At 43.2% G+C, this 72,089-nt stretch overlaps 3 protein-coding genes, 1 long non-coding RNA gene and 1 pseudogene across 7 annotated transcripts; 2 read left to right on the top strand and 3 right to left on the bottom strand.

The window, feature by feature from the left end:
* Positions 1–43,738: 43,738 nt before the first annotated feature.
* LOC123144102 (CASP-like protein 2C4) lies at positions 43,739–47,621 on the bottom strand. The gene is made up of 3 exons (XM_044563127.1): positions 47,221–47,621; positions 46,963–47,125; positions 43,739–44,194 (listed from the first exon to the last, which is right to left on the bottom strand). Exons 1-3 carry the CDS (start codon positions 47,397–47,399, stop codon positions 43,877–43,879), a joined length of 660 nt encoding a protein of 219 aa, XP_044419062.1. The 5' UTR covers positions 47,400–47,621; the 3' UTR covers positions 43,739–43,876.
* A 1,479-nt stretch (positions 47,622–49,100) lies between these two features.
* LOC123144100 (calmodulin-binding protein 60 B) lies at positions 49,101–55,794 on the bottom strand. Its single transcript, XM_044563122.1, has 8 exons — positions 55,433–55,794; positions 54,043–54,118; positions 53,863–53,921; positions 51,963–52,456; positions 51,728–51,888; positions 51,446–51,649; positions 50,304–50,493; positions 49,101–50,078 (listed from the first exon to the last, which is right to left on the bottom strand). The coding sequence occupies exons 1-8, from the start codon at positions 55,516–55,518 to the stop codon at positions 49,507–49,509; spliced, it is 1,842 nt and encodes a 613-aa protein (XP_044419057.1). The 5' UTR covers positions 55,519–55,794; the 3' UTR covers positions 49,101–49,506.
* Positions 55,795–55,924: 130 nt separating this feature from the next.
* LOC123144101 (FGGY carbohydrate kinase domain-containing protein) lies at positions 55,925–62,280 on the top strand. Of its 4 annotated transcripts, XM_044563125.1 has the most exons (16): positions 55,925–56,208; positions 56,292–56,330; positions 56,764–56,843; positions 56,939–57,122; positions 57,224–57,347; positions 57,691–57,773; positions 57,869–58,017; positions 58,116–58,177; positions 58,382–58,490; positions 58,686–58,805; positions 58,965–59,084; positions 59,167–59,287; positions 60,317–60,473; positions 60,560–60,632; positions 60,712–60,839; positions 61,965–62,280. In XM_044563125.1, the coding sequence occupies exons 3-16, from the start codon at positions 56,819–56,821 to the stop codon at positions 62,085–62,087; spliced, it is 1,578 nt and encodes a 525-aa protein (XP_044419060.1). In that variant the 5' UTR covers positions 55,925–56,208; positions 56,292–56,330; positions 56,764–56,818; the 3' UTR covers positions 62,088–62,280. The 4 variants fall into 4 exon arrangements, with proteins under 4 accessions (XP_044419060.1, XP_044419058.1, XP_044419061.1 ...); XM_044563123.1 differs by lacking the exon at positions 56,292–56,330 and having other exon boundaries at positions 56,939–57,056; positions 57,169–57,347; XM_044563126.1 differs by lacking the exon at positions 56,292–56,330 and having other exon boundaries at positions 57,227–57,347.
* Positions 62,281–64,099: 1,819 nt separating this feature from the next.
* Positions 64,100–67,237, bottom strand: LOC123144098 (F-box/FBD/LRR-repeat protein At3g52680-like; annotated as a pseudogene).
* Positions 67,238–67,351: 114 nt separating this feature from the next.
* On the top strand, positions 67,352–69,598 carry LOC123144099 (uncharacterized). The gene is made up of 2 exons (XR_006471267.1): positions 67,352–67,565; positions 69,196–69,598. It is a non-coding gene; the product is annotated as an uncharacterized lncRNA (long non-coding RNA).
* Positions 69,599–72,089: the final 2,491 nt, after the last annotated feature.

The following is a 72,089-nucleotide window of genomic DNA, read 5'->3' as shown; positions in this document are numbered from 1 at the left end:
AGAGGAAAGGGTGATGCAGCAAAGTAGCGTAAGCATTTCCCTCAGTTTTTGAGAACCAAGGTATCAATCCAGTAGAAGACCACGCACGAGTCCCTCGCACCTACACAAACAAATAAATCCTCGCAACCAACGCAATAAAGGGGTTGTCAATCCCTTCACGGTCACTTACGAGAGTGAGATCTGATAGATATGATAAGATAATATTTTTGGTATTTTTATGATAAAGATGCAAAGTAAAATAAAAGGTAATAAAAATAGCTAAGTGTTGGAAGATTAATATGATGGAAAATAGACCCGGGGGCCATAGGTTTCACTAGAGGCTTCTCTCGAGAGCATAAGTATTACAGTGGGTGAACAAATTACTGTTGAGCAATTGACAGAATTGAGCATAGTTATGAGAATATCTAGGTATGATCATGTATATAGGCATCACGTCCGAGACAAGTAGACCGACTCCTGCCTGCATCTACTACTATTACTCCACACATCGACCGCTATCCAGCATGCATCTAGAGTATTAAGTTCATAAGAACAGAGTAACGCTTTAAGCAAGATGACATGATGTAGAGGGATAAACTCATGCAATATGATATAAACCCCATCTTGTTATCCTCGATGGCAACAATACAATACGTGCCTTGCTGCCCCTACTGTCACTGGGAAAGGACACCGCAAGATTGAACCCAAAGCTAAGCACTTCTCCCATTGCAAGAAAGATCAATCTAGTAGGCCAAACCAAACTGATAATTCGAAGAGACTTGCAAAGATAACCAATCATACATAAAAGAATTCAGAGGAGATTCAAATATTGTTCATAGATAAACTTGATCATAAACCCACAATTCATCGGTCTCAACAAACACACCGCAAAAGAAGATTACATCGAATAGATCTCCACAAGAGAGGGGGAGAACATTGTATTGAGATCCAAAAAGAGAGAAGAAGCCATCTAGCTAATAACTATGGACCCGAAGGTCTGAGGTAAACTACTCACACATCATCGGAGAGGCTATGGTGTTGATGTAGAAGCCCTCCGTGATCGATGCCCCCTCCGGCGGAGCTCCGGAAAAGGCCCCAAGATGGGATCTCACGGGTACAGAAGGTTGCGGCGGTGGAATTAGGTTTTTGGCTCCGTATCTGGTAGTTTGGGGGTACGTAGGTATATATAGGAGGAAGAAGTACGTCGGTGGAGCAACATGGGGCCCACGAGGGTGGAGGGCGCGCCCAGGGGGGTAGGCGCGCCCCCTACCTCGTGCCCTCCTGGTTGATGTCTTGACGTAGGGTCCAAGTCCTCTGGATCACGTTCGTTCCGAAAATCACGTTCCCGAAGGTTTCATTCCGTTTGGACTCCGTTTGATATTCTTTTTCTGCGAAACTCTGAAATAGGCAAAAAACAGCAATTCTGGGCTGGGCCTCCGGTTAATAGGTTAGTCCCAAAAATAATATAAAGTGTATAATAAAGCCCATTAATGTCCAAAACAGAATATAATATAGCATGGAACAATAAAAAATTATAGATACGTTGGAGACGTATCAAGCATCCCCAAGCTTAATTCCTGCTCGTCCTCGAGTAGGTAAATGATAAAAACAGAATTTTTGATGTGGAATGCTACTTGGCATAATTTCAATGTAATTCTCTTAATTGTGGTATGAATATTCAGATCCGAAAGATTCAAGACAAAAGTTTAATATTGACATAAAAATAATAATACTTCAAGCATACTAACTAAGCAATTATGTCTTCTCAAAATAACATGGCCAAAGAAAGTTATCCCTACAAAATCATATAGTCTGGCTATGCTCTATCTTCACCACACAAAATATTTAAATCATGCACAACCCCGATGACAAGCCAAGCAATTGTTTCATACTTTTAGTGTTCTCAAACTTTTTCAATCTTCACGCAATACATGAGCGTGAGCCATGGACATAGCACTATATGTGGAATAGAATGGTGGTTGTGGAGAAGACAAAAAAGGGAGAAGATAGTCTCACATCAACTAGGCGTATCAACGGGCTATGGAGATGCCCATTAATAGATATCAATGTGAGTGAGTAGGGATTGCCATGCAACGGATGCACTTAGAGCTATAAGTATATGAAAGCTCAACAAAAGGAACTAAGTGGGTGTGCATCCAACTCGCTTGCTCACGAAGACCTAGGGCATTTTGAGGAAGCCCATCATTGGAATATACAAGCCAAGTTCTATAATGAAAAATTCCCACTAGTATATGAAAGTGATATCATAGGAGACTCTCTATCATGAAGATCATGGTGCTACTTTGAAGCACAAGTGTGGTAAAAGGATAGTAACATTGTCCCTTCTCTCTTTTTCTCTCATTTTTTTATTTGGGCCTTTCTTCTCTTTTTTATGGCCTCTTTTTTTCGTCCGGAGTCTCATCCCGACTTGTGGGGGAATCATAGTCTCCATCATCCTTTCCTCACTTGGGACAATGCTCTAAAAATGATGATCATCACACTTTTATTTACTTACAACTCAACAATTACAACTCAATACTTAGAACAAAATATGACTCTATGTGAATGCCTCCGGCGGTGTACCGGGATATGCAATGAATCAAGAGTGACATGTATGAAAGAATTATGAACGGTGGCTTTGCCACAAATACGATGTCAACTACATGATCATGCGAAGCAATATGACAATGATGGAGCGTGTCATAATAAACGAAACGGTGGTAAGTTGCATGGCAATATATCTCGGAATGGCTATGGAAATGCCATGATAGGTAGGTATGGTGGCTGTTTTGAGGAAGGTATATGGTGGGTGTATGATACCGGCGAAACGTGCGCGGTATTAGAGAGGCTAGCAATGGTGGAAGGAGGAAAAGTGCGTATAATCCATGGACTCAACATTAGTCATAAAGAACTCATATACTTATTGCAAAAATCTACAAGTTATCAAAGCAAAGTATTACGCGCATGCTCCTAGGGGGATAGATTGGTAGGAAAAGACCATCGCTCGTCCCCGACCGCCACTCATAAGGAAGACAATCAATAAATAAATCATGCTCCGACTTCATCACATAACGGTTCACCATACGTGCATGCTACGGGAATCACAAACTTTAACACAAGTATTTCTCAAATTCAAAACTACTCAACTAGCATGACTCTAATATCACCATCTTCATATCTCAAAACAATTATCTAGTATCAAACTTCTCATAATATTCAACACACTCATAAGAATTTTTTTTACTAATCTTGAATGCCTATCATTGTCAAAGCAAACTACCATGCTGTTTTGTAGGACTCTCAAAATAATCTAAGTGAAGCATGAGAGAACAATAGTTTCTATAAAACAAAATCACCACCGTGCTCTAAAAGATATAAGTGAAGCACTAGAGCAAAAACTATATAACTCAAAAGATATAAGTGAAGCACATAGAGTATTCTAATAATTTCCGAATCAAGTGTGTCTCTCTCAAAAGGTGTGTACAGAAAAGATGATTGTGGTAAACTAAAAAGCAAAGACTCAAATAATACAAGACGCTCCAAGCAAAACACATATCATGTGGTGAATAAAAATATAGCTCCAAGTAAAGTTACCGATGGAAGTAGACGAAAGAGGGGATGCCTTCCGGGGCATCCCCAAGCTTTGGATTTTTGGTGTCCTTAGATTATCTTGGGGTGCCATGGGCATCCCCAAGCTTAGGCTCTTGCCACTCCTTGTTCCATAATCCATCAAATCTTTTACCCAAAACTTGAAAACTTCACAACACAAAACTTAACAGAAAATCTCGTGAGCTCCGTTAGCGAAAGAAAACAAAACACCACTTCAAGGTACTGTAATGAAAACATTCTTTATTTATATTGGTGTTAAACCTACTGTATTCCAACTTCTCTATGGTTTATAAACTATTTTACTAGCCATAGATTCATCAAAATAAGCAAACAACACACGAAAAACAGAATCTTTCAAAAACAGAATAGTCTGTAGTAATCTGTAACTAACGCAAACTTCTGGAACTCCAAAAATTCAGCCAAAATAGGACGACCAAGATAATTTGTTTATTGATCTGCTTCAATTGGAATCAATATCATATCACGTTCTGATAATTTTTAACAATTGTTTTCGTGAACAGAAAGTTTCTAGAATTTTCAGCAAGATCAAATAACTATCATCCAAGAAGATCCTATAGGTTTAACTTGGCACAAACACTAATTAAAACACAAAAACAATCTAACCAGAGGCTAGATCAAATATTTATTCCTAAACAGAAGCAAAAAGCAAAAAAAAAACTAAAAAAAAAATTGGGTTGCCTCCCAACAAGCGCTATCTAACGCCCCTAGCTAGGCATTGATAATTTCGATGATGCTCACATGAAAGACAAGAATTGAAGCACAAAGAGAGCATCATATAGCATGTGAAAAACACATCTAAGTCTAACATACTTCCTATTCATAGGCATCTTATAGGCAAACAAATTATCAAGGAAAGCAAATACTAGCATATGCAAGGAAGCGGAAAGAAACAATAGCAATCTCAACATAACGAGAGGTAATTTAGTAATATGAAAATTTCTACAACCATATTTTCCTCTCTCATAATAATTACATGTAGGATCATAAGCAAATTCAACAATATAGCTATCATATAAAATATTTTCATCATGATCCACATGCATGCAAAGTTGACACTCTTCCGAAATAGTGGGATTAACATTAACTAAAGTCATGACCTCTCCAAACCCACTTTTATCAAAAAATTCATAAGATTGAATATTCTCCAAATATGTGGGATCTAAAGTTGACACTCTTCCAAACCCACTTTCAATATTATTGCAAACAATATTATCAATCTCATATTCATCATGGGGATTAAATAAATTTTTAAGATCATAAGAAAAATCACCCCAATCATGATCATTGCAACAAATAGTGGACACAGCAAAACTAGCATCCCCAAGCTTAGGGTTTTGCATATTATTAGCACAATTGACATCAAGAGAATTTATAGTAAAATCATTGCAATCATGCTTTTCATCGAAGGAACTATCAAGCATGGGTGCAATAGCAACGATCTCATTTTTAACATAAGGAACTATAGCAAATTCGTCTTCATAAATATTGGCATCATGGCCACAAGAATAGCAAGCATCATGTTCATCAAGGGATATTTCAACCAAATCATCGGAATCATCATTATCTATAGATTCATGCATATCATTATTTTCTTCCAAAGCAACGGTCATTCTTTCAATAAATTCTTGGACATAGACATTATGAGCAAAGTTTTCATTGCAATATTTAAGTATGACGGAATTTTCAGATTTGTTGAGAGTAAAATCATACTTTTCAATCAAAGAAGCAACTTCATGAGCACCCTTAAAAACAACAAATTCTTCAATTTGTTCGATATCATAGTAACTATAAACACCCTTTGCATAAGAAGATAAGATTTCATTATCATTGAACTCACATAGGTAGGGAAGGTGTTTTTAGGGTTCTTAGAGCAACAAGTAAAATCACAAATTTCACAAAGGTTCCAAGCATAGCATAGCAAACTATTTATATGATACCATAAGAGCTTCCCTTTTTCAGACAAACGATGACACACAAAATGAGCATGCTCATCTAAAGATTTCCCATCAACTAGGCTAGTTGGGGTTTCAGCACGAGCGCATAAGGATCGAAGATGATCCAAGTAGAACAATTTAAGTGGATCCATATCAATAGATATCCAGCAAGCGAAGATGCAAGCATATAGAAGGCACATGGCAACACGAGCAAACAAAAGGACGAACGTAAAAGAGAGGGCAAATAAAACGGCAAGGGTGAAGTGGGGGAGAGGAAAACGAGAGGCAAATGGCAAATAATGTAATGCAAGGGATAAGAGTTTGTGATGGGTACTTGGTATGTCGACTTTTGCGTAGACTCCCCGGCAACGGCGCCAGAAATCCTTCTTGCTACCTCTTGAGCACTACGTTGGTTTTCCCTTGAAGAGGAAAGGGTGATGCAGCAAAGTAGCGTAAGTATTTCCCTCAGTTTTTGAGAACCAAGGTATCAATCCAGTAGGAGGCCACGCACGAGTCCCTCGCACCTACACAAACAAATAAATCCTCACAACCAACACAATAAAGGGGTTGTCAATCCCTTCACGGTCACTTACGAGAGTGAGATCTGATAGATATGATAAGATAATATTTTTGGTATTTTTATGATAAAGATGCAAAGTAAAATAAAAGGTAATAAAAATAGCTAAGTGTTGGAAGATTAATATGATGGAAAATAGACCCGGGGGCCATAGGTTTCACTAGAGGCTTCTCTCGAGAGCATAAGTATTACGGTGGGTGAACAAATTACTGTTGAGCAATTGACAGAATTGAGCATAGTTATGAGAATATCTAGGTATGATCATGTATATAGGCATCACGTCCGAGACAAGTAGACCGACTCCTGCCTGCATCTACTACTATTACTCCACACATCGACCGCTATCCAGCATGCATCTAGAGTATTAAGTTCATAAGAACAGAGTAACGCTTTAAGCAAGATGACATGATGTAGAGGGATAAACTCATGCAATATGATATAAACCCCATCTTGTTATCCTCGATGGCAACAATACAATACGTGCCTTGCTGCCCCTACTGTCACTGGGAAAGGACACCGCAAGATTGAACCCAAAGCTAAGCACTTCTCCCATTGCAAGAAAGATCAATCTAGTAGGCCAAACCAAACTGATAATTCGAAGAGACTTGCAACGATAACCAATCATACATAAAAGAATTCAGAGGAGATTCAAATATTTTTCATAGATAAACTTGATCATAAACCCACAATTCATCGGTCTCAACAAACACACCGCAAAAGAAGATTACATCGAATAGATCTCCACAAGAGAGGGGGAGAACATTGTATTGAGATACAAAAAGAGAGAAGAAGCCATCTAGCTAATAACTATGGACCCGAAGGTCTGAGGTAAACTACTCACACATCATCGGAGAGGCTATGGTGTTGATGTAGAAGCCCTCCGTGATCGATGCCCCGTCGGGCGGAGCTCCGGAAAAGGCCCCAAGATGGGATATCACGAGTACAGAAGGTTGCAGTTGTGGAATTAGGTTTTTGGCTCCGTATCTGGTAGTTTGGGGGTACGTAGGTATATATAGGAGGAAGAAGTACGTCGGTGGAGCAACATGGGGCCCACGAGGGTGGAGGGCGCGCCCAGGGGGTAGGCGCGCCCCCCTACCTCGTGCCCTCCTGGTTGATGTCTTGACGTAGGGTCCAAGTCCTCTGGATCACGTTCGTTTCGAAAATCACGTTCCCGAAGGTTTCATTCCGTTTGGACTCTGTTTGATGTTCTTTTTCTGCCAAACTCTGAAATAGGCAAAAACAACAATTCTGGGCTGGGCCTCCGGTTAATAGGTTAGTCCCAAAAATAATATAAAAGTGTATAATAAAGCCGATTAATGTCCGAAATAGAATATAATATAGCATGGAACAATAAAAAAAATTATAGATACGTTGGAGACGTATCTAGGTGAAGTAGCATAAGCAGGATCATATTTCATTATAGCGTTCGGAGTTTTTTGTTTAAGCTTAGCTAATAATTTCTTAAGATCACTTCTATCATTGCAAGCAAGAAAGTCTTTTTTAGTTTCTTCATCCATAACATAGCCCTCAGGCACAACTGGTAATTCATATTTATTGGGAGAGCCTTCATCGTCACTATCATCAATATTATCAGTTTCAATAATTTCATTCTCTCTAGCCCTAGCAAGTTGTTCATCAAGAAATTCACCAAGTGGCACAGTAGTATCAAGCACAGAAGTGGTTTCATCATAAGTATCATGCATAGTAGAAGTGGCATCATCAATAACATGCGACATATCAGAATTAATAGCAAAAGCAGGTTTACGTGTCGCAAGCTTACTCAAAACAGAAGGTGAATCAAGTGCAGAGCTAGATGGCAGTTCCTTACCTCCCCTCGTAGTTGAGGGATAAATTTTTGTTTTCTCGTCTTTCAAGTTCTACATAGTGACCAGCAGATATAAATCCCAAGTGACTCAAAGAATAGAGCTATGCTCCCCGGCAACGGCGCCAGAAAATAGTCTTGATAACCCACAAGTATAGGGGGTCGCAACAGTTTTCAAGAGTAGAGTATTCAACCCAAATTTATTGATTCGACACAAGGGGAGCCAAAGAATATTCTCAAGTATTAGCAGTTGAGTTGTCAATTCAACCACACCTGGATAACTTAGTATCTGCAGCAAAGTATTTAGTAGCAAAGTAATATGGGAGTAACGGTAACGGTAGCAAAAGTAATATTTTTGTGTTTTGTAGTGATTGTAACAGTAGCAACGGAAAAGTAAATAAACGGAGAACAATATGTGAAAAGCTCGTAGGCATTGGATCGGTGATGGAGAATTATGCCGGATGTGGTTCATCATGTAACAGTCATAACATAGGGTGACACAGAACTAGCTCCAATTCATCAATGTAATGTAGGCATGTATTCCGAATATAGTCATACGTGCTTATGGAAAAGAACTTGCATGACATCTTTTGTCCTACCCTCCCGTGGCAGCGGGGTCCTAGCGGAAACTAAGGGATATTAAGGCCTCCTTTAATAGAGTACCGTTCCAAAGCATTAACACATAGTGAATACATGAACTCCTCAAACTATGATCATCACCGGGAGTGGTCCCGATTATTGTCACTTCGGGGTTGCCGGATCATAACACATAGTAGGTGACATAGACTTGCAAGATAGGTTCAAGAACTCACATATATTCATGAAAACATAATAGGTTCAGATCTGAAATCACGGCACTCGGGCCCTAGTGACAAGCATTAAGCATAGCAAAGTCATAGCAACACCGATCTCAGAACATAGTGGATACTAGGGATCAAACCCTAACAAAACTAACTCGATTACATGATAAATCTCATCCAACCCATCACCGTCTAGCAAGCCTACGATGGAATTACTCACGCACGTCGGTGAGCATCATGAAATTGGTGATGGAGGATGGTTGATGATGACGATGGCGACGGATTCCCCTCTCCGGAGCCCCGAACGGACTCCAGATCAGCCCTCCCGAGAGAGTTTAGGGCTTGGCAGCGGCTCCGTATCGTAAAACGCGATGAATCTTTCTCTCCGATTTTTTCTCCCCAAACACGAATATATGGAGTTGGAGTTGAGGTCGGTGGAGCAATAGGGGGCCCACGAGGCAGGGGGCGCGCCTGCCCCCCTGGGCGCGCCCCACCCTCGTGGACAGGTGGTGGGCCCCCTGGCCTTGATTCTTTCGCCAATATTTTTAATATTTCCCAAATATAAGTTCCATGGAGTTTCAGGTCATTCCGAGAACTTTTGTTTCTGCACATAAATAACACCATGGCAATTCTGCTGAAAACAGCGTCAGTCCGGGTTAGTTCCATTCAAATCATGCAAGTTAGAGTCCAAAATAAGGGCAAAAGTGTTTGGAAAAGTAGATACGACGGAGACGTATCACGCACACGCAAGATCATGGTGATGCATAGCAACGAGAGGGGAGAGTGTTGTCCACGTTCCCTCGTAGAACGAAAGCGGAAGCGTTATAACAACGCGGTTGATGTAGTCGTACGTCTTCACGATTGACTGATCCTAGTACCGAAAGTACAGCACCTCCGCGATCTGCACACGTTCGGCTCAGTGACGTCCCATGAACGATCCAGCAGAGTGTCGAGTGAGAGCTTTGTCGGCACGACAGCGTGATGATGAAGCTACCGGGCGCAGGGCTTTGCCTAAGCACTGCAACGATATGACCGAGGTGGATTATGGTGGAGGGGGGCACCGCACACAGCTAAGAGATCAATGATCAACTTGTGTGCTCTAGGGTTCCCCTGCCCCCATATATAAAGTAGCAAGGGGGGAGGCCGGCCGGCCCTTGGGGCGCGCCAAGGAGGGGAGGAGTCCTCCTCCTAGTAGGAGTAGGACTCCCCCTTTCCTAGTCCAACTAGGAGGAGGAAGGGGGAAGGAAGGAGAGGGAGAGAGGGAGGGAAAGAGGGGGCGCCGCCCCCCTCCTTGTCCAATTCGGACTCCTAAAGGGGGGATTAGTTCCCCCGGGGGTTCCGATAACCCGCCGGCACTCCGATAATTATCCGGTGACCCCCGGAACTCATCCGGTGTTCGAATATAGTCATCCAATATATCAATCTTTATTTCTCGACCATTTCGAGACTCCTCGTCATGTCCGTGATCACATCCGGGACTTCGAACTATCTTCGGTACATCAAAACACATAAACTCATAATATTGATCGTCGCCGAACGTTAAGCGTGCGGACCCTACGGGTTCGAGAACTATGTAGACATGACCAAGACACGTCTCCGGTCAATAACCAATAGCGGAATCTGGATGTTCATATTGGCTCCCACATATTCTACGAAGGTCTTTATCGGTCAAACCACATAACAACATACGTTGTTCCGTTTGTCATCGGTATGTTACTTGCCCGAGATTCGATCGTCGGTATCTCAATGCCTAGTTCAATCTCGTTACCAGCAAGTCTCTTTACTCGTTCCGTAATGCATCATCCCGCAACTAACTCATTAGTCACATTGCTTGCAAGGCTTATAGTGATGTGCATTACCGAGAGGGCCCAGAGATACCTCTCCGACAATCGGAGTGACAAATCCTAATCTCGATCTATGCCAACTCAACAAGTACCATCGGAGACACCTGTAGAGCACCTTTATAATCACCCAGTTACGTTGTGATGTTTGGTAGCACACAAAGTGTTCCTCCGGTATTCGGGAGTTGCATAATCTTATAGTCATAGGAACATGTATAAGTCATGAAGAAAGCAATAGCAACATACTAAAGGATCAAGTGCTAAGCTAACGGAATGGGTCAAGTCAATCACATCATTCTCTAATGATGCGATCCCGTTAATCAAATGACAACTCATGTCTATGGCTAGGAAACTTAACCATCTTTAATTCAACGAGCTAGTCAAGTAGAGGCATACTAGTGACACTCTGTTTGTCTATGTATTCACACATGTACTAAGTTTCCGGTTAATAAAATTCTAGCATGAATAATAAACATTTATCATGATATAAGGAGATATAAATAACAACTTTATTATTGCCTCTAGGGCATATTTCCTTCACACATATCGTACACAGTTCTGAATAAGGGACCGTGTCTGATGACACTTTGCGCGTCAGTTTTTTGGCTGAAGCGATTCCAAATTTTCGGCTTCCGCGGAAATATCTACCTCCCCGCCCCCTCCCCCTTACCAAAAGCCACATTTCCCCTCTTTCCGCTATCCTTTCCAAGTTGAAACCTTCACTCCTTGCTTGCAGCGCTGCCGCCTCCTCGCCGGCGACCCTCCTTCACACTGCTCGGCCTGCTCTATCTAGGTAGGTAATCCACACCCGACCCCCATCCTCCTACTCCTTCCACATCCCACATGCCCCGACCGCCGGCGCGAGCGCGACACCTTCCACCCAAATCACCGATCCCTCCACCAAAAAAGCGCCGGCCTAAGCCATGGTGGACGCAGTATAGCCAGGACCTCAAGGAGCATTTGGCAGCGGAGAAGCAAATCGCGGCCGCACGCGCGGATGAGGTCGCGATGGCTGCCATTCGTGCCGACCCCAGATCTTGAAGGAGCACCTTGCCAATTGCTAGCTACGTCGGTTAAGCATGCTCAGTTTACCCGTTGCGTATGCTGCTCTTGCCTTTCCTTCACAAATTCTAGTGAATTGTGCTATCTAATTTCACCATGCAATCTGTTGCTCTAGTTTATATGTTCTATATGTCGTGTAGTGAGGTGCTCACTTATTACATGTTTTGTTAATTAGTTGTTGTCTTCAGTTAACTGTTTGGTTCAATTCTGCAAATGTGATGTTCAATTCTTTAGGCGGAAATTTTGTATTATCTTCCATGTGAGAAATAAATCTAATTTATGTTTACAAAATTGTGGGTGCATTCTGTTATTGTACACCATGTGAGGAATAAATTGAATTTGGTTGTAGTAAATACATGAGAAACAAATACAATTTCTACAATTTGTTGTAGTTAACTGTTTGGTTAACTCTCTGATCTTCTATTAGGAGTATGTTATATTGTGCAATGTGTTGCTTAGTTGATGTTTGGTTCATTTGTTGTGGTGTTTAGTTAATTGCTTTGTTCAATTCTGCAATGCGATGTCCAATTGTCATGGGTAGAATTTTGTATTGTTGTGCATGTGAGGAATAAATCGAATTTGCCTACACTTAATACATGAGAAACATATACAAGTGCTATATTTCCTAGTTCTTAATCATGCTTGGTTTGGGTAAATGGGTTTTCCGTGTGCCTTCAATTAATCTGATGAATCTGCAATGTGCTTATTTTTCATCAACATATTTTACTGATAGCATGCGAACCCTTACTTAACCTGATGACTAACTACCTTATATGTGTTGCAGGGAAACAATGGGAAGCATTGAGGTTTACAATCGAGGTTAGCACGTGCATGGTCTATTGTCTAGTAGCACATTATTGTGCAATTGCGGGAACCATTCTAATATTTTGGTTTTTAACAATTTGGTCTTGCACATGTAGGTCCTGCTGTCAGAGGTTTCGACCCACTATTCGACCCTTTTTGCATATGGGGAAATGAGTTGTCCATGAATATCAATCAAGTCAAGAAACTCAGAAAGATTGTTAGGATAAAGAAATTAGCGACAAAAAACAACAAGATCTCTGTCTGCACAATGAAGAAGGCATCAGTTCACTACAAGATGATAATAACTATTATACCTTGCCATTTTTTATTCCTTTGCCCCATTTCCAATATAGAGAAGATATTTATGCACATCCTTGCTTTCAGGCCTTTCCAAAGCAGTTCACTGATGATTACCTCTCAAACCACCTCTATGGTCAGGAGGCGAGGAAGGTTTTCATACAACACCCACGGTTCAATATCGAAGTGTTCCTGAAGAGGACGAAGGACGGACGGTCAATCATCCACAGGCACTGGCCTAAAGTTGCAAAGACCTTCAACATGAATGAAGGCTCAATATTCGCCTTCCGCTTCAGCAGTTTTCCAGATGAGATGCATCTGTCTATATACTGTCTATGATGCTAATTTCGAAAGGTTCTACATGTTGCATGTGGAACTTGCTACTGGTGCAGTTGTGTAATGGGGTAGCTGAGTGCTGAAGCTATATCATGTTGTACTCTGATGTATTTCAATTATGAAATTCTGCTTCCTTAATATGGAAATGAAATATATTGTGTGCTTAATATGAAATATCAATTAGATTAATAAATGGATTATGAATAATCGGATAATTAGCCTGCTAATGGCGAATTAGCTTGCTAATTGTGTTTTGCTATTGCAAACGGTTGTTGAAAAAATACTGTGGGTGATGACCTCAGGCAACGCACACAGTTTCTAGGAATAAACCGTGTTGGATCAATGAACAATCACACACGACTTTCTCTTGAAAACTGTTTAGGTTAGGCCACCTTGCACAAACGTTTACCACATAAAAAATGTGTGATGGACAACCTTTGCCACACAGTTTCTTCTACGGACCGTGTGTGATACATTCAATAACGCAAACGATTTAACGGGAAAAATTGTGTGTGATGTACCTGTGAACGGAAACGTTTTCCTTGGAGCGACTGTGTGGGATGTGCATACGAACGGAAACATTTAGCGGGGACTGACTGTGTGGGATGTACTTGCGACCGGAAACAATTTCACCGTATAATTGTATTTTTAGCTCTACTGTACGTATTTCTGTATTTGAGTGCTCGCCGGTCATACACGACCTCATTTTGCCGAACGTGTGTGCCAGGAGGGCATATCCCCGACGGTTTCTGGGTCGTGTGGGAAGGACCCCCCTATCGCCCACACTCACTTGGCGGCGGTTCCAAATGCCGTCACGGAAAGGGGTTAAAAACTGTTTGTTTAGGACCGACGCGCACCAGTGTATTGATCTACAACATAGATATGCAAAAACTATCAGGACTAAGTTCATGATAAATTTAGTTCAATTAATCATATTACTTAAGAACTCCCACTTAGATAGATATCCCTCTAATCATCTAAGTGATCACGTGATCCATATCAACTAAACCATGTCTGATCATCACGTGAGATGGAGTAGTTTTCAATGGTGAACATCACTATGTTGATCATATCTACTATATGATTCATGCTCGACCTTTCGGTCTCAGTGATCCGAGGCCATATCTGCATACGCTAGGCTTGTCAAGTTTAACCCGAGTATTCTGCGTGTGCAAAACTGGCTTGCACCCGTTGTATGTGAACGTAGAGCTTACCACACCCGATCATCACGTGGTGTCTCGGCACGACGAACTATCGCAACGGTGCATACTCAGGGAGAACACTTGTACCTTGAAATTTAGTGAGAGATCATCTTATAATGCTACCGCCGTACTAAGCAAAATAAGATGCATAAAAGATAAACATCACATGCAATCAATATAAGTGGTATACAATAACAGAATGCAGCCACAGCAATCGAACATGGCATTGCAGAATTGAACCAAGCAGTTAACTAAACACCACAACAAAGGAACCAAACGTTAACTGAGCACCACATTGCACAATATAACATACTCCTAATAGAAGATCAGATAGTTAACCAAACCAAGCATGCTTAACAACTTGGAAATATAGCAATTGTATTTGTTTATCATGTATTTAGTACAGCCAAATTCGATTTATTTCTCACATGGTAAATAAGAGAATGCAGCCACAACAATTGAACATCGCACTGCAGAATTGAACCAAGCAGTTAACTAAACACCACAACAAATGAACCAAACGTTAACTGAGCACCACATTGCAAAATATAACATACTCCTAATAGAAGATCAGACAGTTAACCAAACCAAGCATCCTTAACAACTTGGAAATATAGCAATTGTATTTGTTTCTCATGTATTTAGTACAACCAAATTCGATTTATTCCTCACATGGTATACAATAACAGAATGCAGCCACAACAATTGAACATCGCATTGCAGAATTGAACCAAGCAGTTAACTAAACACCAATTGAACAATATAACATACTCCTAATAGAAGATTATACAGTTAACCAAACCAAGCATGCTTAACAACTTAGAAATATTGCACCCTGAAGAATTGAACATCACATTTGCAGAATTGAACCAAGCAGTTAATTGAACACCGCATTGCACGACATATAGAACATATACACTATAGCAGAAGATTGCATGGTGAAAGTAGATAGCACAATTCACTAGAATTTGTTAAGGGAAGGCAGTAGCTAGCAAACTGAACATGGGTTCGTATAGTGAGCTAATAAGACAAGCTACTCCTCATTGTCGGAGATATCGATGACGATTGGCTCCTTGGACATGGAAGAGGGCGAGGCCTCCGCATCGTGGGTGCCCTCGTTGTAGTGGTGAGTTGCCTGAGCTGCTCCGGGCACCAACTTGCTGGCTTTCGAGATGAGGTAAGCACGTGCACGCTGAGAAAACACCTCGTAGTCTTCGTCGAAGGCACCGACAGTGGCCTCGAGAAAATGTCACGAACTGTCATTTAAAGCAGCCAACTGCGTCGCGGCATCGGCGCGTGAGGCGTCAACGGTGGCCTCAACAGCGAGGTGCTCCTCCAAGACCTGGGGGTCGGCACGAATGGCAGCCATCGCGGCCTCATCCGTGCGTGCGGCCGTGATTTGATTCTCTGCTGCCAAATGCTCCTTGAGGTCCTGGCTATACTGCGTGCACGATGGCTTAGGCCGGTGCTTATTTGGTGGAGGGGTTGGCGATTTGGGTGGAAGGTGTCGCGCTCGCACCGGCGGTCGGGGCATGTGGGATGTGGAAGGAGGAGGAGGATGGGGGTCGGGTGTGGATTACCTGCCTGGATAGGCGAGGCCGAGAAGCGTGAAGGAGGGTCGCCGCCGAGGAGGCGGCGGCGTTGCAAGCAAGGAGTGAAGGTTTCAACTTGGAAAGGAAGGCGAAAACAGGGGAAATGTGGCTTTTGGTAGGGGGGGGGAGGTAGATATTTCTGCGGAAGCCGAAAATTTGGAATCGCTTCAGCCAAAAACTGGCGCGCAAAGTGTCATCAGACACGGTCCCTTATTCAGACACGATCCAAAGATATTTTCTGCTGCATCTCACACGGTTGGTTATAATAAACTGTGTGGGGTCTATTTGATTTTTCGTCTTGATTTGAATTACATTATTGGGTCACAGCGGCCATGGATGGTGTTTGAATTGCTAGACCTTTTATCTGTAGTGATCATAAAAGAATTGGAATTATTCAGGGTTCATTTGGACATTTTTATGCATTAAGTGAGTTTTCAATGCATTTATGTGCATAATTCAAATTTGAACTACATGCACATGCTCCAGTGCATATAAATTCATTGAAAAATCAAATCGTTTGTCCTTGGGTGCATGCTTAGGTCTCATGCAAGAAATGGGAATGAATTTCAAACACCATGGCACCGTTGATTGCCGGCAAAACATTGAGATGCCTGGTTTTTAAATTCTATTAAAACCAAAACTCGTCTGAAATTCATGAAACTTGGCATGCTATCATGGAGCGGCATCAACATGCCGTGGTACAAATTTTGTCCCATTTGGGGCAGGTTTGGGTATATGCTTCTCACCAACCGGAGCTTCTCACAACAAGCATGATGGTTTTCGGTAGGGAACGTCCCACCTTTGGGGACGAAACGATATCCATTGCCTCTTATTGCTTTCAAAAAAAACTTCTCGTGTCAACATAGAACAACAGGAGTGTGTGAATTTTTGTGATTTTTCAGGGTTCGTTTGGACATTTTTATGCATTAACTGAGTTTTCAATGCATTTATGTGCATAATTCAAATTTGAACTACATGCGCATGCTCCAGTGAATATAAATTGGTTGAAAAATCAAATTTGTGTCCTTGGGTGCATGCTTAGGTCCCATTCAAGAAATGGGAATGAATTTCCAACACGAGGGCACCGTTGATTGCCGGCAAAACATTGAGATGCCTGGTTTTTAAATTCTAGTACATCCAAAACTCGTCTGAAATTCATGAAACTTGGCATGGTATCATGTAGCGGCATCAACATGCCGTGGTACAAATTTTGTCCCAGTTGGGGCAGGTTGGGTATATGCCTCTCACAAACCGGAGCTTCTCACAACAAGCATGATGGTTTTCGGTGGGGAACGTCCCACCTTTGGGGACGAAACGATATCCATTGCCTCTTATTGCTTTCAAATTTTTTTCTCGTGTCAACATAGAACAATAGGAGTGTGCTGTGAATTTTTGTGATTTTTCGGGGTTCGTTTGGACATTTTTATGCATTAACTGAGTTTTCAATGCATTTATGTGCATAATTCAAATTTGAACTACATGTGCATGCTCCAATGCATATAAATTGGTTGAAAAATCAAATTTGTGTCCTTGGGTGCATGCTTAGGTCCCATGCAAGAAATGGGAATGAATTTCATACACCAGGGCACCGTTGATTGCCGGCAAAACATTGAGATGCCTGGTTTTTAAATTCTAGTAAATCCAAAACTCATTTGAAAATCATGAAACTTGGCATGCTATCATGGAGCGGCATCAACATGCCGTGGTAAAAAATTTGTCCCATTTGGGGCAGGTTTGGGTATATGCTTCTCACAAACCGGAGCTTCTCACAACAAGCATGATGGTTTTCGGTAGGGAACGCCCCACCTTTGGGGATGAAACGATATCCATTGCCTCTTATTGCTTTCAAGTTTTTTTCTCGTGTCAACATAGAACAACAGGAGTGTTGTGTGAATTTTTTTGATTTTTTGGGGTTCCTTTCGACATTTTTATGCATTAACTGAGTTTTCAATGCATTTATGCGCATAATTCAAATTTGAACTACATGCGCATGCTCCAGTGCATATAAATTGGTTGAAAAATCAAATATGTGTCCTTGGGTGCATGCTTAGGTACCATGCAAGAAATGGGAATGAATTTCATACACCAGGGCACCATTGATTGCCGGCAAAACATTGAGATGCCTGGGTTTTAAATTCTAGTAAATCCAAAACTCATCTGAAATTCATGAAACTTGGCATGCTATCATGTAGCGGCATCAACATGTCGTGGTACAAATTTTGTCCCATTTGGGGCAGGTTTGGGTATATGCTTCTCACAAATCGGAGCTTCTCATAACAAGCATGATGGTTTTTGGTAGGGAACGCCCCACCTTTGGGGACGAAATGATATCCATTGCCTCTTATTGCTTTCAAATATTTTTCCTCGTGTCAACATAGAACAACAGGAGTGTTGTGTGAATTTTTGTGAATTTTCGGGGTTCGTTTGGACATTTTTATGCATTAACTGAGTTTTCAATGCATTTATGTGCATAATTCAAATTTGAACTACATGCGCATGCTCCAGTGCATATAAATTGGTTGAAAAATCAAATTTGTGTCATTGGGTGCATACTTAGGTCCCATGCAAGAAATGGGAATGAATTTCAAACACCAGGGCACCGTTGATTGCTGGCAAAACATTGAGATAATTTTTAAAAAAATTCTAGTAAAACTAAAACTCGTCTGAAATTCATGAAAATTGGCATGCTATCATGGAAGGGCACCCGACATGCTGTGGTATTTTTCGTGTCCCTTTTGAGAGAAGGTGCACTCAAATAATGATAGCCAACAAAGGCATTTTGAAAAAAAATAGCTGCCACTTTAATATCTCAAACGTTTGTATAATTCACACCGTGTGCGTTCGGTTAACCATTCACGTGACGCCACGTGTCTTGATTTTAATGGCTATAGGAGGTGCCGTGTGGACAGCTGCTTGACTGAACGGGAGGCATGCGAGCGCAGTCCGGTGTGCGGGCTCATCAGGAAGCGTACAAGCTGTTCAACGTAGGATCTGTGCATCTCTTCAACGCAAACTGTTTAGATTACGGTATGAAAATTAAAGCCAGACTTCGGCGCTAAGCCAGGAGACACTACGATTTGTGAAAATATGCAGCTAAAAATCAATATCACTATCTATTTTTTTGCAACTAAAATTCAGTAATTAAGCATAGATTTCATTCATACTTGAGATTAAGCGGTCGTTCTCACCGGGAAGCGAGACAGCCTTGGACCGCCGCCCGCCTCGCTCCCACTGTTCTATATTAATGGCGCCGCCGAGCGGCCGCACCCCCCATCCTCGCCACACACAATTCCTCTCTCTCTCCGCCCGCATCCTCGATGAGTCCTCAAAGCCGTCAGTGTACGAGGATGCCGCCGAAGCACCCCATCGGAGAGAGTGGCGACGCCGGGGCTGCTGAAGCACCGTAGCACGGCGTGAATATGGAGACAGAGGTTTCCGTCCCCACCGACGAGGTGGAGAACGAGGCTGCCAACAAGCAGAGGCGGGTCGAGAAAGAACCGCAAGCGACTCTAGCAGGCCTAGACTTCATCAACAACCTCCCCGATGATATGTTGATAGTCATCATATCCCTCCTCGCAATCCAAAATCGGGCGAGGACAGCGCCATTTCCCGGTGGTGACGCACCCTATGGCTCCGCACCCCTGTCGACCTCCTCCACGCCCACAAGCTCTACCATGGCTGATAACCCACAAGTATAGGGGATCGCAACAGTTTTCGAGGGTAGAGTATTCAACTCAAATTTATTGATTCGACACAAGGGGAGCCAAGAATATTCTCAAGTATTAGCAGTTGAGTTGTCAATTCAACCACACCTGAAAGACTTAATATCTGCAGCAAAGTATTTAGTAGCAAAGTAGTATGGAAGTAACGGTAACGGTGGCAAAAGTAACAGTAGCAGTTTTGTAGTAATCGTAATAGTGGCAGCGGAAAAAGTAACTAAGCAAAGATCGATATGTGAAAAGCTCGTAGGCAATGGATGAATGATGGATAATTATGTCGGATGCGATTCCTCATGCAACAGTTATAACATAGGGTGACACAGAACTAGCTCCAGTTCATCAATGTAATGTAGGCATGTATTCCGAATATAGTCATACGTGCTTATGGAAAAGAACTTGCATGACATATTTTGTCCTACCCTCCCGTGGCAGCGGGGTCCTATTGGAAACTAAGGGATATTAAGGCCTCCTTTTAATAGAGTACCGGACCAAAGCATTAGCACTTAGTAAATACATGAACTCCTCAGACTACGGTCATCACCGGGAGTGGTCCCGATTATTGTCACTTTCGGATCATAACAGATAGTAGGTGACTATTGACTTGCAAGATAGGATCAAGAACTCACATATATTCATGAAAACATAATAGGTTCAGATCTGAAATCATGGCACTCGGTCCCTAGTGACAAGCATTAAGCATAGCAAAGTCATAGCAACATCAATCTTAGAACATAATGGATACTAGGGATCAAACCCTAACAAAACTAACTCGATTACATGGTAAATCTCATCTAACCCATCACCGTCCAGCAAGCCTATGATGGGATTACTCACACTCGGCGGTGAGCATCATGAAATTGGTGATGGAGGATGGTTGATGATGACAACGGCGATGGATTCCCCTCTCCGGAGCCTCGAACGGACTCCAGATCCGCCCTCCCAAGAGAGATTAGGGCTTGGCGGCGGCTCCGTATCGTAAAACGCGATGAATCCTTCTCTCTGATTTTTTTCTCCCCGAACGTGAACATATGGAGTTGGAGTTGAGGTCGGTGGAGTCTCAGGGGGCCCACGAGGCAGGGGGCGCGCCCCAGGGGGTGGGCGCGCCCTGCACCCTTGTGGATAGGATGTGGGCCCCCTGATGCTGATTCTTTCGCCAGTATTTTTTATTTATTCCAAAAATATTCTCCGTGAGGTTTCAGGTCATTCCGAGAACTTTTATTTCTGCACAAAAATAACACCATGGCAATTCTGCTGAAAACAACGTCAGTCCGGGTTAGTTCCATTCAAATCATGCAAGTTAGAGTCCAAAACAAGGGCAAAAGTGTTTGGAAAAGTAGATACGTTGGAGACGTATCAATGGCTATCGCCAAAGCTTGGATGCGTTCTGCCAGATTCTCGGCAGTCACCATGGCCCAATCACAGGCCTTATCGCGGGCAAGTTTCGTTCCAATGGCAAGGAGCGAGCCAAGCTTGACGAGTGGTTCCGATCCCACGCCATAGATCAGCTCGAGAAGCTAAGTTAAATGATGGGCATATGAGCTTGCTGCCAACGTCCGTGCTCCGCTTCGCGCCCATGCTGCGCCTCGCCAAGTTCATAAAAACTGCCATTCCCCCCCCCCTTAATGACGTGCCCGCTCTTTTTCTACCACGACTGAAGCACCTCGAGCTCGTCGCCGTCCGCATCCCAAAGGATGACATGGAGCGCCTGCTCCGCGGCTGTACTGCACTCGAGTTCCTACGTCTTCAGGCGATGAATTGGTCGAGTACCTTGCACATCACCTCCAGGACTCTCTGCACTATTTATGTGTGTTGCTGGTGCTGCAACGAGAGATCACAAAAGGTGGACCACAATATGGTCATCCAGGACACACCTTCACTTGAGAGATTACTTGTAGTTGATCAGCAAGGTCCAACAAGAATCAATGTCATTTCTGCACCGAAATTGAAAGTGGTGGGCTACTCGTCTGTCAAATACTACAACTTTCAGGTACAACAGTCGCCTTATATACATCTCCTTCTTGATATCAACGTTATTTCTTGTTTTTAAGATGTATGTTCGTCTGTCATCCAGCGAAGCTTCACCCAGACTCTGGGCACAGTGAAGGTCTTGGCACTAGAATCTGTCGTCCCTAACCTGGACCAAGTTTTCAGTTGCCTGAGTGTTGGGGAACGTAGTAATTTCAAAAAATTTCCTACGCACACGCAAGATCATGGTGATGCATAGCAACGAGAGGGGAGAGTGTGTCCACGTACCCTCGTAGACCGAAAGCGGAAGCGTTAGCACAACGCGGTTGATGTAGTCATACGTCTTCATGATCCGACCGATCAAGTACCAAACGTACGACACCTCTGAGTTCACACACGTTCAGCTTGATGACGTCCCTCGAACTCCGATCCAGCCGAGCTTTGAGGGAGAGTTCCGTCAGCACGACGGCGTGGTGACGATGATGATGTTCTACCGACGTAGGGCTTCGCCTAAGAACCGCTACGATATTATCGAGGTGGATTATGGTGGAGGGGGGCACCGCACATGGCTAAGAGATCAAGAGATCAATTGTTGTGTTCTAGGGTGCCCCCTGATGTCTACTACGCAACCTTCTTCTTGTAGACGTTGTTGGGCCTCCAAGTGCAGAGGTTTGTAGGACAGTAGCAAATTTCCCTCAAGTGGATGACCTAAGGTTTATCAATCCGTGAGAAGGCAAAACAACCATAACTTCAAAACTTTAAGCACATAGAGAGGAAACTTGATATTCTTGCAATTCCTACAAGCATACATTCCTCCCTCATAATAATTTTCAGTAGCATCATGAATGAATTCAACAATATAACCAGCACCTAAAGCATTCTTTTCATGATCTACAAGCATAGAAAATTTACTACTCTCCACATAAGCAAAATTCTTCTCATGAATAGTAGTGGGAGCAAACTCAACAAAATAACTATCATATGATTGAGAATTAAGATCAAGATGACAAGTTTCAAGGTTATCATTATTCTTTAAAGCATACATGTCATCACAATAATCATCATAGATAGGAGGCATGCTTTCATCATAGTAAATTTGCTCATGAAAACTTGGGGGACTAAACATATCATCTTCATCAAACATATCTTCCCCAAGCTTGTGGCTTTGCATATCATTAGCATCATGGATATTCAAAGAATTTGTACTAACAACATTGCAATCATGCTCATCATTCAAATATTTAGTGCCAAACATTCTAATGCATCCTTCTTCTAGCACTTGAGCACAATTATCGGAATCCTTATTTTCACGAAATACATTAAAAAGATGAAGCATATGAGGCAACCTTAATTCCATTTTTTTGTAGTTTTCTTTTATAATACTAACTAGTGATAAAACAAGAAACTAAAAGATTCGATTGCAAGATCTAAAGATATACCTTCAAGCACTCACCTCCCCGGCAATGGCGCTAGAAAAGAGCTTGATGTCTACTACGCAACCTTCTTCTTGTAGACGTTGTTGGGCCTCCAAGTGCAGAGGTTTGTAGGACAGTAGCAAATTTCCCTCAAGTGGATAACCAAGGTTTATCAATCCGTGGGAGGCGTACGATGAAGATGGTCTCTCTCAAGCAACCCTGCAACCAAATAACAAAGAAGTCTCTTGTGTCCCCAACACACCCAATACAATGGTAAATTGTATAGGTCCACTAGTTCGGTGAAGAGATGGTGATACAAGTGCAATATGGATGGTAGATATAGGTTTTTGTAATCTGAAAATATAAAAACAGCAAGGTAACTAATGATAAAAGTGAGCGTAAACGGTATTGCAATGCTAGGAAACAAGGCCTAGGGTTCATACTTTCACTAGTGGAAGTTCCCTCAACAATAATAACATAATCGGATCACATAACTATCCCTCAACATGCAACAAAGAGTCAATCCAAAGCCACTAATGGCGGAGAACAAAGGAAGAGATTATGGTAGGGTACGAAACCACCTCAAAGTTATTCTTTCGGATCGATCTATTCAAGAGTCCGTACTAGAATAACACCTTAAGACATATATCAACCAAAAACCTAATGTCACCTAGATACTCCAATGTCACCTCAAGTTTCCGTGGGCATGATTATACGATATGCATCACACAATCTCAGATTCATCTATTCAACCAACACAAAGAACTTCAAAGAGTGCCCCAAAGTTTCTACCGGAGAGTTAAGACGAAAACGTGTGCCAGCCCCTATGCATAGGTTCATGGGCGGAACCCGCAAGTTGATCACCAAAACATACATCAAGTGGATCAATAGAATACCCCATTGTCACTGCTACCTCTTGAGCACTGCGTTGGTTTTCCCTTGAAGAGGAAAGGGTGATGCAGCAAAGTAGCATAAGTATTTCCCTCAGTTTTTGAGAACCAAGGTATCAATCCAGTAGGAGGCTACGCGCTAGTCCCTCGCACATACACAAACAAATAAATCCTTGCAACCAACGCAATAAGGGGTTGTCAATCCCTACACGGTCACTTACAAGAGTGAGATCTGAGAGATATGATAGGATAATATGTTTGGTATTTTTGTGATAAAGATGCAAAGTAAAATAAACAAAATAAAAACGGCAAAAGAAATAGCTTGTTGTCGGGAGATTAATATGATGGAAAATAGACCCGGGGGCCATAGGTTTCACTAGTGGCTTCTCTCAAGAGCATAAGTATTTTGCGGTGGGTGAACAAATTACTGTTGAGCAATTGACAGAATTGAGCATAGTTATGAGAATATCTAGGTATGATCATGTATATAGGCATCACGTCCGAGACAAGTAGACCGACTCATGCCTGCATCTACTACTATTACTCCACACATCGACCGCTATCCAGCATGCATCTAGAGTATTAAGTTCATAAGAACAGATTAATGCTTTAAGCAAGATGACATAATGTAGAGGGATAAATTCATGCAATATGATTAAAAAACCCATCTTGTTATCCTCGATGGCAACAATACTATACGTGCCTTGCTCCCCCTACTGTCACTGGGAAAGGACACCGCAAGATTGAACCCAAAGCTAAGCACTTCTCCCATTGCAAGAAAGATCAATCTAGTAGGCCAAACCAAACTGATAATTCGAAGAGACTTGCAAAGATAACCAATCATACATAAAAGAATTCAGAAGATTGAAATATTGTTCATAGATAAACTTGATCATAAACCCACAATTCATCGGTCTCAACAAACACACCGCAAAAGAAGATTACATCGAATAGATCTCCACGAGAGAGGGGGAGAACATTGTATTGAGATCCAAAAAGAGAGAAGAAGCCATCTAGCTAATAACTATGGACCCGAAGGTCTGAGGTAAACTACTCACACTTCATCGGAGAGGCTATGGTGTTGATGTAAAAGCCCTCCGTGATGGATGCCCCCTCCGGCGGAGCTCCGGAACAGGCCCCAAGATGGGATCTCGTGGGTACAGAAGGTTGCGGCGGTGGAATTAGGTTTTTGGCTCCGTATCTGATCGTTTGGGGGTACGTAGGTATATATAGGAGGAAGGAGTACGTCTATGGAACAACATGGGGCCCACGAGGGTGGAGGGCACGCCTGGGGGTAGGCGCGCCCCCCTACCTCATGGCTTCCTGGAAGCTTCCTTGACGTAGGGTCCAAGTCTCCTGGATCATGTTCGTTCCGAAAATCACGTTCCCAAAGGTTTCATTCCGTTTGGACTCCGTTTTATATTCTTTTTCTGCGAAACTCTGAAATAGGCAAAAAACAGCAATTCTGGGCTGGGCCTCCAGTTAATAGGTTAGTCCCAAAAATAATATAAAAGTGAATAATAAAGCCCAATAATGTCCAAAACAGAAGATAATATAGCATGGACCAATCAAAAATTATAGATACGTTGGAGACGTATCAAGCATCCCTAAGCTTAATTCCTGCTCGTCCTCGAGTAGGTAAATGATAAAAACGGAATTTTTGATGCGGAATGCTACTTGGCATAATTTCAATGTAATTCTTCTTAATTGTGGTATGAATATTCAGATCCGAAAGATTCAAGATAAAAGTTCATATTGACATAAAAATAATAATACTTCAAGCATACTAACTAAGCAATTATGTCCTCTCAAAATATCATGGCCAAAGAAAGTTCATCCCTACATAATCATATAGTTTAGTCATGCTCCATTTTCGTCACATAAGAATGCTCTCATCATGCACAACCCCGATGACAAGCCAAGCAATTGTTTCATACTTTAGTAATCTCAAACTTTATAAACCTTCACGCAATACATGAGCGTGAGCCATGGATATAGCACTATGGGTGGAATAGAGTATAATGATGGGGGTTATGTGGAGAAGACAAAAAAGGAGAAAGTCTCACATCAACGAGGCTAATCAATGAGCTATGGAGATGCCCATCGATTGATGATAATGCAAGGAGTAGGGATTGCCATGCAACGGATGCACTAGAGCTATAAATGTATGAAAGCTCAACAAAAGAAACTAAATGGGTGTGCATCCAACTTGCTTGCTCATGAAGACCTAGGGCACTTGAGGAGGCCCATAGTTGGAATATACAAGCCAAGTTCTATAATGAAAAATTCCCACTAGTATATGAAAGTGACAAAACAAGAGACTCTCTATCATGAAGATTATGGTGCTACTTTGAAGCATAAGTGTGGTAAAAGGATAGTAGCATTGTCCCTTTTTATTTCTCTTTTTTTTGGGCCTTCTTTTTTTGGTCCTTTTTTTGGGACAATGCTCTATTAAAAATGATGATCATCACACTTCTATTTATTTACACCTCAATGATTACAACTCGATACTAGAACAAAGTATGACTCTATATGAATGCCTCCGGTGGTGTACCGGGATATGCAATGAACCAAGAGTGACATGTATGAAAGAATTATGAATGGTGGCTTTGCCACAAATACTATGTCAACTACATGATCATGCTAAGCAATATGACAATGATGAACGTGTCATGATAAACGGAATGGTGGAAAGTTGCATGGCAATATATCTCGGAATGGCTATGGAAATGCCATAATAGGTAGGTATGGTGTTTGTTTTGAGGAAGATATAAGGAGGTTTATGTGTGAAAGAGCATAACATATCACGGGGTTTGGATGCACCGGCAAAGTTTACACCAACTCTCAATGTGAGAAAGGGCAATGCACGGTACCAAAGAGGCTAGCAATGATGGAAAGGTGAGAGTGCGTATAATCCATGGACTCAACATTAGTCATAAAGAACTCACATACTTATTGCAAAAATCAACAAGTCCTCAAAAACCAAGCACTACGCGCATGCTCCTAGGGGGATAGATTGGTAGGAAAAGTCCATCGCTCGTCCCCGACCGCCACTCATAAGGAGGACAATCAAAGAACACCTCATGTTTCAAATTTGTTACATAACGTTTACCATACGTGCATCCTACGGGACTTGCAAACTTCAACACAAGTATTTCTCAAATTCACAACTACTCAACTAGCACAACTTTGATATCACTACCTCCATATCTCAAAACAATCATCAAGCATCAAACTTCTCTTAGTATTCAACACACTCATAAGAAAGTTTTTACTAATCTTGAATGCCTAGCATATTAGGATCATTTAAGAAAATTACCATGCTATTTAAGACTCTCAAAATAATCTAAGTGAAGCATGAGAGATCAATAGTTTCTATAAAACAAATCCACCACCGTGCTCTAAAAGATATAAGTGAAGTACTAGATGTAGCGACCAGACCTCAAATGGTCTGTGCTGCTGTGCACCAGTGTCATCCCTGGATCAGTAATGCTGACACGCACAGTACAAATGGAGGATTTAACAGAGTAGCAATCACACACTTATTACATCGAATATCTCCAAAGAGATTAAGTATGACAAACATGGCTTAAGGCCATCTAAAAACGATAACAGCGGAAGACTTGGAAGATAAGTGAGTCCATCAACTCCAGCGGCATCACTGAGTATAAGACCACGACCTAAGGCACCTTACTCGTCGTCTGAAAAGTCTGCAACATGAAACGTTGCAGCCCGAAAACGGGTCAGCACATAGAATATGCTGGCAATGTAACACATAGAGGATAATGAACAATAACAATGCTATACTACATGCATATAAGGCTGGTGGAAAGCTCTATGGTTACAGTTTTGCGAAAAGCCAAATTTTCTCTACTTCAAAGGAATAAATTTTATTTGACTATCATGGTGGTTGTTAAACATTGAGAAGGTACCTCCAACTCAATCCCAATTAAGTGTCATCATTAACCCACAAAATTAATTAAAAGTAACATGGTGATGAGATTCAAATGATAATCCAGGTACTAGATACTCAAGTTGTCCATAACCGGGGACACGGCTAACCATGATTAGTTTGTACACTCTGCAAAGGTTTGCGCACTTTTCCCCACAAGACTTGATCGCCTCCGTTTTATTTCTCGCACTGCATGGTGTTTGAGAAACGGATGACCGAGACATAGTCGTTCAGAAACAATCACTCTTTACTCTGGATGGACCGGTACACCTACTTTCCCCTACATCTTCTAGCCCACCTCTTCAAGAGATCATGTAACCTACTCAACTATGCTAGAGCCCATAATAGCTTGTGGCTGCACACGGAAGTTTCTAGCATGAATAATCTTATGATCCCTTTGAGCCTGGGTGGCGGTCCTTATACAAACAGACAACACTGGATTCTCCAGGTGCCTCAATCCACCCAGATGTGAGTTTTAGTTGCCACCTTAGGTAAACCATTATTAACAGTCTCACATCTTTCATGAATATCTCTCAAACCCAAATCCACGTCTACGAGCATAGCATGGCAAGATAATAGCAACATAGAAGTAACTCCCAAGGGTTTGATAATTAAACAAGTAATAGGTACTACCTCAACTACTTCCCAGAACCCACAGTTTAATTAGATCCTAATTATGCAATGTTTGAGGAATAGATCTAATGCAATAAAAACTGGGTATGGAAGGTATGATCAAAGTGTTACTTGCCTTGCTGATGATCCGCAAAACCTAGCGATTCGAAGTAACAAGCGGCACACTCCAGGTACTCTATCGCAAACAAACAAGCAAACAATAAGTACTCATCTAATGCACAGGTAAAACTCGAATGAAAGATCCAACCAGAAAGTTCAACTTAAGAACTCCGGTTTGCAAAAAGAATCAACTCGAAAGAAGCAACGAAAGTCAAACGGCGAAAGAAACAAGCTTCGTTTACTAATCTGGATCTAGGTCAAATTTTACTGTCGTAAAAACTTGTTTGAGTAGGTTAAACGGAAAGAGAATTTCGAGACGAAACTCTAGGCGCTTGAATCGCCTGATTCCGATAAACGAGCGAGAAGTTAAACAGAAACGAAGATTCGATCAGAAATCGAATCTGAGAAAATAGCGGAATAATCCGACGAAAAAGAAAAACGGACGAACGGTTAAAGAACGGGCGTTCGTTAACAGAGAAAAACCGACGAACGCGTTCGTTAAAACGAACGGTTCGGTGAACGCTCGCAAAATAATAAAACCAAAAAAAACTGATCTAGGGTTTTTTTTAATCGAATGGTTTTTTTTTTAAGAAAACCGGCAACGAACGGGGCAGTACCTCGTCGGGGCGGGGCTCCGGCGGGGCTCGGCTGCTCCGGCGAGGGCGGCGGGGTGCGGCGGGTGCGGCGGGGCTCGGGGGGGCGCGGGGTGGCGAGGGGCGGCGAGTGCGGCGAGCGGCGGCGGCTCGGGCTTCGGCTCCGGCGGCGGCGAGCGAGGCGGGTGCGGGCGGCGGCGGGCGAGGTGAGGTGAGAGGAGGGGGGCTATATATATAGGAGGGTGGGCAGCAGCTTGGGGGAGGGGCAAGGTGCGGCGGCGGCGTTCCCGTGTCCGCCATGGACACGGCGCGGCGGCGGCGTCGTGCAAGGAGAGGACGACGCGGGGCGGGCCGGCCTGCGGCTCGGCTGGGCTTGGCCCAGTCGGGCGCAGTGCAAATTGTTTTTTTTAAATACGTTCCGCGGAAAATAATTCGTAGAAAAATAAATAAAAGTCCAAAAAAGATAAAACAAAATTTCCCCGTCTAGTTAGAAAATCTAGAATAGGGTGAACATTTTTTTTAACACAAAGTAAATTTTTTAAAATATGCAATATTTTTAATGCAATTAAAATTGCAAATAAAATCCGAATAAATTCCAATATATGATTTTAACACTTTTTCTCCAGTATTTCAATTGTTTTGGAGAAGTCATATTTTCTCCTCTCGTTTATTTTGTTTAATGAAATATTTTCCGGAGAGAAAAATAATTAAAACCAAAATCCTCGTCTTATTATTTGATAAAAAATCAAATATGAAAATTCGAGAAAATCCCCAACTCTCTCCGAGGGTCCTTGAGTTGCTTAGGATTTATCGAGGATTTGTCGAAATGCAATAAAATATGATATGCAATGATGATCTATGTATAACATACCAAATTGAAAATTTGGGATGTTACACTAGAGCAAAAATTATATAACTCAAAAGATATAAGTGAAGCACATAGACTATTCTAATAATTCCCGAATCATGTGCGTCTCTCTCAAAAGGTGTGTACAGCAAATATGATTGTGGTAAACTAAAAATAAAGACTCAAATCATACAAGACGCTCCAAGCAAAACACATATCATGTGGTGAATAAAAATATAGCTCCAAGTAAAGTTACCGATGGAAGTAGACGAAAGAGGGGATGCCTTCCGGGGCATCCCCAAGCTTTGGCTTTTTGGTGTCCTTAGATTATCTTGGGGGTGCCATGGGCATAACCAAGCTTAGGCTCTTGCCACTCCTTGTTCCATAATCCATCAAATCTTTACCCAAAACTTGAAAACTTCACAACACAAAACTCAGCAGAAAATCTCGTGAGCTCCGTTAGCGAAAGAAAACAAAAGACCACTTCAAGGTACTGTAATTAACTCATTATTTATTTATATTGGTGTTAAACCTACTGTATTCCAACTTCTCTATGGTTTATAAACTCTTTTACTAGCCATAGATTCATCAAAATAAGCAAACAACACACGAAAAACAGAATCTGTCAGAAACAGAACAGTCTGTAGTAATCTGTAACTAATGCAAACTTGTGGAACTCCAAAAAATCAGCCAAAATAGGACGACCTAGAAAATTTGTTTATTGATCAGAAGCAATTGGAATCAATATTTTATCACGTTCTTGTGATTTTTAACAATTATTTTCGTGAACAGAAAGTTTCTGGAATTTTCTGCAAGATCAAATAACTATCATCCAAGAAGATCCTATAGGTTTAACTTGGCACAAATACTAATTAAAACATAAAAACACATCTAACCAGAGGCTAGATAAAAAATTTATTCCTAAATATAAGCAAAAAGAAAAAAAAGCTAAAAATAAAATTGGGTTGCCTCCCAACAAGCGCTATCGTTTAACGCCCCTAGCTAGGCATAAAGGCAAGGATAGATCTAGGTATTGCCATCTTTGGTTTTAGGGAAAAAGAGAGAAAACTTGTTATCTATGGAATTAATCTTTCTATTTTGACAAAGTACATGGCCATTAATGGTAGAAGAAAGATTAAGTATGTTGCGGAAATTGGCATCTAGGCTAGCTTTTATCTCTTTGATAGACTCGTTTTGGTAAGAAAGCAAAAGAGATGTGATTTCAACTTTCTCGTTAATGGGGTGCCCAAATATAGTTTTCATCTTTTCATAGGTATCTATGGGGTCCCCTTCGAGAAAACCCTCTTCAAAAACAGAATCTAAAACTTGTTTGAACGAAGCGGGCAACCCAACATAAAAGCTCTTTAAGTAAACCTCAATTTGGCATTGAGGTACATAGCTAGCCCGGATCCTTAATAACCTATCCCAAGCATCTTTCAAAGATTCATCGAGTAAATAACGAAATATTACAGAATCTTCTTCATCAAAATTGCTAAGGTTTTCATTGATAACTCCGGCAGGTTTTTCCATAGTATTTTTATTTATGAGTTTAGAAAAGATAGCAGGATTGTCTAAAGTGCTAAAACTTGGGAGAGGAACCCCAACTCTTTTTGGTTCCGACATGGCAAGGGAAAAGTGAACGAAAAGAGGCAACCAGAAAAGAGGGGGCGAATAAAACGGCAAGGGTGAAGTGGGGGAGAAGAAAACGAGAGGCAAATGGCAAATAATGTAATGCGGGAGATAAGGGTTTGTGATGGGTACTTGGTATGTTGACTTTTGCGTAGACCTCCCCGGCAACGGCGCCAGAAATCCTTCTTGCTACCTCTTGAGCACTGCGTTGGTTTTCCCTTGAAGAGGAAAGGGTGATGCAGCAAAGTAGCGTAAGTATTTCCCTCAGTTTTTGAGAACCAAGGTATCAATCCAGTAGGAGGCTACGTGCAAGTCCCTCGCACCTACACAAACAAATAAATCCTCGCAACTAACGCGATAAGGGGTTGTCAATCCCTACACGGTCACTTCCGAGAGTGAGATCTGATAGATATGATAGGATAATATGTTTGGTATTTTTGTGATAAAGATGCAAAGTAAAATAAACAAAATAAAAACGCAAAAGAAATAGCTTGTTGTCGGGAGATTAATATGATGGAAAATAGACCCGGGGGCCATAGGTTTCACTAGTGGCTTCTCTCAAGAGCATAAGTATTTTACGGTGGGTGAACAAGTTACTGTTGAGCAATTGACAGAATTGAGCATAGTTATGAGAATATCTAGGTATGATCATGTATATAGGCATCACGTCCGAGACAAGTAGACCGACTCCTGCCTGCATCTACTACTATTACTCCACACATCGACCGCTATCCAGCATGCATCTAGAGTATTAAGTTCATAAGAACAGAGTAACGCTTTAAGCAAGATGACATGATGTAGAGGGATAAATTCATGCAATATGATAAAAAAAAACCCATCTTGTTATCCTCGATGGCAACAATACTATACGTGCCTTGTTGCCCCTACTGTCAATGGGAAAGGACACCGCAAGATTGAACCCAAAGCTAAGCACTTATCTCATTGCAAGAAAGATCAATCTAGTAGGCCAAACCAAACTGATAATTCGAAGAGACTTGCAAAGATAACCAATCATACATAAAAGAATTCAGAAGCTTCAAATATTGTTCATAGATAAACTTGATCATAAACCCACAATTCATCGGTCTCAACAAACAAACCGCAAAAGAAGATTACATCGAATAGTTCTCCACGAGAGACGGGGAGAACATTGTATTGAGATCCAAAAAGAGAGAAGAAGCCATCTAGCTAATAACTATGGACCCGAAGGTCTGAGGTAAACTACTCACACTTCATCGGAGAGGCTATGGTGTTGATGTAGAAGCCCTCCGTGATGGATGCCCTCTCCGGCGGAGCTCCGGAACAGGCCCCAAGATGGGCTCTCATGGGTACAGAAGGTTGCGGCGGTGGAATTAGGTTTTTGGCTCCGTATCTGATCGTTTGGGGTACGTAGGTATATATAGGAGGAAGGAGTACGTCGGTGGAGCAACGTGGGGCCCACGAGGGTGGAGGGCGCACCTGGGGGGGTAGGCGCGCCCCCCTACCTCGTGGCTTCCTGTAAGCTTCCTTGACGTAGGGTCCAAGTCTCCTGGATCATGTCCGTTCCGAAAATCACGTTCCCGAAGGTTTCATTCCTTTTGGACTCCGTTTAATATTCTTTTTCTGCAAAACTCTGAAATAGGCAAAAAATAGCAATTCTGGGCTGGGCCTCCGGTTAATAGGTTAGTCCCAAAAATAATAAAAAAGTGAATAATAAAGCCCAATAATGTCCAAAACAGAAGATAATATAGCATGGAGCAATCAAAAATTATAGATACGTTGGAGGTGTATCAGTCACCATGGGTATCCCACGCAAGACATACATCAAGTGTTCTCAAATCCTTAAAGACTCAATCCAATAAGATAACTTCAAAGGGAAAACTCAATCCATTACAAGAGAGTAGAGGGGGAGAAACATCATAAGATCCAACTATAATAGCAAAGCTCGCGATACATCAAGATCGTATCACCTCAAGAACACGAGAGAGAGAGAGAGAGAGAGAGAGAGAGAGAGAGATCAAACACATAGCTACTGGTACATACCCTCAGCCCCGAGGGTGAACTACTCCCTCCTCATCATGGAGAGCGCCGGGATGATGAAGATGGCCACCGGTGAGGGATCCCCCCTCCGCCAGGGTGCCGAAATAGGGTCCCGACTGGTTTTTGGTGGCTACAGAGGCTTGCGGTGGCGGAACTCCCGATCTATTCTGCTGCCCGATGTTTTTAGGGTATATGGATATATATAGGCGAAAGAAGTCAGTCAGGGGAGCCACGAGGGGCCCACGAGGGTGGGGGGCGCGCCCAGGGGGCAGGCGCGCCTCCCTGCCTCGTGGCCACCTCGAAGCTTCCTTGACTTCAACTCCAAGTCTCCTGGATCACGTTCGTTCCAAAAATCACGCTCCCGAAGGTTTCATTCCGTTTGGACTCATCATCATGTGATTGGCACCCATAGTTCACATCGTCATGTGATCAACACCCAAAGGGTTTACTAAGGTGTGATCATGTTTTGCTTGTGAGAGAAGTTTAGTCAACGGGTCTGCCATATTCAGATCCGTATGTATTTTGCAAATTTCTATGTCAACAATGCTCTACACGGAGCTACTCTAGCTAATTGCTCCCACTATCAATATGTATCTAGATCGAGACTTAGAGTCATCCAGATCGGTGTCAAAGCTTGCATTGACGTAACTCTTTACGAAGAACCTTTTTGTCACCTCCATAATAGAGAAACATATCCTTATTCCGCTAAGGATAATTTTGACCGCTGTCCAGTGATCTACTCCTAGATCACTATTGTACTCCCTTGCCAAACTTATGGTGAGGTACACAATAGGTCTGGTACTCAACATAGCATACTTGATAGAACCTATGACTGAGGCATAGGGAATGACTCTTCATTCTCTTTCTATTTTTCTGCCGTGGTCGGGTTTTGAGTCTTTATTCAACTTCACACCTTGTAACATAGGCAAGAACTCTTTCTTTGACTGTTCCATTTTGAACTATTTCAAAATATTGTCAAGGTATGTACTCATTGAAAAAACTTATCAAGCGTCTTGATCTATCTCTATAGATCTTGATGCTCAATATGTAAGCTGCTTCACCGAGGTCTTTCTTTGAAAAACTCCTTTCAAATACTCCTTTATGCTTTGCAGAATAATTCTACATTATTTCCGATCAACAATATGTCATTCACATATACTTATCAGAAATGTTGTAGTGCTCCCACTCACTTTCTTGTAAATACAGGCTTCACCGCAAGTCTGTATAAAACTATATGCTTTGATCAATTTATCAAAGTGTATATTCCAACTCCGAGATACTTGCACCAGTCCATAGATGGATCGCTGGAGCTTGCATATTTTTTTAGCACCTTTAGGGATTGACAAAACCTTCTGGTTGCATCATATACAACTCTTCTTTAATAAATCCATTAAGGAATGCAGTTTTGTTTATCCACTTGCCAGATTTCATAAAATGCAGCAATTGCTAACATGATTCGGACAGACTTAAGCATCTCTATGAGTGAGAAAATCTCATCGTAGTCAACACCTTGAACTTGTCGAAAAACCTTTTTGTGACAATTCTAGCTTTGTAGATAGTAACACTACTATCAGCGTCCGTCTTCCTCTTGAAGATCCATTCATTTTCTATGGCTTGCCGATCATCGGGCAAGTCAACCAAAGTCCACACTTTGTTCTCATACATGGATCCCATCTCAGATTTCATGGCCTCAAGCCATTTTGCGGAATCTGGGCTCATCATCGCTTCCTCATAGTTCGTAGGTTCGTCATGGTCAAGTAACATGACCTCCAGAACAGGATTACCGTACCACTCTGGTGCGGATCTCACTCTGGTTTACCTACGAGGTTTGGTAGTAACTTGATCTGAAGTTACATGATCATCATCATTAGCTTCCTCACTAGTTGGTGTAGTAGTCACAGGATCAGATTTCTGTGATGAACTACTTTCCAATAGGGGAGCAAGTATAGTTACCTCATCAAGTTCTACTTTCCTCCCACTCACTTCTTTCGAGAGAAACTCCTTCTCTAGAAAGGATCCATAGCAACAAAGAATTTTTGCCTTCGGATCTATGATAGAAGGTGTACCCAACAGTTTATTTTGGGTATCCTATGAAGACACACTTCTCCGATTTGGGTTCGAGCTTATTAGGTTGAAACATTTTCACATAAGCATCACAACCCAAAATTTTAAGAAACGACAGGTTCGGTTTCTTGCTAAACCTCAGTTCATACTGTGTCGTCTCAAAGGATTTAGATGGTGCCCTATTAAACGTGAATGCAGCCGTCTCTAATGCATAACCCCAAAACTATAGTGGTAAATCGGCAAGAAACATCATAGATTGCACTATATCCAATAAAGTACGGTTATGACGTTCGGACACACCATTATGCTGTGGTGTTCCAGGTGGCACAAATTTGTGAAACTATTCCACATTGTTTTAATTGAAGACCAAACTCGTAACTCAAATATTCGTCTCCGCGATCAGATCGTAGAAACTTTATTTTCTTGTCACGATGATTTTCCACTTCACTCTGAAATTCTTTGAACTTTTCAAATGTTTCAGAATTATGTTTCATCAAGTAGATATACCCATATCTGCTCAAATCATCTGTGAAGCTCAGAAAATAACGATACCCGCCGCGAGCCTCAACAGTCATCGGACCGCATACATCAGTATGTATCATTTTCAATAAATCAGTTGCTTGCTCCATTGTTCTGGAGAACGGAGTTTTAGTCATCTTGCCCATGGGGCATGGTTCGCAAGCTCAAGTGATTCATAATCACGTGATTCCAAAAGCCCATCAGCATGGAGTTTCTTCATGCGCTTTACACCAATATGACCTAAACGGCAGTGCCACAAATAAGTTGCACTATCATTATTAACTTTGCATCTTTTGGCTTCAATATTATGAATATGTGTATCACTACAATCGAGATCCAACAAACCATTTTCATTGGGTGTATGACCATAGAAGGTTTTATTCATGTAAACAGAACAACAATTATTCTCTAATTTAAATGAATAACCGTATTGCAATAAACATGATCGAATCATATTCATGCTCAACGCAAACACCAAATAACATTTATTTAGGTTCAACACTAATCCCGAAAGTATAGGGAGTGTGCGATGATGATCATATCAATCTTGGAACTGCTTCCAACACACATCGTCACTTTACTCTTAACTAGTTTATATTCATTCTGCAACTCCCGTTTCGAGTTAGTACTCTTAGCAACTGAACTAGTATCAAATACCGCGGGGTTGCTATAAACACTAGTAAAGTACACATCAATAACATGTATATCAAATATACCTTTGTTCATTTTTCCATCCTTCTTATCCGCCAAATACTTGGGGCAGTTCCGCTTCCAGTGACCAGTCCCTTTGCAGTAGAAGCACTCAGTCTCAGGCTTAGGTACAGACTTGGGTTTCTTCACTTGAGCAGCAACTTTCTTGTCGTTCTTCTTGAAGTTCCCCTTCTATCCCTTTGCCCTTTTCTTGAAACTAGTGGTCTTGTTAATCATCAACACTTGATGCTCTTTCTTCATTTCTACCTTCATCGATTTCATCATCATGAAAAGCTCGGGAATCATTTTCGTCATCCCTTGCATACTATAGTTCATCATGAAGTTCTACCAACTTGGTGATGGTGACTAGAGAATTCTGTCAATCACTATCTTATCTGGAAGATTAACTCCCACTTGATTCAAGCGATTGTAGTACCCAGACAATCTGAGCACATGCTCACTGCTTGAGCTATTCTCCTCCATCTTTTAGCTATAGAACTTGTTGGAGACTTCATATCTCTCAACTCGGGTATTTGCTTGAAATATTAACTTCAACTCCTGGAACATCTCATATGGTCCATGACGTTCAAAACGTCTTTGAAGTCCTGATTCTAAGCCGTTAAGCATGGTGCACTAAACTATCAAGTAGTCATCATATTGAGCTAGCCAAACGTTCATATCGTCTGCATCTGCTCCTGCAATAGGTCTATCACCTAGAGGTGCATTAAGGACATAATTCTTCTGTGCAGCAATGAGGATAATCTCCAGATCACGGATCCAATCCGCATTATTGCTACTAACATCTTTCAACTTAATTTTCTCTAGGAACATACCAAAAATAAAACAGGGGAGATAAACATGAGCTATTGATGTACAACATAGATATGCTAATACTACCAGGACTGGCTTGCACCCGTTGTAGATGAACATAGAGCTTATCACACCTGATCATCACGTGGTGTCTCGGCACGACGAACTTTGGCAACGGTGCATACTCAGGGAGAACACTTTTATCTAGAAATTTAGTGAGAGATCATCTTATAATGCTACCGTCAATCAAAGCAAAATAAGATGCATAAAAGATAAACATCACATGCAATCAAAATATGTGACATGATATGGCCATGATCATCTTGTGCCTTTGATCTCCATCTCCAAAGCATCGTCATGATCTCCATCGTCACTGGCATGGCACCATGATCTCCATCATCTTGATCTATATCAATGTGTCGTCACATGGTCGTTTCGCCAACTATTGCTCTTGCAACTATTGCTATCGCATAGCGATAAAGTAAAGCAATTATTTGGCGCTTGCATCTTATGCAATAAAGAGACAACCATAAGGCTTCTGCCAGTTGCCGATAACTTCAACAAAACATGATCATCTCATACAACAACTTATATCTCATCACGTCTTGACCATATCACATCACAACATGCCCTGCAAAAACAAGTTAGACGTCCTCTACTTTGTTGTTGCAAGTTTTACGTGGCTGCTACGGGCTGAGCAAGAACCGTTCTTACCTACGCATCAAACCCACAACGATAGTTCGTCAAGTTAGTGATGTTTTAACCTTCTCAAGGACCGGGCGTAGCCACACTCGGTTCAACTAAAGTTGGAGAAACTGACACCCGCCAGCCACCTGTGTGCAAAGCACGTCGGTACAATCACTCTCGCGTAAGTGTACGCGTAATGTCGGTCCGGGCCGCTTCATCCAACAATACCGCCGAACCAAAGTATGACATGCTGGTAAGCAGTATGACTTGTATCGCCCACAACTCACTTGTGTTCTACTCATGCATATAACATCTACGCATAAACCTGGCTCGGATGCCACTGTTGGGGAACGTAGTAATTTCAAAAAATTTCCTACGCACACGCAAGATCATGGTGATGCATAGCAACGAGAGGGGAGAGTGTGTCCACGTACCCTCGTAGACCGAAAGCGGAAGCGTTAGCACAACGCGGTTGATGTAGTCGTGCGTCTTCACGATCCGACCGATCAAGTACCGAACGTACGGCACCTCCGAGTTCAGCACACGTTCAGCTCAATGCCGTCCCTCGAACTCCGATCCAGCCGAGCTTTGAGGGAGAGTTCCGTCAGCACGACGGCGTGGTGACGATGATGATGTTCTACCGACGCAGGGCTTTGCCTAAGCACCGCTACGATATTATCGAGGTGGATTATGGTGGAGGGGGCACCGCACATGGCTAAGAGATCAAGAGATCAATTGTTGTGTTCTAGGGTGCCCCCCTGCCCCCGTATATAAAGGGTCAAAGAGGAGGCCGACCCTCATAGGGCGCGCCAAGTATGGAGTCCTACTAGGACTCCCTAGTCCTAGTAGGATTCCACCTCCCACATGGAATAGGAAAAGGGAAGGGAAAAGGGGAAGGAAGGAAGCCCCCCCCCCCTCCCTAGTCCAATTCGGACCAGTCCATGGGGAGGGGTGTGGCCACCCTTTGAGGCCTTTCTCTCCTTTCCCGTATGGCCCATTAAGGCCCAATACGAATTCCCGTAACTCTCCGGTACTCCGAAAATACCCGAATCACTCGGAACCTTTCCGATGTCCGAATATAGTCGTCCAATATATCGATCTTTACGTCTCGACCATTTCGAGACTCCTCGTCATGTTCCCGATCTCATCCGGGACTCCGAACTACCTTCGGTACATCAAATCACATAACTCATAATACAAATCGTCACCGAACGTTAAGCGTGCGGACCCTACGGGTTCGAGAACTATGTAGACATGACCGAGACACATCTCCGGTCAATAACCAATAGCGGAACCTGGATGCTCATATTGACTCCCACATATTCTACGAAGATCTTTATCGGTCAAACCGCATAACAACATACGTTGTTCCCTTTGTCATCGGTATATTACTTGCCCGAGATTCGATCGTCGGTATCTCAATACCTAGTTCAATTTCGTTACCGGCAAGTCTCTTTACTCATTCCGTAATACATCATCTCGCAACTAACTCATTAGTTACAATGCTTGCAAGGCTTATAGTGATGTGCATTACCGAGTGGGCCCAGAGATACCTCTCTGACAATCGGAGTGACAAATCCTAATCTCGAAATACGCCAACCCAACAAGTACCTTCGGAGACACCTGTAGAACACCTTTCTAATCACCTGGTTATGTTGTGACGTTTGGTAGCACACAAATTGTTCCTCTGGTAAACGGGAGTTGCATAATCTCATAGTCATAGGAACATGTATAAGTCATGAAGAAAGCAATAGCAACATATTAAACGATCAAGTGCTAAGCTAACGGAATGGGTCAAGTCAATCACATCATTCTCCTAATGATGTGATCCCGTTATTCAAATGACAACTCATGTCTATGGTTAGGAAACTTAACCATCTTTGATTAACGAGCTAGTCAAGTAGAGGCATACTAGTGACACTATGTTTGTCTATGTATTCACACAAGTATCATGTTTCCGGTTAATACAATTCTAGCATGAATAATAAACATTTATCTTGAAATAAGGAAATAAATAATAACTTTATTATTGCCTCTAGGGCATATTTCCTTCACTGAGATGCTTTCCGTGCCTGAAGAAGCTGTATATCGAAGTGATGTTCCTTTCCTGTTAAATGTTAACCATAAGGGAGTTCAATTTTTTGCACCTTTTCCCAAGTTTAGAATGACAATGTACTACGATTTCTGAAGGAATTTTGGAGGATTTTAGGACATACACCCTCAACCCATATTGGTTGCTTCATTCATATGGTTACAATCGTCCATAAGCATTTCTCCTTTGGATTCATTTGTACTAGTTTTCTTAGGGAAATTTTCATCCAATCCAACCTCTTGTGAAGAAGGCTACATGTTCTAGATTGTAATCAAATGCCCATGTTAATCATGCCAGATCGAAGATGGCACGTTGGTGCATTTTACAAATCCTGCAAACCAAATGGGCGTGTAGCAGTGTTCAAAACTGCATGTAGGCACTAACACGTTCTCTTCTTTTGCAGTGCATATTAGGCCCGGTGGAAGATGTTTATAACGACAATCACATCAAATGCCTAGATCTGCATCTCTCCAATATTATTTTGAACTCCTATCGAGGGACCCCACCGGAGATTACACTCGCCAGGTTCTTTCTTTCCAGAGCAAAGGTGCTGAAGGTACTGAGGTTGAACATGCATTTCATTAGGAAAGATAAATGGTATGATTATCAGAGCCGGCTGGTACTGTGGAATGGAAGTGCCTCCAAAAATGCCAAACTTCATATTGGAAGATCATATGGCAAAGCAATTGAAAGTTATCGTGTCAAACCCATACATGACTTGTCAGCGGTTGATCCCTTTTCAGAAATGATGCAGCATGCAATGTATGAATTTGGGTGTTGTAGTCTTTGAATTTGAACCTATATTTATGGTATTTATTATATTGAACCATTTCTGTTCTCTTGTCTCAACGCAAACAGTTCATCCGGGTGAACCGCATATCGTACATCGCACACACCTTGATCTGGCGGACTGTTTTTTGTGTGTTGCCTAATCACAAACAGTTCATCCGAGTGAACTGTATGCTGTACATCACACACACCTTGATCTGGCTGACCGTTTCGTTTGTGTTGCCTAATCGCAAACAGTTCATCTGAATGAACTGTATGCTGTACATCACACACACCTTCATCTGGCTGTCCGTTTCTTTTGTTCCTCCTCATCGAAAACGGTTAATTGAACTGAACTGTATGCCCTGAATCGCACACGCAACTAAAATCTGAACCGTGTTTGATGCATCCGTCATCGCAAACGTTTTGCACATTTTTTGACTATTTTTTTACACCATTGTTTGCGATTATGGCATCGCACACAGTTACATCGAAGGGTCTCTGATCGTAGTGTCGCGTTAGCAGCATCCTGCAGTAGTGTTAGTCACATTGCTTGCAAGGCTTATAGTGATGATCATTACCGAGTGGCCCAGAGATACCTCTCTGATACACGGAGTGACAAATCCTAATCTCGATATATGCCAACTCAACAAACACCATCGGAGACACCTGTAGAGCATCTTTATAATCACCCAGTTACGTTGTGACGTTTGATAGCACACACGGTGTTCCTTCGGTATTCGGGAGTTGCATAATCTCATAGTCAGATGAACATGTATAAGTCATGATGAAAGCATTAGCAATAAAACTATACGACCATTATGCTAAGCTAACGGATGGGTCTTGTCCATCACATCATTCTCTAATGATGTGATCCCGTTCATCAAATGACAACACATGTCTATGGTCAGGAAACTTAACCATCTTTGATTAACGAGCTAGTCTAGTAGAGGCATACTAGGGACACTTTGTTTTGTCTATGTATTCTCACATGTATCAAGTTTTCGGTTAATACAATTCTAGCATGAATAATAAACATTTATCATGATATAAGGAAATATAAATAACAACTTTATTATTGCCTCTAGGACATATTTCCTTCAGGCTGCACGTGCCTCGGACTCGGGCGTCCGCGTGCGCGTCAGCATCAGCGTGGGCACGAGAACCCAGCGATGGCTGGGTACCACTGCCGGACCAGAGGATGGTGGAGGCGGGCGGCGTACCTGGCGGAGCGAAGGGTCGGCGATGTCGTCGGCGCTGCGTCGATGGGCGACGGGCGCTGAGGAAGAAGATCCGCCGCTGTCGGGGCCGCCTTGCTCGAGTAGCGACCTCCGCAATGCGATACGGAGGGCCACCTCCTCCACGTCGATGTTCGACCCGTAGGATTCTAAACTGGATCCGCCGCTGGTTCCGTTCGCCGGCCATCATATCGGAGGGAGGGGATCGGAAGTGGAGTGGACGGAGACGGGAATGAATTGGATTTCAGATTGACCGTTGTCTAGGATTTTCTGGATGTGGGAATATTTGTGGGGTCAGGGTGGGCCGGGCTGATGTGGCAAACGGGCCCAGGCGCCCATATCCGCCCCTTATTTGGACTGGATATGAGGGGTGCTGTCAGCCCAGGCGTTTGAGGCCCGTTTGAGGGGGCCGTCTGGGTCGAAAAATCATGACCGGTCAATGACCAGACGGGCCGCCCGAGCGTTTGAGGCCGGTTTAGGGTGCCTGCCTGTAGATGCTCTAAGGTGTGCACCACCGATGACGCGTAGACCTCAGTTAAGCACATTTTTACATTTTTTTAAGAAGAAAAAAAATGTGTACACACTAAATTCCCATCACACTAAGAATCAGCAGTTCTTTTATTTACAAAAAAAATACTACTAGTAGTACATTACGAGAATGAATTTCTTGCACTTAAATGGAGGGTCCAAACCAAATTCTTTTTCAGGAAATGTCTAAAGGATATTCATTTTGTATGGATAGAAAAATAATTACTCTAGAATCATTTAGTTGAGTTTTCTTTTGCGAATCAATATTGTGTTTCCAATTGGGATTGGTACGTGTGCAGAACATACATGCACAAGCTTGCCCATGGGATGGATGTGCTCTTCCCTCCCTTTGGCACGCATCATTTGGTTGAACTGGCAACCCAATAAACAGAGCAATATTATTTCAAGAAAATTTTGATGACCCTAACTAATGGCCATTATTATCTTTAGTGGAGTTATGCAAAACACAAGGTGTGACACAATGCCTAGGGATCTCTCCACCACCAATGGTCGATCACCTGTTTGGAGCTTCATCCTCTATCTTCAAAAAAAAAAACTTCATCTTCATGCTCATTCTTTGGAAGATATGGGACACAAGGACTGCAAAGGCCTTTCTGAATATTCGTAATTAGTCTTGTACTCTACCCCCACCCCCCGGTCGATTCCTTGAAAAGAAAAACGACTATATAAATGATCACGAATACGTAGAAACAATCGCCACTTAATTTTCTTTGCCTGTTCTCAAATGATTCAACTTCACTTTGTATTTATATAATCTTGCAGTATGCAGTGTCAGACCTTGCGACCTACTAACAGCAAGGCGATGAGAATTTTTAAAGGAACCTAATCATCTCCCGCGCTTCCTCTGGTCATCTCATTTTTACTTATGAGGCCTGTCTGACTTGATTCCGATCTCAGCCGCGCCTGCCTGCGCCCAGCCGGCGAGTAGAGCCGGAAGAGATCGCGGGCGGAGAAGACGGAGAGGAGGGCCATGCCGACGGCGGCCGCGAGGCCGCAAACCATGCCGAAGGCGCCCTGCACGCAGAAGCGGGTATAGATGTTGCAGAGCCTGCTCCACTGCAGGGGCTCCACGCCCGTCAGTGCCACAAAGCATGCTTGCAGCGCCGCGACGGCGCTCGCGAACACCACGTACGCACACCCCTGCAAAATTAAATTATTACATGTGTCAACAAAATACACTTCCTTCCCTAAAAAAATACACTTCCTTTTTTTACAACTCCATTTTAAGTGCCAAAACAAGTCACAGCTCGCCTAGTTGCCGGTTCGATGTTTATTTCTGAAATTCGTATGGAGGTACTAAACACAAGTATTGTTGATCTTTATCAAAGTTTAAAGCAGGCCATACATCTTGTAATTAGTCTTGCACTTGTCACCCTCCTAATTGCGTAATTGCTCACATAACATTTTATAAAATAATTACCTTTACATAAATTCCATGTTTCAATTCCATCATGTTTTCTCGGTTGCATATGTCAATGTATACATCTGATGCATTCCTAACGGAGTTGTTTGTAATGTATTTCGATGAGATTTTTGTATGAAACGGATAATTTTTTACGTCTTGAAAGAAGCACTAGTTGCTCCCCACCATGACCATGGTGAATGCAGTGCACGGAGCATATGCATATGTGACGACTCGCCTCATCATCTAGGCATGGCGGTGTGCCGGTCCAGCTACCTCATCTTCATCCGTTCCTACCTGTCATCATCGAGGTTGGAGACGGCATTTTCAAGAGGAATGCCCAGTAGGGCGTGACCCGTCTCGGTAAATGTCACCATGTTCATGTTGAATGAGCACCATCTGATGCGCTCCCTCTTCCCCGCCAAAGTCTGCCTGCTTCTCCTTGTAATGGAGCCTGACGCCGTGGTCACCCACACAACCTTCTGGTGGCGGTATGCTTGAAGATTTCGCCAGGGGTGGATGGCTGAGGTGTAGGCCTCGTACCGCTCATCACATGCCTCCTTCACAGTGAGGTGAAGGGGAGCACGTTGTGGTCGATATGAGCTGTGTGGGCAAGCGCTCTCCTGGTCAGACGGGCTCAGCTCATAGCTGTCGTGCGAGTTGAACTCGATGGGGTCTGTTTTCGTATTCTAATCCGACCACTCATCGAGGGCGAGATCCTCCTTCATGGCCTCCACCATGTAAAGGTGATCCTCCTCCTTCTCCTGGGCGATGAGGTCGACCACCTCCTTTGTCGTCACCTCGTTCCGTTCTTCTTCCCCGAGAGTGGCACACAGTTCGAACAAGGAAGCAGCATGGCGATGATGAGAGGGAAGTGGAGGTTGTGGGCTGCGGGGTAAGAGCTATTTGGCCATCGATACGAGAACTGGAGCTTGTGAGCTATTCGTCCATTGCGACAGTCTTTTTGTAGCCGCGGGCGACGGATTGCGCAAAAAGAGTGGCGGATGGCCCGAAAATATGGTTGAAAACATGATGTTAATGGACACGGGCAATTGGCACGCAACCGACCACCATTAATTGACACACTTTGTGATGCCATGGCATCTTCTGCAGTCTGCGATATTGACGGATGAAAATGACGGGTCACACCGGAGGACGAGGAGGGAGTTGAAACTACCCTCCCACCTGAGCGGAACAGATGAAGGCTGTCCCATTTCAACTCCACATCCTTCAAATATGCGGAAACGCTCCTTCACGAGCGAGCGCTCCAACGAGGGATCTCTTCCATCGCGCTGTCGAAAGCTAACGAAAGATGGGCCCACCCACGTTTATGATTCAGCCCACATGTGCGCGTACACCGTTCGACCCTCCCTACTCTTTCTCCCGTAAAAACTAAATCTCACCCCCCCCCCCCTATTTCAACGGGTGGGGCCCGGGGTGAGGCCAGATTTACCTCAAACGATATAGCCAGAATTGCTAAAAAGAGAAAGCGTGGCCTGTCGGAAATCGCGCGTTGCAGCGCGCGCGCGAGATAGCAGCTCCCTCAAATATGAAGGCTCGCGGGTCGTATACGAAGCACGCTACATAATGGCGACCGAGAACGGAACGACAGCTCTAGTAGAGCTGTTTTCAGTCAAAATTTTCATATTGATGATTATTATGGGCCCAATATGACTAGTCTACGGAAGTTGCTCTTAATGTATTCTGCTGTTGCCGTTAGCAGTGCGGCCATCAGTCCATCAAGACTCTTGTTACGCGTCGCGAGTTAAGTTTGAGAAACGACCCCGTTACGGTTGCAACCGCATGAGTTATGACCCTCCCTCTCCATCAAACGATGTACTGTAATACGGAATTATGTATGGCGAGCACATCACATCAGCGACACTCTTCTCCGCCGTTCAGTGCCGACATGTCGTGCCGGATTGTTATCTTTAAGACGTGAACTTCACAGGGGAACAGTTGAGTAGGCGTGATTCATCAGACGTCGAAAAACCATGTCCCATGGATAGGATAGAATTAGGAACTTAAAAGCGACATGGAGTGCTTGCGAAGCAAGGCTGTCTCGGTTCAGTTTCCCGACCGATAAAAGGAAATGTGGCGGAAATGGAACGGCGGTCGACAGAGAAAACGAAGGAAGTGAGGCCTTAATTGGCCAAGGCTCGGCTGTCCGATCAAAAACGACAGTCAGAAAAATCCACATCCACCATTACCGTCCTCCTGCTGCTACCTAGCCGTGGCGAAAGGCGACCGCGCAGTGCCCACGCGCAGCGCACCCGCCCGTCGCTGTAGCCGGCTCACGATAATTCCACTCGATGCGTATTAATGGGAAACGGTTGGGCGCCAAGCGCGCGCACGCGTCCGGCCTGTTTCCTCCTTCCTTCCTGCACTCACCACGACTCTCCGGTGATCTGGTCTAGTTGATGAAGCTACAGGTTGCCTCTGTTCCCCGGCTGTGTTTCGCGGAAGCAAAATCAATTCAACGGGAATTAATCAGTTGGTTGGTTACCTTGTCGAGGAGGAAACACGCCCACGCGACCGCCCTGGCGCAGCCCCGGCCGTCCTCGCCGCCGGCGAAGCGGCCGCCGGCGAAGCGGCCGCCGGAGCAGAGCCGCTTGAGGAGCCGCGCCGCGTGGTACCCCGCGGCCACGGCCGCCGCCACGATCAGCACCCTGGCACGCACAGCGAGTATCCGAGGCGAGCGATCAGTGATCAGGATCGGTGAAAGCTTGGCCGTACGTACGTCTGTGACCGAACATGGACGTACCAGAGGGCCTCCACGTCCTTGGGCACGGCCTTCTTCCGGACGAAGAGCACCGTCTTGGTCTGCGCGCTCAGGCCCAGGAGCAGCGCGGACGCCGCCGACGCCGCCGCGCACGCGCCCCGGAGGAGGCTCTCCGCCCTGTCCGACGTCACCGCCGCCTGCAGCCTCGCCACCGCCCCCATGCCGCCCGGCTAGCGCGGCCGGTCGAGCCTCGCTCGCTGGGTCTCTGCCTCGCCGCGGAGCGCGGTGGCGGAGCCGAGCTGCCTGGCCAACGGTTTGAGGAGCTTTGTGGAGCCGGACGGACGCGTACGCTCTTGCGGGGTAGCGGGGTAGCGGGCGTTGGTCCCGCGCGCGCGCGGAAAGCGTTGGGCCAGCGCGCGTACTTATATCACGGATCCATTCGGTTCCATCAATGGGGCTGTGGCGGTGCAAAAGGCTTGAAATGAAAGTACGTGAGCGTTGAGGCCACCATGTATGGGATTTAAAATTTCTCACCAAATTGTGTTGAATTTCATGGGCTTCACTATACCTTATAACTACATATACTTATGACCGTGGGGCAGCTTTAGGCAGAATGGCCTAGAGCATGTCCAACAAATTGTGAGCTTCATTATGGGTAGTACTAGTGTCTATGTCATCAGCCAATAATGCACTACACAGTTGCTCTAATCACGTGCATTTTAAGTTGAGCTATAGGCAGAATAATAAAACATAGTACCTCCGTCCGGAATTACTTGATGATGTTGTTTCAGCGGTCAAGTAATTCCGGATGGAGGTAGCATACATATCTTTTCACCAAGAGTTTGTGCTTGGCTTGCTGGCATATGAGCATACAAGTGAGCTCTCCCTATTTATTTTATTCTCTGCCATGTCATTACATATTCTGCATGGTAAATTTTACAATTGTTACCGCCGCAATAGTATTGACAATGATTTTGTGCCACCTGGATCCCATATGGGATTGTCCTGCGGATCTTTTATATAGTGATCATATATCTACAGGCACGGTCTGATTGCGATTAGCAGAGTTTCAGGCAGCAAACTGAAGAAAGACAAATGAAAAATTCAAAGCTCGAACTCATGAGCATATGAAAATAGGCTCACAACTAAGCGAACCAAGTTGATGCTATTTTGGAATTAACCAGATAAGTTGGATGAAGTGAAGAGCAATCCAGAATCCTATTTTGTATAAGAAAGTTGTACAACTGATATTGGAATTCACCCATGGTGAAAGTAGTTATCCAAATAATTATGTAGTGTATGAACTTCACTACTCTAAAATATGCAGAACAAGGTTCCCATTTTTACCTCTCTAGCCATCATAGTTTATGCTTGTAATAGTACATGCGTTACTCGAACTTATATGCTACATTGACAGAGATTGTGATCATGGCGTGGATGGCGGTGTAGCCATCTTCGTTTGTTTACAGTTACGGGTAGCCTTCGCAGCTTTGAGCGTCAACGAGAATGCATGAAGCGTCAACCACCTCGAATAAGATACATAGCAACTTCAAAAAGAAAAATCAAACCATGATTAAAAACTTCAAAAAGAAAAAGACGCTACATCTACTAATTAGGGAGGAAAGGTATCGGACTGAGGTGAAGGCTTAGAAGAAAAATCAGGGGGGATAGGGGCTAATTAGGTGTGGACACGTACCTGATGCCAACAAAAAGTGTGGACACGTACCTCCGTACCTTCCGTCCGTAAGCTGGCATTCGTTGACTACATTTTCGAAAAAAAAAATACTAATTGATATTTTTGAAAAGGAAAAGATGTGTGCTCCAGTTTGCCCTCCATTCGACTAGAAGATGTCCACGTCCCTTCAGCTCAACTTCTCATAAATGGCATACTTGATTGCAACAAATACTCACTGTATGATCACTTGACAAAAGAGGCCAATAATAATTAATGCCGATGGTCCACTACAACAAAACAATTTTAGCTTTACAAAAACGTTCTCCCAGAAGTTATGGACCCCAACCGATTAATGGCCACAAAAGCATAATACATGTCTGTCAACATCAATTCACACCGTCTTCTACAGTAATATTCTGCACAAATTAAGCTAAACGGGAACAAGCTAAACAAGAATTTATGTTGAAATTATACAAAGAAGCGAGTAGACATTTTTTTTACAAGGTAGCAGAGCTACTCGCTGTAGATTTACAGAAAACTAGTTCTAATGGCAATCACGACGAATATGTGAGCCAAAGAACTAGTTCGCAGCAACAGCAGCTGGTATTTGAGATTTCAACAGTAACGTCTAACGGTGAGCACACGCCGAGATCTTAATCCTCCAGCTCAACAATCTGCGCCCTTCTTTCGGCAGCTTTCTTCCTGACAAATATTCCCCATCTCATAGCAGCCTTTATCTTGAGCCACCCGACAACGGCTTTGCCCGATGGACGGCTGGGCTCACCTTCGAAGCCTGGATTTGGCAATGGAGATTGCATGTAAGGGAAGGAAAACGTTTCGTCTGGCAAACCAGTAGAAGCTCCGCCCATATTGAAGACCCTGAGCAGCTGCTGCATGTCGTCACCCTCGAGCAGTTGGTGGCTTTTTAGGCGAATGTCTTCAGTGAAATCATCAGCATACTGACCATCACGGTTGTGATGCCAATTATCGTAGCCGACATTTGCTGGCTGAATTGGATGGCCTTGAGAAATTGTGTGATGCAACTGGCCGAGTTCCAGACCCATGCCATCACTTGCTGTTCCCTGATTAGACCCCATCAACATGGTATGCGGCAAAAATGGAAAGGCGTCATCATATGGCACAGGCATATTAGCAGATGAACTCTGAAGCTGAACAGACTGTGTTGCTGTCTGGTTGCCATCATACCCTATAGAACCATTTGTGCCTGAAATGAATGAAACAAAACATATGGTTTTGAGAAACTGCTATTCCAGAGTGACATCATGAAATATTCATACATCTCATACACCCTTTGCTTTATTTGTATGTATATATTTATATCCAAAATCAATGTTTCAGTTTTTCCAACGCATTAAGTCATATTTTCCTACTTCAGAAATAAAATGGCAAAAATACTTAGAATTTTGTATCTAAGCACTTGTGTGCTTACCTGTTGTAGATGGTCCTGGCATACTCGTTGAAGAAATGCGCTGTACATATGCAGCAGGAGCACGAGCCTCAGCTTGATTAGTTAATGCAGCCTTTTTCTTTGGTTTAGGGTTCAAGAGAGCTTTGCCATCATATTCAATAACATACATCCAATTATCATATGCTTTCTTCACCAGCCCATCAGCAAAATGCTGTCGCAAACAATAACATTCTAATCAGTCAAGATTTTATGTTTAAGAAAAACACTTCTGCTGATTAGAGCAGAGAAAGCCGAACTCACTCCTTGAAAAAATGAAAAATAAACAAGTGCCCCAGATTACTTAAACACACCTAAGCATAGTGTAGCACATCTCAGAAATTACTGCAGTTAATAGGAAGGCCAGAAAAACTATTATACATTGGAGAAACTGGCTATACCTAAGGGTTTAACGTACCTAATGAGCATTCAGTGCGTTAAAAACATATAACTGTACCAGAAATTTAATACATAGTAGTTAATACACATTGTCCATGGCCATCATTCTTGAATATAAAGGGTGTGTGGACAGATCAAGACCAATGTGATATAAGATGAAGTCAGACCTCAACATATTACTCCCTCAATCGCTGTTTCTTGGGCGTCTTTTCCCAGATCTAGGGCCCTGGAGGTTTTTCTCCTCCTTTCTCCTGATAATACTCCCGTTTACGTGACGTTCCTGTTCCCCTACCATAGTAAAAGCGCTAACAATCCCTCAAGTTCCAAAATCTAAACGTCCCGACCATATACTGGAAACAAAATCTCTGGGACATCTCCTTCCATGTAGCCTGTTCAATGGTAGGCGGACTATTGGTGAGCAGAGATCAGGGCGAGCAAAGGTATGCAGACTCTGCATGAGATGAACTTCTCAGACGAGTGTGAGAGCAAAATCGACCAACTCTCAACTAATCACGTCCATGCCCACAGTCCTTAATATTGACGCCCAAACTAAAGCGCCCTAGAATTGGGAACAGAGAGCATACCAATTTCAAAACTCCAAAACAGAATAAATTTAATTGCATTATCTAGGACGGGTGCATGTTAAAATGAATGGGAACAACATTTAAGTTCAACAAAACATAACACTAGATATCAAATGCACCCAAACAAATGCCCATAGCACAAACCTTTTGGCCATCATCAAGACTCTCAGACGAATAGAATTGCTCGCCAGAAATTAGCCCACAGAATGCATAGAGGTCGTTGAAAATAGCACCAGCAGTTCTGTTCTCATCAGAATAGTATATGTAATATTTTCCACTCAAGACACAGGTTTTTGCATGTTCAACAAGGGAATCCCACATCTTGTTGGACATGCCACTTCCGAGGATCTAAAACAACAGAACAGTATTACAAATTAGAACTAAAACAACAAAAGATCAAAGGCCGTGGAAAAGAAACGAACTTACAGTACGCAGCTTCTGTGGATCCCGAACCACAAGCCTAAGAAAATCTTCAACAGTTAAAATTCCAGATTTATTCAGCCTCTTATGGAACGACCCATCTTTTCCTATTTTCTCTAACCTCCAGACCTCATCCTTCAATGCAGGTGGATAATGCTTCTTGTACACTAAGGAAGTGAAATTCAAATTGTTCAGACATATGTCAAGCAGAAGCACATGATTACCATTACAGAAAACTTACATTCTCCTCTATGGTCCTTAACCATGAAAGCTTCAGTTTTTGCCTCACGGATGCGAACACCCTCACAAAACCCTGAGGCAATTTTCAAACCAAGTCTGAATTTCCTACTCCTTATCCAGCTAGAGTTATCTGTGAACGTGAACTCCCCGATTGTGCCAACACCTTCTTTCAGTGTGACTTGTATATCGCCAGTTATAATAGGTCGTTTTCCCTCACGCTCCTTCACTATATGACTGTCAAATTCCTCCTCTGTCCAGCCTTCCTCGTCTTCATTGTTGAAATCACCTTCCAGAACAACAATATCAAGCTTGGCAGACGCCTCCAGCCCAGATGATACAACACAGCCATTGCCGGTATCAAGCAAAACAACATGAATTGCAGCCCCCTGCTCCCCTTCAACTTTTCCTCCGGTAAAAAGGGGAAGGGACAATCTTGTCCTGAATTGGAGTTGCAGATTTCTTCCACCAGGACCTTCAATTCGCTTTGGAGAAGACCTGCATTATTCCAATCAGTAGCAGATAATTAGTATCAAGGTGGCTCCCAAAGAAGGCCATTTCACCTTTTAGGCCTCAAAGTTTACATACTTTGCGAGGATATAGCATGATGCGTGAAGCCAAATTACATTGCACACCGCAAACATCAAGTTACTTGTAAGACCATCATGTGTTACTTGCACTATATTGATATATTTTACAATTCAGTAAGGAAAGGGTGTTATGTGTCATACTCCTTCCATTTCAAAATAATGTCCTCCTGCAGCTCCAAACATTTTTAGCCACTTTAATTGCTTTTTTCCCGTCAACAACGTCGTAGCAGATAGAGCTAGTTAACTTCTCCTGATGTTTGCACTTCCCAAATAGTTCATCTTTTGCTCGCATGTGTTGGGGGAGGAAAAAGAGGTACTCCTATGTCTAACCCTAGACGAACATCTATTTTGAAAGGAATGAAGTGCACAACTAGAAGGTATAAGGAAAAACTAGGCTACGGTGATACTCCCTCCGTCCGGAAATACTTGTCGGAGAAATGGATAAAAATGGATGTATCTAAAACTAAAATACGTCTAGATACATCCATTTCCGGACGGAGGGAGTACATGATTTTTTCCTTAACACACTGACAAAGCTACATATACATTTGAAAACTTATGAAGTATTCAATAGTGTAGTTCCTCTAGTCTAGAATTGACACTGACCACATGGGATCTCCAAGTAAAACATAATAAGCCACATAAAGTATCTTCAATTTCTATGCAAATCAACCATAAGAAAAGATTCCGCTTCCTTATTGCAGTCCTGAAGTCAGGTGTAACATGAGTCTATAGATTGAAACATAGAAAGAAATTATAAACGGAACGGAACCGATTGTGCCCCATTTACGCCAAGAGATGGACCTGTCGATGGGGGAGGAATGTATGTGGGTGTCAATAGGAGAGGTAAGCTATGGCTTGGCTGCTCGCATACTCCTATGTCAAGGTAGGTCATGCCTAGGTTGTTTGATGAGCTTTCTTTTCTAAAAAAAATATGAGACCAACCCAAGGGCTAACCCTCATTGGCTTTTTTTTATAGGAGAAACTTCGCGAGCAACCGCGTCAAAGCCGAGGCTCGAACTCGGGTGGGCTGGCAGCTACCCCAGCTGCCCAGCCAACGGGTCGACGCCCCGTCCTCTGAGCTTTCTTTTCTGGCAGAGGGCTGCATAGCCATGTACAGTGTGCATAAATATTTCAAAAATAATCTGATACACCTTTGATACATACCACATAAGGCATATCCGTGTCAGGTACGTATCACAACATGGAGAAAGCACCAAACAAACGGTTCAGTGCATCTTAAACGGAAAGTAACATATTGACTTTTTAACAAAGAAACTAATATATTTGCTTCATTGTTGGTTTGATTCATACCTCCCAGTGATTGCAGCAGGACCAAGTTTTCCCAAGGCGCGCTCCACTTCTTCACTAACCTACAAGCAAAATACGAAATTACAACCAACAGAAAGAAACACAAAATGACAATATACATTTTGCAACTCCATAAAGATATGTCATAACAGTATTCCTTTTTAATACTTGCTTTGTTCTTACCACTCTACGGAGAATTGGTTCCAATGATGAGCAAAGCCTCTGCAGACTATCCACCTTTAGTGCTTCAACAATAACACTGTACAAGTAGAATGAATAAGTACAAAAACCATGATTAATGCTGTTCAAATTGAAAGGTAAACCCAACAAAAAATGTTCAGTAAAACCATTTAAGATAATACTTAGCTAATATTCAACAGGCCACAACTCAACATCATAATGTTACAGCACTTCACAGTCTTCTAGCATTTTGAAATAGAATTACGAGTACAGATACATGAAAGCAAAAGAGACACACTTGTTAATGAAAGATGGTAAAATAATACTTCTTAATTGTCCTACACTGATTTATGTAGTCTGTAGCACATCTAAGTATCCAACACCGCAAGTTCACACAGACCACAACCAAGAATGTGCCATGTGCCAAACGGGAAACGCTTTCATATGTTCATATCGCCACACTAAACAATGTTAAGCTTTGGCTATTCAAAAAAATAGGAAAATGGTATGGAGGTTATGCTTATAAACATGACGCCCAGAGATAGCGCTTTAGAGATGGTTCTTGCCATTAACTAGGGAGATTCTTGTCAGTTGGCCAGTTGGGGTATTTTGTAAACGAACAAGTTCAATGAGATAGCAAATAAGACAATTTTAACATGGCCAGAGTGCTAATTTATGTATTTGCTTAACTTAAGTGCATGAGGTTAAAATATTATAACAAAAGAATAGAGTGAATGACAAGCCTGGAGTTAAATTTGATTTTGTCTGTATGTGTGCTGGATGATGCATACCACTTTTCTTATATTGTTTTCCATGGTAAGCATAGGCGTCCCTGAGTGTACATCCTTCTATAACAAGGTCACGAGCGTGCTCCTGAAACTACTTATAACGGATCTTGTCCTTTCTCTCAACAGTTAACTGCCAAGTTAGCAAGTTACCAAGAATTCAGCACTTCCCAGCAAGTCACACCAATCCCAGCTCAAATTCTTCCTAGTACTACGTGGTGATCCCAAAAGGCACTTCAAAACGCCCATGGTTATCAAAACCATAACTGAAATTCCAAAGTTATGGCTAGACGCAGCAGCTAGAAGACTAATCATCACCCCGCTAATAACAACCTGACCACCCCTTGTGTCCATGAAAGAAAACAAGTATGTCTGCAGATTTTCAGCCAGACGGCACCAAATCGCAAGCAACAAATCTGGACACAAATTCCCAAATCCCAATCATAGAGTACCGTAAGCCGGCGCTAAATCACGAAGGCTTTTGAACGATCCAGCATACGGACCCAAGCAACTCCACTGGCTAGCACTCGCGCGGCTGAACCGGCACGACTATAAGGAAATCACCTCACGCACTTAAAAGGGGTGCTAAAACTGAACGAATTCCTGACCTGGCAAGAGCCGGGGGTCGCGACCGCTTGGCCTCAGGGCGGCCGTCGCCGGCGGCGGCGGCTTCCAGCCCGCGCTTCTCGTTCATCGCCGTCAGCGAACCCTAGCCGGCACCCGCGCCGAATCGAGCGAGGCCCGCGTCCAGATTCCGCCTGACCGCCGCCGCTTCACCGATTCGGCGAGCCGGAGGAGCCGATCGACCGCGGTCGCCTGGGCCGGGCGCTGGATTCGGGGTCGGGTGGAGGAAGGTGGATCGCGGCGATGAGGTCGGGGAGGTGAGGGGAGAGAAGGCAACGGCGCGTCGGCGTCGGCGCGGGGCGGATGGGTCAGAGATCCTTTTGGCGAGACAGATAGAGATTGTACCCATCCACTGACGAAAAGCGCGCGGGGCCCACGGCGGCAGTGTGACGTCGCCGCCCGGCGGGTGACGTGTCCGCGGGCCCAGGCGTGGTGGCCTAAATATATTCTATCCGAAAGCCCAGCACGCCGTGGCTGGCAAGTGGTGGCGCGGCGTGGGTCGGTCGGCGCGATCTTTTCGCTGGGGCAGGGTTAGGATAATGATTAGCACACGTGGAACGACTGCGGTGGGCCCAGATCCCAACCCAACTTGTGATCAGGCCGGGACGGCCCCGCCCACGCGACCCACGAGAGGCCCACGAGGAAGTGATAGCTGCTCCTCGTCCCCGGCTCCGGCTGCTCCCCATCGCCGCCGCCGGCGTCATGTCCCGCGGTGGCGTCTTCCTCGGCGTCGACGTCGGCACCGGCAGCGCTCGCGCAGGTTTGCTGCGTTCAAAACCCCTCCTCTCACTATTATTTTTTAGTTCCTACTAGTAGTAGTAACCTCGGCATTTCCATATTAAGGGGAGATTTGGCAGCCTACTACTTCCTCCGTTCCTAAATGTAAGTCTTTTTAGAGATTGCACTACAAACTACATACGGTTGTATATAGACACATATTTTAGGGTGTAGATTCACTCATTTTGCTTCGTATGTAGTCCACAATGGAATATCTAAAAAAGACTTATATTTAGGAACGGAGGGAGTATATGCGATAATAATTAGTACTCCTCGATAACTCTAGCTTCATGAGAGGAAGTATTTTTTTCAACAGAAAAAATGCACGGAAATATGTTTGGTTTTCGGTAACTCTCACTAGCTCACATACTGTGATGGTGGGTAATATGGGATAGTGTTTACAGACTTCCTTGCCACTGAACATATTATAGAAACTTCAAATCTGAGTTGTTGTTTTTTCTCATTTTGAAGTGAACTTAAAGCAGGAGTTTGTCTTATTGGGTCAGAGTTGTAAATCATTTGTTGTCTGTTGATGCAGGACTCTTTGATGACAAGGGTAAGTTGCTGGGGTCAGCAAGCAGCCCTATACAGATATGGAAAGAGGAAGACTCTGTAGAGGTTGGCAACTTCTATTGTGTCCGATTCATTGTACTGCATGATCAGTATGTTAAGTAAATGCCGTCTTCGTAATTCTTGGTTATTTTTACCAACAGCAATCGTCAACGGATATCTGGCACGCAGTGTGTGCTGCTGTAAAATCTGCGTGCTCGTTGGCAAATGTTGCTCCCGAGGATGTTGTCGGCCTTGGCTTCACCGCTACTTGCTCCCTTGGTTTGCCCTGATCTCCACATTAGCCGCGTGCCTTCTGTGGTTTGAATGGAGAATTTTGTGTTTGAGGTGAGTAGAGCTCTACCGACTTGATAACAGAGGATGGTGCTTGCAGTTGCTGTGGGTGCTGATGGTTCCCCTGTCTCGGTTTCTTGGAATGGTGATTCAAGAAGGGACATCATCGTGTGGATGGACCATAGGGCTCTCGACCAGGCTGAACGAATTAATTCTCACAGTTCACCGGTATTGCAATTTTATGGTGGGAGTGTCTCCCCTGAAATGCAAGCTCCAAAGGTAACTGTTTTTTTCTCCATGCATATGATTCTCCTACTTCCTGATTCATTTTTTGTAAATACCTCTAATGATGTTGTTGGACATCTGAACCATTGTGTTGGTTGCCATGTTGTCAGTTGTCACTTTACAATCCTAGAAGTTTTGCTTGAAAATCTCAGAATGTCAGAATTCCAGCATTTCAAAAACTGAACAACACAATGTTCCTAAAAAGATGTTTTGCTTACAGAATACTGATAAATAGTTTTGAATTGTTTTGTAATGCGAAGGGGATTATACAAGGTTTGTTGTGTATTTTACAGTTACCTCCATTGATGGTATCCTATTTTGACTTTACCTTTTACAGCTTTTATGGGTAAAGGAAAATCTGCAAAAAACTTGGTCTATGGTATATAGGTGGATGGACCTCGGTAACTGGTTAACATATAGGTGAGTTTCAACGCACAAGCTCCCTAAGCGTGCAATAATCTGTGAGTTGAATTTCTAACAAGTTTTGCTTCCGCTGTTTTTTTCTTGTTTGCTAGGGCAACTGGTGATGAAACCCGCAGCTTATCACACATGGAACAGTGGAGGGAATCAAATCCACGTGGTATGGAACCATATGGAACGGATGAAGTCTTTTGGGCAGAAATAGGCTTGGGAGACCTTTATGAAGGGAGCCAGGCAAAAATAGGTTAACTGCTTATCCATTTCTTTTTTTTTTGTACTAAAGGTGATGTATCATTTGTAGTTCTTAATTTTCTAATACACCATTCTATGCAACCCAAATAGGACACTCTGTTGTGTTTCCTGGTCATCCTCTAGGTTCTGGTTTGACACCTACTTCTGCAAAGGCAAGCAAATCAGTTTTGCTCTTGATTTAAACTGACATTGTTTAAGCTGCATTAATGCTAAGTGTTTTCATGAGTGAACAAAGGTACAATCGATTACCTAAGTGCTTTCTTTGTAGTTCTTATGTTAGAAACAAGAGAATAAATGTCTGTGCTGTTAATTTCCACTATTTGACTTTTGTAATGTCGCTTACCTCCAATTTTCAGGAGTTAGGCTTGCTTACTGGGACTCCTGTTGGAACTTCGCTTATTGATGCTTATGCCGGGGGTCTTGGAGTCATGGAAAGTGTGCCAGATGCAGAATTGAAAGCTGACAGTAAGTGTCGATTCCCCTGTGTTTTTCTAAGAAACTACGACTCCTTCTAAAGCTTCACATTTATTTATGTGAAACATTTGTTCCTGAGAAAAATGTAAAAGCTCGTGCCTCGATGCATTGATAGAGAAAATTAATATGTACAAGCCTAAGATAGGAACACCATGCACAAGATTATGTGGAGCATTTTGTTTGCAGTGTTTGATGAAGAAGCAATATGCCATCGCATGGTCTTGGTTTGCGGAACATCTACATGCCACATGGTTGTTTCAAAGAATAAGCTATTTATCCCTGGTGTCTGGGGACCATTTTTGTCTGGTATAGTTGTCTTCATATATTTTACTTCCTTATGTTCCTTGCCAGAATCTCTATTAATTTATCTCTGTGGTTGGCTCTCCTCAATCTTATGTTGACTATGTTAAGTTAATGCTTTTATTTCTTGAAATTTTAATGCTTATCTTTCCATTCCGCATTCAGCGATGATACCTGAGTTTTGGCTCACGGAATGTGGCCAAAGTGCAACTGGTGCTTTACTTGATTACATTGTTCAAAACCATGCTGCGGCTCCCCTTCTGGCTAATCAAGCTGCTTCTCAAAGTAAGTTTCATGTTTGCTGATGCAGATTATCTTTGATGCTGTACCATGTAAAGGTGTGTAATATTCTTCTCAAATTATCCAGGTATGTCCATTTATGAGTTGATGAACAAGATATTGCTTTCAATGGCACATGAACAAAATATGTCTTTTCCTTCTGCCTTGAGTCAGGACACCCATGTCCTTCCAGATTTTCATGGAAATCGGTAAGAGTTAAGCATTTGGTGCTTAACCAAGAATGTTGGCTACCTAGGTCTTTTTTTCTTTACAGTTTATGTGACACCAAAAATGGTATGTCGGTTTTAATTAGAAGATACAACCGTGAGCACACGCCACAAAGGCCATGTCTCAAATGCTTAACCAAGAATGTTGGCTACCTAGGTCTTTTTTTCTTTACAGTTTATGTGACACCAAAAATGGTATGTCGGTTTTAATTAGAAGATACAACCGTGAGCACACGCCACAAAGGCCATGTCTCAAACGCGGGGTGGGCTGGGCAATTGTGTTTCTAGCCAACTACTGTATGACACAAAGATCTCAGAACATTTCAACCAGGCTTCTTTTCCTGCTATGAATCTCAACCAGACGTTATGTAAAATTAATATGCCGTTGACATATACATCATCTTTTTCACTCTGGGTGGTTAAATTGAATCTATTATGCCAACTTCTATGCCATGTAATTATAAGTATTTATGCATCTTCTTTTTTAGAAAACAGGTTATTAGTATATCTCTTTTCTCGCCATTCTAATTAGATATACTCAACTAACAATGTGGCAACAGGTTTTATCACTCGGGCAGCTAGCAATCTCATTTCAAGACTAAATCATACTCCCTCTGTCCCAATAATATAAGATCGTTTTATCACTAAATCATACTCCCTCTGTCCCATAATATAAGATCGTTTTATGACACAAAGATCACTAAGATCGTTTTATCACTCGGGCAGCTAGCAATCTCATTTCAAGACTAAATCATTTCAAGACTAAATCATTTCAAGACTAAATCATACTCCCTCTGTCCCATAATATAAGATCGTTTTGCAAGCTGTTTCAGCTTGTAAAACGATCTTATATTACGGGACGGAGGGAGTACCAGAATTTTATCACTTATCATGCTATCAATTGCGCACAAATTATTATTTCTCCCTCAGTGTTTTGGTGAATGTTTATTTGCCACCAGTGACACACTTCCAGCATGGTTGACTTGAATGCAAAATTATTGTTATGGTTAGGTCCCCTGTGGCTGATCCAAAATCTAAAGGGGTGATTTGTGGGTTGACACTTGATACAAGTGAAAAACATTTGGCGCTTCTGTACCTAGCAACAATTCAAGGCATTGCTTATGGTACTCGTCATATTGTGGAGCATTGTAATGCTCACGGGCACAAGGTATTTATTTGATATCAATGATCTGAAAAAGTAACTTGGTATAGAATCGGTGCTAGAATATATATCTTTTCCGTCATGTACAATAGATCGACACCCTTCTTGCGTGTGGCGGACTTGCAAAGAACTCCTTGTATATCCAAGAACATGCAGATATCATGGGCAAGTCTCCTCTTCCTGCAGCCAGCTCCCTCCTTTTCCTCCTCTCGCTGCTCTCTGAAATTTAACTTGTTCTTTACAGGTTGTCCAATAATACTGCCTAGAGAAAACGAGAATGTGCTTCTGGGTGCTGCTATTCTGGGTGCTGTTGCTGCAGAGAAGTTTGATGGTGTTCGTGACGCAATGAAAGCACTGAATGCAGCGGGGAAGGTATATTCTTTTACTTGAACATGCATCAAAATGCAGGCTAGTTTGTACTCCCTCCGTCTCATAATATAAGATGCTCTTACAACCAATATACTCACATATTGGCTGTAATAACATCTTATATTATGGGACGAACGCCGAAGGGAGTATTAGAAAGAGCATGTCCAAATGACAAAGCTATGCGAACAGGATAAAAACCAGCAGACAAAAAAAGAAAAAGAGAAAGTAGAAGAAAAGGACTCGGTAATTTTGAGAATTCTTGACTTGAAGCTCTTGATTTTGGCTAAGAAATCCACCCAAATTCATTGAATTTTTTTATTGTCTTGGATCATGTACGCAGAACAAGGTATGCAACACAGTTTACCTTGAATTCTAGTGATGTGATACAACTGATATAGCATAACATCTTCAAATTAAGGGAATCTTAGAAACAAATATGTATTGCACACAGCATGGGTACTAGGAGATTCGCCCGCGCGGTTTGGAAGGTTCTCAAGCATACACGGCGCTCAACAAAGGCGCGAGGACAAAATCTGACTTGTTGGCGGTGCGCAGGCCCGTCGCCATCTCCTCCACCATCGTTGTTATCTTCTTAGTCTCTTCTCGCTGATGTTGCTCCTTGGTGTCGAGAAACATTACCAGGCTTGGACTCCAAGCTTGTTGACCTGGAGGAGTGGAACTTTAGTAGTACCAGCCCCAGATTAAGATTAATAAGATTACTATTGTTGAAGATGCTTCTTTTGAGCTGGCGGCACCACTCGGCCCTGGCCGTGGCCCGCTGCTATCTCTTGTGCGTCTTCTCGTCGAAGAATGTGAGGGTGCACCTCATGGTGATGTAGTCGTTGCAGACGCATTGTGCCGCTTTCAGCTCGCTCCGCTCGACAATCAGGTGCTTGGAAAAATAAAAAATCAGACTTAAAACTGGACAGTGAGTTGATTACCGGGAACATCAGGGGGGTTTCTGTAAAATAGCATGACGGACCAGGAATACATAATTTTTTTTATTAGTAGATATAGATAGATATCCTAGCTTCGCGTGCATGTCGGAGTCGGCCTGGCGAAACCGGATGGAATTCTCTTGTTTTATTACATGATTCATCTGATGAATCACAAAAATTCTCTTTGCAGGTTGTGCGCCCGTCTTCGGATCCTAGGGTGAAGAAATACCATGACGCCAAGTATCAGATATTTAGGTCCCTGTATGAGCAACAGCTCTCCCATCGCTCAACCATGGCGCAGGCATTGCACTAGAAGGGCTATGTGACCAATGAGCTGAGGCTGCATCCTTGGTACTCAAAACCATGTATTTGTGGAAAGACATCTTAGCCCCTTTGTGGGTTTTGGTGGTAACAACGAATTATTAGTGGACTAACATCTTAGCCCCTTTGTGGCTTTTGGAAGGTTGTCCTTAAATAAACAAAAATGACCACGTCGTTACCACCAAGTATGGACAAACCACTCCTGTCTTGATATATATTCAGATAAAGCAACATGATCTCGCTTTGAAGTGCCTATAAACAGGTCTCTGAAACTCCGCGAAACCTAATTGATACGGGGATATTTTAGTTTCTCATGATTCCTGCTGCTTTTTAACTATAGGAAACAAAATAAAATAACTAAAACCCGGTACTTTCAATCTGCCATACAGATGTTCATCATTATTAACTATCCGGAACTACTGCAGAAATAGAAGATATGGAGAACAACATATGAGTAGCCAAATAGATGGTCACATCTGCCAAACATGACATATGTCACACGATTTTGACAATTATCAGGACAGATTGTTGAATGCATCCAACCAAAACATGCAGCGTGTTCATCTGAAGTATTACAACAATTTATTGCACATAATGCTTCGGGTTTATCTGTTTTTACTTACGGTACACGGTCGGCTATAAATCCAATATAAGAAAACAAATAAAGACCACATAGTCATTATTAATTTACTCGGCGAGGATTGGTATTCGTCCATTCATTGAGATAGTACCAAAACAAATATATCCAATAATATGCTTCCTCGGTATGCTATTTACAGTTCACTATTATCACAGATGCTATGGTGATCCGCTTCTCTAGGCTGCAAACGGATCGGCAACTGTTCAAAAAGAAAGGGGTCATGTAGAAATTGTGATGCCCAAATAACATGGGCAGGGTTGGGAAAGGCTCATAGGGCGCATCAGGAAATTGTATTTGTTTATGTTTCTATAAACAGATCAATATGCAACAGCATGATTGCAGTTATGTTAACTGTATCATAGTAGTTTTAGCTCAGTTTAGTCCTGCGTATATATCGATTAAAAAATTGTTTTTTTGTCTGGTTGAGGACCATGCTTTTATATGCACTACTAATGGATGGCCTAAATATTACCTCTTAAATACATACTTGGTTGAAGTTCCAGAAACTTTTACATGTTCGATAATTGCAGACATTCATGGAGAAAAGAGGGGCTTGAATCCATCAACCAGGAAATATGAACCAAAAACATCTTGTAGTTGTAGCTGTTCCTCTCTAACCAGCAATCAATAGCCAGCTGCAAAATAGATTATGTTAAGTCATTGGACACCATCATAAGTCCTTGTATTCGAGTGCATATCATTCTTCATCTACGACTACAATGCCGCATGATGCTTCCATACGATGGACCATCCGTTCTACAAAAGCATAAATGATTTATGAGGCAGTACATACAAATTACATATATGAAAAATTTTGTAAGTGTATTTATTTTAGACCAAATAAAACTGTATACTATATCCTGTATCTCTGACATGTATTAATGCAAAAATTTCTTTAGTCCTTATGCGACAAAGACAATCTATCTCAAGGAAAGATTAATGGGTCTTCCTTGTCTGGTTCGAGCAAGACGTGAGTTATTCTATTTTTGGCAACAAGTTTTGAGCTACTCGTATATACAACAAATTAACACCAAACATTTTTCTACTCTGCTTAAAACAAAGACCATTCTGCTCAGGAATAAGTGATATACTCAGAACCTGAATTGCGGCACAAAAGCCCACTCCGGAGGTCACCGGACAATCCCTCGACAAGGCAGATGACTTTAGGACAGTCAGTATTGTCCTAACAGCAATCTTGAAGACAATTGATGCCCGGTAAACTTAGAAGGGTAACACTGCAACAAGTAGTACATGCGATGGCCGGCACCATCATCTATGTCTCTAATCACTCCATCAAGCCCGGCAACCACATCCAGTGATTTAAGAGATTTCACAATGAAAACGAATAAGAGAAATATCCACAATTTCCACTGGACAAAATATACTTACTTAATAATAAGGATAAGAGTACACCTTATCCTCCTCGACCCAGTACAATCTGACTGAAAAGGTTCAACTGCAACAATTAATCCATGCATAATACAACAGTTCCTGTCAACTGCAGCTTGCAGCCCAAGAGCATTATTTTTTCTAAAAATAGACTTCCCCTAAACTCGGGAAGTGAATCCGGACCGGCGAGGGCATCCCCTCTTTGATTTTGTAGCTAAGCGATGACTTCTCTCCAATGTCCACTCCGGGCGCATGTGCTTGCACCTTTGACACACTGGACTCTTGTATAGTTTTATGTCCTCCAGATTCACGGCTGCTTGCATGATGCTCCTGGCATAGCTCACGAGTTTGTCTTCTGCTTGAAACCTCCCATAGATACTGAGCCCAGCAAGGTTGTGGTGCTTGAAATCAGATGCAGATGGTTCCCACTCCAGTCCCTTGTCCTTCTCCTCGCTAAATGCACCCTTCTTCCTCTGCTCCACTAAACATAAATGATCCCGCACCTGCACTCAATCAGGTCAAGAAAAATTTAATTAATTCCTAACTATTAAAAAAAGTTTGAACTTCGAAAATGAGACAATGAAAAGGAGAATCGGTACAAGAGTTCACCACGATCCGTAGTTCCTTAAGGTTGGGTGCACCTTGGAGTAGGAACATTGTCCAAGTCAGATCACATTCTTCAGGAATGTTAAGCAAATTCACAATCCTAAGTTTGTGGAACACAGGTAACAATTGCCTTCGACCTTCCGGTTTGACCCAAATCTGCAAAAGAGGGATAATCCAGATTTTATCCACAAATAATGGTTACAACATGCCAGCCAAACATACACACATCACTGACAACATTGAGGACCTTTTAACTAACCTTTTCGCTTCTGAAGTTCAAATGCAGGATGCTTATGGCAGTCTTACCAAGCAACTCACTTAACTTGAGCATCTTGTGCCAAGAGAGAGCAGTATTAATGATGCTCACAGTCTGGAGCAGTGGGACATAGCCAAGACAGAAGGGATCATCTTTTGATCTAAAAATACTAAATTTCAGTATTGTGAGCTTTGGTGCCCACTTCAGATGAACCCTCTTAAAGCAGCCGCTGGCAATCACTAGTTCACTGAGTTGCGGGTGCTCCACTTCCAGCAAAGACTGAATACCCATGTCACAATTGTGGAGGAAGAGGAACTCCAGTTGCTTGCATATACTAAAATTTTTGGGGAACGCTGATTCTCCTAACCTCAAATTCTCTAGCGTGAGGCGTGCAAGACAACCAAATGTGTTTGGACATGAATCAAAGAATGACATGAACTGCCTCCCATTTGTGAGCAGCTCATCCTTGGTACAATTTCTACGCACCTTCGTCAAGATTGTAAAGTCAACTGAAGCAACCTTTTGTGTTGCTATGCTGTTGGCAACAGTCTGGCCAATGAAAATGGACTCATCTCCCAAGTAGAATTGCATGCACAACAACTGAATGGTGTGTAGACTTCCAGCCCTCCTTTCCAGTATGCTCCGGGTTGCATCCAGCACGGTGGTGTTGGACTGAACTATATCTTCTTTCTTTAACTTGCTCGTTGTATGCTTTGACTCAAAAGAATCCGCCCTTATAACGACTTTTGAGAGTCTAGCAAGGACGTCCTTCCAACGTCTGGAGAGGATGGTGGTTCGTGCGGCGTCAGCAATATCAAGTCGCTCGACAATGTTGAGCAAAAGGTCATCTGGCAACTTGCTGAGCCTATCATCTTCATTGCCCTCCTACATTTCATACGGAGAGGAATCAGAATTGATTTCTTATTAGCCTCATCACAGGTGTAATTTTGATATTTCCCACAGACAAAGATAAAAAATATTATACTTTCCCATGGAAGACGCAAGTTTTAGTGTATAAATTTTATATGCTACCATAAAGAAAGATGTAATTTTGATTATATAAAATTCATACTCCCTCCGTCCCAAAATAAGTGACGTGGTTTTAACTAAAACCACATCACTTATTTTGGGGCGGAGGGAGTACTTCCCGATAGAAAGACACGAATTTTGTTTATACTACTCCAATAGAAAGACACAAAATTAATACCTCCCGATGGAAAGGCACAATTTTTATACTTCCACAGAAAGATACAATTTTGATTATACTACAAAATTAATACGTAGTACTTCCCAATAGAAAGACACAAATTTTGTTTATACTTACCCATCGAAAGATGCAGTTTGGACAATACAATTTTTATACTTTCCCAAAGAAAGACGCAGTTTTGATTGTACAACTTTTATACAACTAGTATTCCCTTCGTCTCATAATATAAGAGTGTTTTTGGCACTACACTAGTGTCAAAAACGCTCTTATATTATGTGACGGAGGAAGTACTTACCAACAAAAAGATGGAAATTGATTGTACGAATTTTATACTTTTTCCGTCCCAAAAAGCTTGTCTTAGATTTATCTAGATATGGATGTATAGAGATGTTTGAAACAGAGGTAATAATTACCCATAAAAGATGCAATTTTTATACTTGCCAAAAAAAATTAATCATTATAATTTCCACAAGAAGGACACGACTTCTGATTATGGTTCCTACTCCATGTTATCATTCCTGATAGTATTTTTTTTTCGGGGGTGATGTTGTAAGAGAATCTAGCGGAAGGAAGAGGATCAGGAGGAGAAACTCACCACCATGAAGATGAGGACTTGCCGAGGGCCGAGACGGATGGTTTTGGTTTGGCCACCGGTCGCCGAATGATCTCCACTAAAAACAAGTGGCTTCCCGCGGTGTCCGCCCGGGCAGAGATATACAGCGGCTTGGACCCCGCCTCCGGCGGCAACTAGGAGTATGAAATCGAGAGAGGTTTCTGATTGTAGTGCTTCGATTGCGGATTGCAGATTGCGACTAAAAAGGGTGGCCGCTTTGATCGCTGACTGCGATTCTCCGAAAGGAGCAGCTCGACAAGGAGCTGTTGCGTCGATTCGTGATTGGAGCTCTTATTTTGTCGCCTCTTCTCAAGCACCACTCGATCCTCGTATGAGGACCTCGACGGCGATGGCGACGGCGAAAGGAGGGAGCCCGGTACACGGCAGGCGGCGGGGGAACCGGCGCATATCTGATCTCCGATCCACTTTAGGCCTCGTTTGTTTCGCGTGGATCGGAGGGGTTTTCAGAGGATAAACCCCGCGAGGCCCAGAATCCCCGCAAATACCCGTTGGCCCATTTGGTAGGCGCGGTTTGGACGGCCCAATCCCTTCGATTCCCTTTCGACCCACATGTTCCCACGCGGTTCAGAATCATCGAGGCCCCCCTCGAGGATTTGGCTGCTCTCGACTCGAGACGCCGCCGCCGACGCTGCGCCGCCTCCTCCCCAAGACGCCGCGCTGCCTCCTCCCCAAGTCGCCGCGCCACCCGACGCCTCGACGCCGGTGATCTCCTCCGGCATACTGGACTTCTCACCGGTGGTTAGTCATCGCAGCCCCTCCCCTCCCCTCCCCCCTCCTCTCCATGGCTGCCACCTCCCGCACGCCCTCCGTCCGCCTCGTCCTCACCGGCGAGCACGCCAAGAACGGAGTCTCCTACCCCAGCTCCACATGGACCCTAACCCTACCCAGCTAGCTTGCCAAGAACGTCCGCCTCTTCTAGCTCCTCTTCTACCCGAACCCTAGCCGTCCAGATTGCCATAAATTTGAGTACTGAGGATAAATTGGCAGATTGTAAACCACCTAGCCGTCGAAACTTAGCAGTTTGTTTGTTGTCAAGGACGAAGTAAAGTTATATGAACCATTCATAGTCATTCTAGTTGGTTGATTAGATATTACACCATCAGATATGTTCTTCAGTTAATTGTAGTGCTAGGCCGCGTGGCTGAGACAATTATGCTTTTGTTTAATTTGTCTTTCTTAACACCTCGAGTGATGCCTCTCTTTTATCTTCTGAAACATTCTTTTTGTTGTTTCAGCTGAAAGTTCTGGTACAACTGTGACATTTGTGATAATAGACGAGTGGGTTGTAACAGTAGCATCAGTTGGTGATTCGCGCTGCATACTAGAGGCAGTGTGGTGTAGATTGTTAATTAGTGATGGTGATGGTATGATGTTAGGCTGCTAGCTCCTCTTCTGTTTTTGCATGCACTGTTTCAGTTCATAGAGGCCGTCTATGCTCCTCTGATGTTAGGCTGCTAGCTCCAAGGGAGTAGTGACAGTTGGCGAAGTATTTTCCCAACATACTTGTATAAATAGGAATCTGGGAGGGGCAATGATCGTCAGCATTTATATGTTATCATTTCAGCAATGGCCTAACAGAAGCAGAGGAAAAACAGAGCAACAAATGCTCTCCTTTTTTCCACTGAAGACTGCCAGCTCCTCTCTTCTGGGGTCCAGTTACTAAAACCTGAAGCTGGTTGGGTAGACACTAGTCACTACATGAAGTGATTATGGCTGCAACAATCGCCTGCAAACTTGTCTGTTTGCGGCTAATCGCCTGCAAACTTCAACAGCAAGAATGCCCTTCATCTGCAAGTATCGTTCAACATTGCTTACATCTGCACATATGAATCCTAACTCTAGAACAGCTGTGATCTATTTGTTGTTATTGCTACATCATCATTTATTTTCTGGTGATGGCTTGTTTGCGTGTTCGGTGCTTGTCTCTAGTTAGATAGGAGTAAAAGGATCACAACCTCGTCTGTTTGGGCTTAATCATACGTGAACTTTTATTATAACAAAAGATTGAATGGCGTTTACCTGGGAGCATTGTTGACAATTGCTTATATATCTGCACAGATGAATCCTAGCTCTACAACAGCTGTGGTCTATTTGTTGTATATAGCTGCTCATTTCAGTCATCAGTTGACTTCCTACACACTAAACAGTAAATATTATAGTAGAATTTATCACATACAGAATTCTTTTACACAAGAATAGACATTGAATTATGTGTGTTTGGGCCAGGATATATACAATAAGAAATCCCATGTATTTTGCTGGGGCTTAATGTGAGCTGTGCAGTTTCCAATTTGTAGATGTGTGTGCTGATGATGTTGCCATTTTTGGCTTTTTTTTATGTGGTCTCAAGATCAATGTTTTCTTGCAGGGTTATTACGAGTATTTGCTGCTTTCCAGGCTGGAGTTAGATGCTTTCCGAGGGCACCATGGCCGTCACACCTCCGCCTAATTCGGCTGTCCCTGTGTCTTCTTTGGTGGATGAGATCGATGGCGCTCTGTAGTTAGCTGTTTGTGCTCTGTCCTCTTGTAACTTGTGTGGGATCACACTGATTCATGATCTGGAGAAATAACAACAGCGCTTATTTCAGTTCTTGCCATGATCAAGTTTGTGCTACTTTGTTTTGGTTGGATCTGTTGTGCAAGCTTGTGTTTCTCTGTAAATCACTGCATATGACGGCTATAAACTTGCTGAGATGTTTCTGACAAGTACCATGTTTAAGTTAACTGACGAAAGTGTCGATATCTACAGATAAAAACTCAGTTTCAGCTCCCGACCTTCTGTTTTCTTGCTCAATGGCCTCCTAGACTGATGATGCGTCGCTTGTTGTGACAGATGTGGCTCTGCTTATCTCTACTAGTAAAGATTACATTTTTAGTTGTTTTGCACATCTTATATTAGTATGCAAACCCCTTCTACCAAACAAAAACTTTATACGAAGTGGATTGTGTTTGGAGGGTTTCAAAGGGATTTGAGGGGATTGGGTGGAAGAGGCAGATTCACCAAATCCCCTGAAATCCCCCCCCCCCCCCCCTCCCAAAACATCTACAATCCCTTCCTATCAAATGAGGCCTTAGGGACCTGCAACAGGCGGACCCAAACACACACAGAATTGTTGCTTTTAGGCCAACTCCAGCGCGCGACCCCATCCCGTCCGGCCCCATCCATTTGGGGGCAAAAGGGATAAATCAGACGGCCCAACACGCGACGGCTTGAACCCATCTGGTCCGTTTTGTGTCCGGGCCGAACCATTTCGAGCGCAAACATGCACCGGGTTTAGGTCGCGGCGGACAGCAAACGGACCCTTGGTCTGAGCATCTCTAGCGGATCCTGGAAAACACCCTAGTCGGGTGAAAAATAACCCGCGCAGAATTTGAAAAACAGCACGGTTTGAAAAAAAAAATCAGGAAAGCAGGATATTTTGACCCCAATGCCGCATATGTCCAGTTTTTGCCGCCCTATTTTCTGTTTCCCCAATCACTGGGAAATTTTGGCGGGGCGGAATACCGTTGTCGTCACCGCCACATCTCGATGTCAATTCCTGCTGCCCCTGGCCACCCCACGCCGTCGAGTAGCTCCCCGCCATCTGTTGCATCTTTTCCACCACTTTGGGAGCTCGCGGGTGGCCATTCCTTCCTGCACGTGTGGCCACCGTTGCCATGGATCCGCAGCGAAGCTCTGCTCGAGGCCCCATGATGTAGGGTGGAACCCTAGATGGCCGATCTTTCACGAAAGGAGCGGATCCCGCGATGAACATGAAGAACACAAGGGGAAATCACGAAGGAAAACACAAGAGAAACACTCAAACCAACGAGATTAGGTCACACATATGCTAGATCAAAGTACACATAGAGATCACACGGTCCAAATCCAACAAGAGATGATACATAGGGTAACCGGTTCTTCTCCGTGAGGAGGTCTTGAGGTCTTCCCGTTAGGGGTCTTGAATCCAAGTGGATCTTCTCCGAAGAGGTGTCGGTCCCTCGCGATGGAGTAGATCCGGATGGATGAGCGAGGCTCTATCTCACATATGAGCTATCACAATGCTAACCCTAACTAGGAGGAGGAGGGGGTCTATATATAGTGTTAGCCCACGAAGGGGTAAGTGAGAGGGGGGATACATGGGCCCTTGGCCGTACACTGTGCGCAGATAGGCGCCGGATGTCTGGGCTGGGGGCCGGATGTTCGGGGGCTCACGAAGAGCCGGATGTCCGGGCCTCTGGCCGGATGTCCGGGCTGGAGTTGCCCGATCCCTGTGCTCTCTGGATAGGCGGGGCCAGATGTCCGGGCGAAGAAGCCGGATGTCTGGGGCTTCGGGAGGAGCCGGATGTCCGGGGCATGGGGCTGGATGTCCGGGCTATCAGGGTCACTTCCGGAGCTCTCTGGATAGGAAGGGGCCGGATTTCCGGGCTGGGCCGGATGTCCGGGCGCTGTAGCAGCTGGCTCTTCTTCTTTCTCCTTCCTTTGCTCCCGCGCACACTTGGCATTGGTCCTTGGGCTCCCTATGGTCTCCTTGGGTGTACCTGAGTATGCACAAGGTCCGCGCTTGAGGTGGCAACCATGTCTCGCATGAATGGAAAGGGGAAGCGTCTAGGAGCGGGTTCACATTGTGTCCAATGGTGTATGCTGGAGGTCTCTTCGTAGGTCCTCTTGAGGCTTGGGGAGTAGTCGTAGTGTGCATGGGGATGATCGTAGGATGCTCCGCATCATCTCCCCTCCCTTGGGAAAGATCCGTCCTCGGATCGACAACCTCATCACCATGGAAACGGTTGCCGTGGACGGACTTGTAGTTGGACGAAGTGGAAGACATGACGCAATCCAAGTACTCCAAGGTGTAGTCGGGATGGTAAACATGCAAAATGAGAAAACACAAGGGACACTTGGAAATACAATGGTTAGCGCACACAAGGTGTCCATCAAATAAGTATGAGTCCGTGCGGCAAGATTGTTCGTGGCAAAGCACGTGAAGCTTATCAAGATGATATAGAATGATATGCAAAGCGTTCATGGGAGCAAAAGCATTCATTGTGCACACAAATGTGTTGTGAATATGATCAATGCAACCACGGTGCAAAATGATGTCATAGTGAGACGGTTTATCAATAGCATGAATATGGCAATGGATGCTCAATATGAAGAAGTTATCATGCAATTGATGGTAGGCAATATGATCATGATGTATGAATATGCCATCAAGAAAGATCACAACAAATTTGCTAAGGAAGTGCACAAGCTCATATATCATGGATGACATCGAAATACAA

Source organism: Triticum aestivum, chromosome 6D (assembly GCF_018294505.1).
Source record: "Triticum aestivum cultivar Chinese Spring chromosome 6D, IWGSC CS RefSeq v2.1, whole genome shotgun sequence".
Taxonomy (NCBI): Eukaryota; Viridiplantae; Streptophyta; class Magnoliopsida; order Poales; family Poaceae; genus Triticum; species Triticum aestivum.
This window is presented reverse-complemented; position numbering and strand designations above follow the sequence as displayed.

Coding starts and splice junctions, on each gene's coding strand:
- LOC123144102 (XM_044563127.1), bottom strand. CDS start 47,399: ATGGGGGCGGTGGCGAGGCTGCAGGCGGCGGTGACGTCGGACAGGGCG. Junction 47,126..47,220: donor AAGGACGTGGAGGCCCTCTG/GTACGTCCATGT, acceptor TGTGCGTGCCAG/GGTGCTGATCGTGGCGGCGG. Junction 44,195..46,962: donor CGTGTTTCCTCCTCGACAAG/GTAACCAACCAA, acceptor TTAATTTTGCAG/GGGTGTGCGTACGTGGTGTT.
- LOC123144100 (XM_044563122.1), bottom strand. CDS start 55,518: ATGAACGAGAAGCGCGGGCTGGAAGCCGCCGCCGCCGGCGACGGCCGC. Junction 52,457..53,862: donor CCTGCTGCAATCACTGGGAG/GTATGAATCAAA, acceptor GGAATAATGCAG/GTCTTCTCCAAAGCGAATTG. Junction 51,889..51,962: donor TAAGGACCATAGAGGAGAAT/GTAAGTTTTCTG, acceptor TCACTTCCTTAG/TGTACAAGAAGCATTATCCA.
- LOC123144101 (XM_044563123.1), top strand. CDS start 56,151: ATGTCCCGCGGTGGCGTCTTCCTCGGCGTCGACGTCGGCACCGGCAGC. Junction 56,209..56,763: donor CACCGGCAGCGCTCGCGCAG/GTTTGCTGCGTT, acceptor CTGTTGATGCAG/GACTCTTTGATGACAAGGGT. Junction 58,018..58,115: donor AGGGAGCCAGGCAAAAATAG/GTTAACTGCTTA, acceptor CAACCCAAATAG/GACACTCTGTTGTGTTTCCT.